We start from the raw sequence: 63,673 nt of genomic DNA on the forward strand, positions 1-63,673 counted from the left end.
CTCTCGTGCTCTATCTCATTCTCTCTCTCAAATAAATAAAAAAAAGAAAGAAAGAAAGAAAGAAAGAAAGAAAGAAAGAAAGAAAGAAAGAAAGAAAGAAAGAAAGAAAGAAAGAAAGAAAGAAAAAACATGGGGCTCCTGGGTGGCTCAGTTGGTTAAGCGACTGCCTTCGGCTCAGGTCATGATCCTGGAGTCCCGGGATCGAGTCCCACGTTGGGCTCCCTGCTCGGCGGGGAGTCTGCTTCTCCCTCTGACCCTCCCCCCTCTCATGCTCTATCTCATTCTCTCTAGAAAGAAGAAAGAAAAAGAAAGAAAGAAAGAAAGAAAGAAAGAAAGAAAGAAAGAAAGAAAGAAAGAAAGAAAGAAAGAAAGAAAGAAAGAAAGAAAGAAAGAGAGAAAGAAAGAGAGAAAGAAAGAGAGAGAGAAAGAGAGAGAGAGAAAGAAAGAAAGAGAGAGAGAAAGAGAGAGAGAGAAAGAAAGAAAGAAAGAAAGAAAGAAAGAAAAGAAAGAAAAGAAAAGAAAAGAAAAGAAAGAACATGGGGCTCCTGGGTGGCTCAGTTGGTTAAGCGACTGCCTTCGGCTCAGGTCATGATCCTGGAGTCCCGGGATCGAGTCCCGCATCGGGCTCCCTGCTCGGCAGGGAGCCTGCTTCTTCCTCTGACCCTCCTCCCTCTCATGCTCTCTGTATCTCATTCTCTCTGTCTCAAATAAATAAATAAAATCTTAAAAATGGGCAAGAAATCTGGACACTCACTAATGAAGAAATAGATGGCAAATAATATGAATATATTTTTAGAGAATTGCAATTAAAACAACACAATACCATTACACACCTATTAGAATGGCCAAAATCCAAAACACTGATACCACCAAATTCTAGTGAGGACATAGAACAAAAGGAACTGATTCATTGCTGCAAAATACTATAGTCACTTTGTAACATGGTCTGGCAGTTTCTTACAAAACTAAACCTACCCTTACCCTATGAACCAGCTATTATACTTCTTGGTAAGATGAGCTGAAAACTTCTGTCCACAGATGTTGACACAAATGTTTATAGTGGCCTTTTTTTTTTAACTATTTATTTATTTGACAGAGAGAGAGAGAGACAGCGAGAGCAGGAACACAAGCAGGGGGAGTGGGAGAGGGAGAAGCAGGCTTCCCGCTAAGCAGGGAGCCCGATGTAGGGCTCGATCCCAGGACCCTGGGATCATGACCTGAGCTGAAGGCAGACGCTTAACGACTGAGCCACCCAGGCACCATACAGTGGCCTTTTTTTTTTTTTTTTTAATTTATTTGAGAGAGAGAGAGAGAGTGAGAGAGAGCATGGGAGGAGAGGGGGTCAGAGGGAGAAACAGACTCCCCACTGAGCAGGGAGCCAGATGTGGGACTCGATCCAGGGACTCCAGGATTATGACCTGAGCCGAAGGCAGTCGCTTAACCAACTGGGCTACCCAGGTGCCCAGCCTTTTTTGATAATTACCAAAATCGGAAGAAATTAAGATGACCTTCAATAGGTGAATGGATAAACAAACTGGTACATCTAGACAATGGAATATTACTCAATACTAAAAATAAATGAGCTATCATGCCATGGAATGACATGGAGTAACTTTTTTTTTTTTTTTGTAAGATTTTATTTGTGAGAGAGAGAGAAAGAGAGAGCACAAGCAGGGGGAGCAGTGGGCAGAGGGAGAAGCAGGCTCCCTGCTGAGGAGCCTGATGCAGAACTCGATTGCATGACCCTGGGATCATGACCTGAGCATAAGGTAGACGCTTAACCATCTGAGCCACCCAGATGCCCCGTAATCTATGAACTCTAAGTAGTAAAAGTTTATCAACATTGGCTCATCAATTGTAATGAATATACCACACTAATGCAAGATGTTAGTAACAGGGGAAACTGGGGGGGGGGGGCGGGGGCGGGGGGCAAGGGCCTCTATAGGAATTCCCTGTACTTTCTGTTCAATTTCTCTGTAAACCTAAAATTCCTTGAAAAAAAAAATTTTAAGTGCAAAGGATTTCAATGAGCATTTCTTCATAAAAATGGCCAGTAAGGACATGAAAAGATGCTCAGCTTTAATAGCCATTAGGGAATTATAAATCAAAACCACAATGAGATAGCACTTCATAACCACTAGGATGGCTGTAATCAATAAGAGGGACAGTAACAAGAGAGAGAGATTGGATTCCGTCATGCACTGCTGGTGGGAACATGATATGGTACAAATGCTATGAAAAACAGTTTGGCAGTTCATCAAATAAAGAGAGTTATCACATGACCCAACAATTCCACTTTCAAGTATATGCAAGAGAAAAGAGAACATAAGTCACATTTTGTACATGAATGGTCACAATAGCACATTCGTAACAGCCAGAGTAGAAAAAGCCCAAATGTCCACCAACTGATGAATGATGAATGAATAAACAAAAGTGGTATATCCATTCAATGAACTATTGTTCAGCCATAAAAAGCAATAGTACAACATATCTGAACCCTGAAAATATGCTAAACGAAAGAAGTCAGATACAAAACGTCACATTCTGTTAAGACTCGATTTATATGAAATGACCTGGATAGGCAAATACATAAAGTAGAAAGTAGGTTAGTGGTTGCCAGGGGCTGTGGAGGAGATGTTAATGAAGAGTGACTCCTAATGGGTATGGGGCTTCTTTTTAGGATGAAAAAAATTCTGGAATTAGGAGCGATGGTGGTACAACCTCGTGATAAATTCAAAACCACAGAATGGTGTAATTTATTTATTTATTTAAAGTTTTTTTTTTTTTTTTTAAGATTTTATTTATTTATTTGCGAGAGAGACAATGAGAGACAGAGAGCATGAGAGGGAGGCGGGTCAGAGGGAGAAGCAGACTCCCCGCCGAGCAGGGAGCCCGATGCGGGACTCGATCCTGGGACTCCAGGATCATGACCTGAGCCGAAGGCAGTCGCTTAACCAACTGAGCCACCCAGGTGCCCCCTATTTATTTAAAGATTTTATTTATTTATTTGACAGAGAGAGAAACAGCGAGAGAGGGAACACAAGCAGGGGGAGGGGGAGAGGGAGAAGCAGGCTTCCTGCCGAACAGGGAGCCCGACGTGGGACTTGATCCCAGGACCCTGGGACCATGACCTGAGCCGAAGGCAGACGCTTAACGACTGAGCCACCCAGGCGCCCCAAGAATGGTGTAATTTAAAAGGGTAAATTTTATGGCATGAAAATTACATCTTAATTTTAAAAATATATAAAAGGATCTCTAAGCAGTTTTACTTCTTATCCCATTCGTTCATTGTGTAATAAAGTTGATGATTCTGTTCAGAGTATGTGATATGTTTTATAGTTTAACTGAGAAATGATCCATGTGGCACAAGTGGGGGTTAAATTAGCTTCAGGGGAGAAAATGATTTAGCAAAGACTATTCTGGAGCATTAACTTACTTCTCACTAGGGTGTAAGCTTTTGAGAACTGGTACACAATTATTAATTAGGGAAACGGTACCCATTATTTTATGAACAAACCCTGAATAAATGGGAAGTCCTCTGAGGTGGCAGTAGGTCATACTGTAACTTTTAAAAAAAAAAGGCCTTATTCATTTAGAGAAAGCGTGCATGGGAGGGGGAGAGGGAGGGACAGAGAGGGAGGGAGAGGGAGAATCTCAAGCAGACTCCTCATTGAGCACGGAGCCCGACGTGGGGCTCGATTTTACGACCCTGAGATCACGATCTGAGTAAAAATCAAGAGTCTAACAGTTAACCAACTGAACCACCCAGGCGACCTCATACCTGTAACTTTTAAGCAAAACGGGGCAAGGGAAATATCTGGGTAAACCTCTAACTGGGAGTAAATTTTTTAAGAGCTCAGTGGTATCTTCCTGTGATAGATTACTAAAAAATCTTCCTGTGTCAAAAACTAGGGCTTTCAAAAAAAAAAAAAACCAAGCAAACAACAAAACAAAACAAAAACAAAACAAAAAAAAAAAACTAGGGCTTTCCCCTAAAAAAAAAAAAAAAGTGAACTGAGATTCTAGGAAAGTCTGGAATAACAAATGGAGACTGGTTGACCTAAAAATATATCTAGCTACAGTAACTAAGCAAGACACTGGCATTGGTTCTCAAAACTCTGCCTCCCTCACATGCCTGCCCCAGTTCCCCTCAGAGCAGCCTCTCCTAGGGGACCAGACACTGGGTGTCAGCCGCTATATGGGACATAATTCAACTGTCAAGTACACATTCAGTAACATTCACAGAGGCCAAGGACAACAAGCACGTGGATGTACTTTTTTTCTTTTTAAAGAATACAACAGTCATATATGGTCAAAAACTAAAACCACATAGAAGGATATAAAATGAAAAGAGGCCCAGGCTCCCCGGCTCTCCTTCACAGATGTGATACTGATTAAGTTTCTTGTGCAAATATCTTATTTCTGAAATGTTACTAATGTGACAGGAATATTATACAGAATAGGTTTCTTATCTATAAAGCTTAAGTCTTCCAGAGCCTTAAGGTCATACTGTATGACCTTTATCAGAAACTGAGGTTAAATTGAGGTCCCAAATACAGAAACTTAAAATTTTCTTGCAATCTAAAATAGATTTCAGACCTAAATAGGTTCAACTTTTTTTTAACAAAAAATTCACACATTGTACCCTTTTTTTTTTAAAGATTTTATTTATTTATTTGAGAGAGAGAGAGAGAGAGAGCACGAGAGGGGGGAGGGTCAGAGGGAGAAGCAGACTCCCTGCTGGGCAGGGAGCCCGATGCGGTACTCGATCCCGGGACTCCAGGATCATGACCTGAGCCGAAGGCAGTTGCTTAACCAACCGAGCCACCCAGGTGCACATTGTACCTTTTAAGTCAGATTTTATTTCTTTCTATCCATGGCAAAACAAACTTCAAAGATTTATACAAATACCAAAAGTTGGCAGTCACTTGGCAACAATCATTAACTAGATTAATCCATTAAGAAAATGCACTGAATACACTCAAGGTTAAAATGAAACAGTGACACAAATATGATGCCTTGACAAATAAATCAACGGTTCTTGGTAAAACTCCCAATACCGAAGAGAGATTTAAAAACAAATGCCCTGCGAATTTGCCTGTAACGAGGTCTCAGCTGATCCTCAGATAATAAGGTTAAGAATGACATCACTGTAACTGGCAGGGGTGGTGGGGAGGTTGAAATAACCTGGGAATTGCAAGGGTGTGGGAAGTAATCCAATTAATAGCAACACCGAAAATACGTAATCTCACAACAAAATGAGTACTGATTTGGAAAATTAATGTCTGTGGGCATTTTCTTCCCCAAAGGGGGAGCAGAGCGAATGTGGGAAATTAATTTTCAGCAATATTCTTAGGACCTAAGGCAACCACACGTCTGGAGCTACTGAACTCTCCAAAGCCTCAGTATCAGCAAGCTTTTCACATGGTCATTGTCCTAATATTTGAAACTGAAAAACGGATGCAACCTTGCCATAGCCAACAAATTCAAATTCTTACTAATCAACCTCTGGTTCTTCATATCCCGTCCCTATCTGAGCCCTTTCCAAAGATGCAAACAAGCTGCCCCTTGTGCAAGTGAAGCTCACCTGGGCTCAAGAGGCGGCGAGCGCCCAGGGCTCCTGTCTCAGGGCAGGAGATGGCAGGTGATCGGAAAGGCAGCCGAGGCAGGACTTCTGTCGCCCCTGTCCGCAGTCTGCTGGGCTGCTTTTCAACTGGAAGGGGCTGGCGCCCTAACACCTCAGACTGAACAGTGAGCTGGTAAAGAACACCCCTGCCAGCAGACCTGAGGAAGGGTTGGCCAGGCAGCTCTTCTCTCATCTTCGATGTTCTCGAGGACAAGCTGCCTCTAAGGTGAGCCAAGTTCAGTGGCTCCTTCTGACCTAGAGCAACTATGTGCCGCTCTGGGAGTTTCTAGCCATCTAACCGGATTCTCCTCACTCAGCTCTCGCCCCAACAGCGCTCGGCGCCCCTGTCTGGGAAGCTCCTAGGGAAGCAGATGAAACTCATTAGGACATAGCCCATCAAAGGCAACACAAGGGTTCCAGCAGCTGTGTACGGGGCCCTGCCCGCCACTGAGGCAAAGGCCACAGAAGAAATATTTTTACCACAGAGGGCTGCACAGTCATTGTCCTCTTTGACTCTGTCCTCTCTCTAGCTCTCTGCCCTGACAGCCTCAGTCTGTCTTCACCATGTTTCATCTCCCAGAGGCACGAGTACTTCTTTTTAGCTTATTTTTGTGATTTCTCCAACCAACCATGAAATCAGGCCTGTTGGGATAGAGGGTAAGACCAATTGAACAATCCTCTGGATAGCTGAGAAATGGCTGCTGGGCTTTTCAGTTTCATGAGGCGGTTAGGCCGGCTGTGTCCTCTATGCTGGGTCCTCTTCATCCATCGCCACGTCATCCGTGTTTTTCTTCTGTTCAGCCTCTGGCCCTGCAGGCAGAATGCTTGTGACCGTGTGGAGGAGGGCTTCGATCTGCTCCTCTGTGAGCCGTTCTTCACTCTCTTCTACCATCTGCAGAAGAAAACCTCTAAGGGTTACAGATGAGCTGCACAGGCGGAGTCCCCCTCACCTTCCCCACCCATGCTGTTCCCAGTCCGCTGGCCTCTGGCATGCCGAGCTCGGGGCCTGGCTCCAGAGCACCCTCGGGTCTCTGGGTCCTCTCCATCCTGGCTCCAAGGGAGGCAAAAGCCAGCTCCAATTCCTATGCGACTGCTCAAAATGGGTTGGGGCAAAAAGCAAGTTGCAGGTTAGCATTTTTCTTCAAAGAAATAGAAAACCCAGGGGCACCTGGGTGGCTGAGTCTTTAATCGTCTGCTCAGGTCATTTTCCCCGGGTCTTGGGATCAAGCCCCACATCAGGCTCCCTGCCCCGCGGGAAGCCTGCTTCTCCCTCTCCCACTCCCCCTGCTTGTGTTCCCTCTCTCGCTGTCTCTCTCTGTGTCAAAAAATAAATAAAAATCTTGGGGCGCCTGGGTGGCTCAGTCGTTAAGCGTCTGCCTTCAGCTCAGGTCATGATCCCAGGGTCCTGGGATCAAGCCCCGCATCGGGCTCCCTGCTCTGCGGGAAGCCTGCTTCTCCCTCTCCCACTCCCCCTGCTGTGTTCCTGCTCTCACTATTTCTCTCTCTGTCAAATAAATAAATAAAATCTTTAAAAATAAATAAATAAATAAATAAATAAAAATCTTAAAAAAAAAAAAAAAGAAAACCCTACCAGTTCTATACCCATCCACGTGCACACACAAATATGTTGTATGTGCAAAGAAAACTCACCTCTGGGGGGTGAAATGGCACTTTACATACTTTTGTATTTCACAAGCACAGCTGTAACTCACGAATTAGATCAACAACTCATCTGACGATTGCTCACTGCGTGCCAAGTGGTTTATCTATTTTTCCCTCATCCCCACCCCTGCCCCCCACTAACAGCTCTTTAGGGAGCTCATGTGCCTGACTGCACACAGCACTTCATATCTGTTATTTCTTTTAAGGCTCACAACAATTCTGGCAAAGGACAGATTGAGAATCCAAGCCAGGCCTGCCCAACACTAACACCAACGATCAATCTAACACACATCATGTGGTCCTGGTCATTTTCTGGAAATGTGGGGCAAGAGTCTGATGAGTGATGGCTGGAAAATGATCCCTCGATGCCTCACTAAATTAGGTCCACTTAAAGCCTAGTCTAACAAGTCCTGGAAATCTACACATGGACGATCCACAATTATGAGCCAGTTTTCTTAGCCTCACCTCTAGTTCTTGATACATTAATGAATACATAATCAACAATGTTTTGTTTTTTTTAAAGATTTTGTTTATTTATTTGACAGAGAGAGCCAGAGAGCACAAGCAGGGGGAATGGCAGAGGGAGAGGGAGAAGCAGGCTCCCCACTGAGCAGGGAGCCCGACGCGGGGCTCGATCCCAGGACTCTGGGATCATGACCTGAGCTGAAGGCAGACGCTTAACCATCTGAGCCACCCGAGCGCCCCGTCAACAATGTTTTTAAGGGTAATATACAGGCAGGCAAATTACTTACCCATGTTCACTTAGTGACACCAGCTATCTATCACAGCTAAAGGTGTCCAGGGTTCTGTTCTGTGGCATTTCCCACAGCAATCTCTGAAATCTGGCAACTAAGACCAAGAGGAATTCCACAAAGAAATCCTATCAGATTTAAGTAAAACAAGATGACAGGCTAGGCTTACAACCCTGAAGAGGATTTCAGTCTGACTGCCTCACTTTACAGACAACAGTAGAGAAGCTAATTAAGTCAGGTGATGTGGCCAAGATCACATCACAAACTCCTGGCAAACCATCCGTCTCTTCATTCACCTAGGTCCAAAAATGTTTCTACAACCAGAGAATAATCCTGAGTGTTCTAGGGTGGAGAAGCTCCTGAGTGAACCAACGGGGCTACTTCCTATCATGCTGTGAAATAAAATGACCATTTCCTAAAGATTCAAAGGCTCCGTAAAATGTAACCTCTACTGAACAAGAAATAATCCTCAAAAACCCATTTTTTAGGGCGCCTGGGTGGCTCAGTTGGTTAAGCGACTGCCTTCGGCTCAGGTCATGATCCTGGAGTCCCTGGATCGAGTCCCGCATCGGGCTCCCTGCTCAGCGGGGGGTCTGCTTCTCCCTCTGACCCTTCCCCTCTCATGCTCTCTGTCTCTCATTCTCTCTCTCGCAAATAAAAAAAAAAACAAAAAACCCATTTTTTAAAACCAGACATGCAAAATTAGGGTGTGTAAAAGGAAGTAATCTAACATAGACTGCCTCCAAAATATGCAGGAGTTGGAAAGGGGTATATCCGATTTGATTATTTAATCCTAAGAAAAGATGATCTCCATTTGAGAGAGGAATGTCTCCAAATATATAAACTGGCACGTGCAGTTGATTATGAACTGTTTCCTGACTCAGGGGAAGCGGGAAAGGAGATTCAGACTAGTCTCAGGACAATGACAACCTCCCACCAGTATTTGCACAGGGGCTTTCCCAGAATCACTGCCACCAGAGCTTCTCAAGCATGCGGTCCATAAAGTCAGGCCAATTTAGAGATGAGTAAGTGCAGGCTCAGCATTATGAAGAAAACCTGATGTGGGTCTCACAGCAAGTAGTGTAAGGTCTTTTGACTTTGGATTCCAGCTCTTTCTAGAACACCATACCTCTATTCTTTCCTCTCGCAGAGATGCAGACTAGAGTCCACTGGTTTGAAAGAATTTAGTTATATGACTTCTGAGAGGCCTTCATTTTTATTTTTTTATTTTTATTTTTCGTTAAGATTTTATTTATTTCTTTGACAGAGAGAGCAGCAGTGAGAGAGGGAACACAAGCAGGGGGAGTGGGAGAGGGAGAAGCAGGCTTTCCGTGGAGCAGGGAGCCCGATGCAGGGCTCGATCCCAGGACCCTGGGATCATGACCTGAGCCGAAGGCAGGCGCTTAACGACTGAGCCACCCAGGTGCCCCGAGAGGCCTTCATTTTTAGAAAACCAAATACAGAAGACTTGAACAGGCCATCTTCTTGCATTCTGATCTCTGGGTCTGGCAGATGCAACAATGATCAGGCGTCAGCTAAATGTGTTCATGGCAAGAAGAAGCTTCCATCAGCACACAACCCTCAGGGTCAGAAACTTTGCTTTTCAAACTAACATTCCCAGTCACAGCAAGAAAACAACTTCATTAAGCAAAATGAACACATATACACAAAAAAGAAACTTTTCAGAAACCAAAAACTTACTAACCCCTCTTGGATCAAGGCAAAATGATACTAACTGTATTACTCTTCACCTTTTCTTCCCAACACAGAAGAAACAGCTCAAATAAAGAAATGTAAAGCACCAACTCAATGTTCTCAAACACCCAATGTTTCAAGTTGTTCGGAATATAAGGGCGAATGAAATGTAAAAATCCCAAGTATTTGCAGATGTGTCAACAATAAATTTTTATCACATACAAAGGCCATATCAATTCCTAGGGGCTGTCAAACTGGGCTGCTAATACTCCAAAAATGGTTTTTTCTCATTCTAAGCCATCAAGGCTAACTTCCTACTTTATCCAAAACAACAAAACAACTCAAACCTAATAACTATGGACACTTCTAGCTATCTGACCCAGAATGTTTCACTTAATCTCTGTAAATTTCAATTTTCTCTAATGTAAAATGAAAGTAATGCCTACAGTAAGGACTAAATGAGAACATATAGTGTTTTGTAAGCCATAAAACTCTACCTAATCCAAGACATTTTATAATCACTAACTTTTTTTTTAAAGATTTTATTTATTTGACAGAGAGAGAGAGACAGTGAGAGAGGGAACACAAGCAGGGGGAGTGGGAGAAGGAGAAGCAGGCTTCCCGCCGAGCAGGGAGCCCGATGCGGGGCTCGATCCCAGGACCCTGGGATCATGACCTGAGCTGAAGGCAGACGCTTTAACGACTGAGCCACCCAGGCGCCCCAATAATCACTAACTTATAACAGACATATATGGTAGTGCTGTTCAGGACAGTGACTTGTGAGGTCATGAGGTTCACTGTCCTGTCTTCAGGCCAGAGAGCTCACAAACTGACCCGAATGAATACACAACAGAGAGTGGCAGAAATCACAGAAGCTGGTGGCCTCCTCATTTCTTCAGACTGAGGCTCACAACAAATCATGGCTGAGGTATAAATAAAAAAAGCTACAGCCTCCAAAACTGAACACTAATAAATGCTGGATGCTGAAAATACTTCTGGGACACGGGGAGAATAAATGGCTGTAAGGTTAATGCAGGGAAATTCTCAAGTCCTCTGTACTTCAAACCTGTGTGAAAACCTCATTTCTTATCCCTCTCTTGGGAGAAGAGATACTGCGACAAGCCTTGGTAAATGTTTTGCTACCCTTTGTAGCCAAATCCCAGGCTGGGGAAAATCTGACTATAAAATGATCCGACTGCTGGGAAACAACATACACAGTATTTATCAAGACCTACTACTCACCTGTGAAAAGGAGAAAAAGAATAGTCTCAGGGGACGCCACACATATCTTTCTTCTCTCTATGCAAAGCACATGGCTTGGAGGAAAGTAAGGCTTTGAGTCAGACAGACCCAACTAGCCACTCACTAGCAAAGACTACGGTGAAGGCATCGAAGGTGACATATACAAAGCCCACTGCATATAGTGGGCACTCTTTGGCATTCTTTTTTTTTTTTTTTTTATTCTTATGTTAATCCCCATACATTACATCATTAGTTTTAGATGAAGTGTTCCATGATTCATTGTAGTGGGCACTCTTAATAGCAGCTAATCGTACCGTAATGATAGAGCTTTCTACGGGCTCTGGGATGAGGTCACGCTAATCCTCATCTCCTCTCTCCATCTGTCATTAAGCCATGAATAACATATGTTGCTGATTAAAGTTGGAGGAGACAGGACATGTGATCTTTAACCCAGAGGGACATGGATTAGTTTCTTGCTGATTTGTTTTTTCTTTTCTAAGCTGAATCTCCAACACAGTTGAAAGCATCAGAATAAGGGTTCAAAAAAAAGGGATCTCTATTTAGCCTGAAGCCCAGTTCCCCCAGAAAATCACCCTTTATGGGAGGAATTTTTCTAATTTAATTTGGGTGCATTTTGAAGGACAGAAACAACACTGGGAAGACAATAAAAGTTTTAGTCAAAAATTAAGTGCCCCGTGAACCTTTAAAAAAGGGTCCTTTTTAAAGCAACTCTAAACATCATAGGTATTTTTGGCTACTTTCTTCCACAAATTTCTGAAGGAACTTTGACAAAGGATAAGTATTTCTAAAACTGACTTTGCAAACTCCTTAATTCTCATTTTGTTAATTCTCCAATCAGTTTTCTTACTGTCAGTTAAATGGCCTGCCTAATATTTGGAGCTTAACAGTGTTGTCTGCCCTCTGCAGCAGAGGGAAACTGCCCCAGGACACCAACACAGCAACTGCTCAGTTTGTCTCACTGGGCCTCATTTTCATATTCTCCTTAGACCATGTGTGGCTTCTACTCTGGCTGCCTCGCACAATTCTAAAGCTTTATGCTGCGATTGCTGTGTAGACTGTGCAATGAGGAGAATCCACTGAATGGTGGTATGCACGGAAACAAGATGATCGAGTCTGTGGTTTTAGGACGTGAACGCTGACCGCGGTGGAGAAGGTGGACTGGACGAGCCAGACTGAGGCAGGGATGACGAGAGAGGACAACCGCGAGAGCCACACTGAGAAATGACAAATGAACACAGTGCAGCAGGGAGAGTAGAGAGAACAAGGGAAGACAGAAGCAACAGAACCTGGAGACTAATGCATCTGAGATCAAAGGCAGAGAATGACTTCCAGGTGTCTGGCTTGGGAAACTGGGCCAGGAGGCTGAGTGAGAAAGAGAGCATGGGGGGAAGTGCATTTGTGCTCTGTGAGCCAAGAACAGAAACAGGAAGAGTAGGGTCGAAGGGTGGGAGTCAGGGAGGAGAAATTCTGCCAGAGTCATGGTGAGTCTACTGTCTTCATACAACATCTGGTTGGCAATAACCCCTGCAGGAAAGCAATGGCCAGAATGGGGCAGGACATCAAGGGAGACAAAGAGCTGCTGAGACGCAGGCCCAAACCCTAAGGAAGGAACTAAATTTCCTCTAGTCTTCTACTTTCTCTAAGTCCATACTAACTAGGATCAAACTGGTGAGGTCTCCTTTCACTGACGAAATGGGGGTAGTCGGGCAGTCTTTTCAAGAAACGGCAGTTCCAGCCTTGTCTGTTCTCAGTCTTTATTACCCTTCCTCCCTCTCAGATCCAGAAACCAATCCCCTCACGTTCAAGCCTCCCTCACTCACCAGCTGGATCTCAACAGCAGTCATAGGCCTGTGATTCAGCAGCTGAAGCTTTTCGGCTCTGTCAAAAGAAAAGTACAAAGCATTTGAAACTCTTATTCCCTTCAGAATCCTGAGTCTTGACCAAGCTGTTTAGAGAACACTGTGTCAGATAACAAATGGGAGAACCAGCTGGAACATGGCCTTCAGTTTCTTCAACTGTAAAATGAGAGAATGGGAATAGGAGAGCCTATGTCAGAGACTCTTAGAGGGTACAAATGTGCATTAGAATCCTAAAAACAACAGAGGTATGGATTAAAAGAAATATAACAAATAGTAGAGGTGCAGTGTTAATAAATTTTATCTGAAAAATACGAAGAAAATAACTTTCTTAATCCAGATTATAGAAAGTAAAGATTAATAAAATAATCTTGGTTGGTTGGTATCACTTAGACATGGCTGAGAATTCCTTTTTGAGATTAATATTAAACATCAGATTTTGACTTGTTATCTTCGAAACAAAAACCAGGACTAGAAGGGGGCAGGGGGCTCATGTATAGAGGTATAAGACACAGTCCTCTGCCCAAAGAGTTCACAATCCAGTTGGGGAAAGAAGACAAATACAAGCAAATTTTAACAAACATGCAAGTAACAGTTGAAGGCAATAATTATCACCTGTCACAAGGTAATATCTAGCTCATTGCTAAAGGGGTGGCTGAAATGTGTGGACTCTCCAAGGTGATATAGGACTTAAAAGAAAAAAAGAACTTATTCAGTTACCACCCCTGTGCAGGTAACAATTTCTAAGTTTCCCCTCTCAGTCTGACCTGGGAGCTCCAGATTCATCTTTCAGTTCAACTCAGTAAATACTTGTTGAGCTTAAAGACATTCTGAAATAAACAGATGAATGAGCCACAGGCCCACAGCTGCATCTGGAGAAGCAGCACATGAGCCAGCCTCCCTATGCCTCGGTCTCACCATCTGTAAAACAGGAATGATAACAGAACTTAATATCTCACCAGGGGGTTAGGAGGGATGAACATCTTTCCATTTATAGTGCCAGCAGCTACCATTTATTGCTCACTTCCCATATGGCAGGCACATTGAACCCTCAGACTTAATCGACGCTGAGATGGTAAATAACTTGCCCAAGGTTACACAGCTAGTAAATGGCAGAGCTGGGACTCGGCCATCAAAGCTTCAAAGCTCATGTTCTTAACCATCTGCTTCTAGTATTCAGTATTCAAAATGATGACGGTCACAAAGCTATTTCTCCACAAATGGCAGTCATCAGGAAGGCACTTGTAATTAAGTTCTACTCCTAATCCCCCAAACATTTACTCTAGACTTAAAGATGACTTCACAGAGGAGGAAACCCTTGCACTGGGCCCTGAAGGGTTTTCTAGGCAAAACGATGGAGGAATGGACAGGCAGGGCAGGAACAGCCTAAGTAAAAGACCAGAAGAACAAAAATTACGGAGTTTTAGGAAATGGCTGCATGAGAGGCTGTGGGACATGAGGCTGGGTCATCAGGACAAGACCACATGGGCCCCAACTACAAGGCTGCACGTGACTCTGCGGACACCTAAAAGCAACCAAGGAAAGGAGTGATATGCTCTCAGGTAAGAAAAAATGAGGCAGGGCTGGCAATGAGCTGGACATGTGAAATGCTCCTGGTTACCCTCAGGTATAGTCAACAGGACCTGACGCCTCAGCTGGGTGGGGACAGGGTGAAGGAAGAGAAGAGTCAGGGCTCAGTGTCAGGTTTTCAGCCTGTTTGGGAAAAATATATTACTTGAAATCTGAATTCGAGTTTGTGGTGCTTCTGGAACAACGAAGAGATCTCTGTTCAGCCATTTGTCTAGTTTTAGTTTTAGTTCTAGTGTGACCTAGAACTAAAGAAAAAGACCAGAGCTGGATGTGTTAGCAAGGAGTTTTACAAAACCATGGGAGTGGATATCACAGTCCACAGACCAACTACAGAGTAAGTGAAGACCCAGGACAGGGCACCATAAAGCACCTCCAGTCAGGGGTCTGAGAGAGAAGGTGGTGAAGGAGGAGCAAAAAGAGGCAAAGAAAACCTAGGAGAGTGGTGTTAGGGAAATCAAGAGAGGAAAAGCTCTGGGAAGAGGGTATTAGCAACAATGTCATGCTGAAGGGTGGGAAAGTAGGTTGACAGTATAGAAGTCACTGGATTTGCCAAAAAAGAGGGCACCAGTGGCCTGTGCAAGTAGTTTGATGGGATGACAGTGATGGTGACACCTGGATTGTGGGGACTGGGGATTGTGGAGAAAATAACCTTTATTTTTTCTGTAATGTAGTGTCACCACTTTATTAAAATCTTCAAAACAGTCTTTATTCTACATTTTGAGTATAAAAAATCCACAAGTGCGCCACAGTGCAAAGAGAAACATACAACAGAGAATTTCCATAATAATTAATGGCATAGCCAAACACTACACGTACAGAACACAATATTTAGATGAACTGAAATTATAAGATAAAGCCCAATTTCCGAAAACAAAAATCAAAGTACTAAGGATCCCAAACATTCTTAACCCTAATGAGATTTCACTGGACTCAAATCACTTGGAGGTGAGGCATTCACAATATGACCCCATTAACCCAGCTCAGGAATTCTTGGGAGCCATGAGTGGCTGCATCAGGCAGGCTGACAACACATGGCAACCAAATTTTGATGTGAAAATTCCCCTTTATTTGACTCTAAAGTTTTTTGACTTTTGAAAGGCATCCTTTTGAAAGGCTTTTGAAAGGCATTCTCCTCACTGCCCCTCAGATTTTAAACAAACTTGTTTTCAGTACAGTTTGTATTGATGTTCTTTGTTCAACTGAACCCCAGTTTTTCTGGCACCAAAGCAAATTTAGGTTTGGCTCATGTCTGATGAAACAACCTATGAGGAGGGTCTAAGAGGCAGATGCAATAGCAGAAGCAATGGGGTCTGTGCTTAGGGTACCGAAGGGGTTTCAGAGGATCTTTGTGAAAGGCTAGTTAAAAGACAGCACGCGGGGAGATGTGCAAGGAGAGAAGGAAGTTAGTCTGATTGGCCTGTCCCGCAACTCTGATTCAATGGAGAATGTCGGGAGGGAATAGAAGACAAGGTTTGAGGGTGGGACATGGGGCAAAGGATGGAAAGGCAAAGTCAGACAACTAAAGCGTTTTACTTATGACATGTACTATAAATCAAAGACTTAAAGGAGACTAAAGACCAATCAGAGTCATTTGGCAACTTTAATTCTTAGGAAGAAGAAAGTTCCCTCCAAGCCTAATTTGATATTTCATTACTAAAAGCAAAGACCAGTGTGGTATAGTATAATTCCGGAGGAATTTAAGGAAGATCCTTAGGGCTGCTTCGCCTACATTAGTTTATGAATGGCTACCTCCCCTACATCAAAATGCTTCAGGGAGATACTGATTACCATAATATGGTGTCTCATTAAATTTGAAAAGTGTCCAAAAGTTTGGGCACCAGAAAGACCCCCACAAGAGGTGTCTGAAGTGAAACGTGAGATTGACAGGACGAAAGCAGCTAAACTGCGACAGTGCCGAAGGTACGTGAGGTCCTTCCCAGCACTGGTGGTCTGGTTCCTCACCAGATCCTGGAGCTACCATCTAAGCCACCCATGAAGAGGTTCCCCTTCCACTGGGTTCCAAGGACACTGGCTTCCTGCGTGACTGTAGGCTGAGCAGCCCTGGGAAGGCATCCTGGGGGTGGAGGAGGAGTGCTGCCAGTAGCCCCAGCTCTGAATCTGGTACCTGCCAAATACCCTCCTTCCACCAGCATTGCTGAACCAGGTGGACAGATGGGACCCAGTGGATAAGAAGCCACGGGGATTGCGGAGCCTAAAGGGCCAAAAGCCACAGTCTAGGCCCTGGGAAGATACAGTGAGGTGCGAGGGAAAGCAGCTGATGTGGCAGGGACTGGGGCAGGCTGTGGATGCACCAAGCTCAAGCAACAGAGCTCTGAGTGGGCAGATGGAGCATCAGCACAGGCGGAGCCCGAGAAGACACGAGGTCTGAGGGTACACTGGACGCCCGCAAGGCTGCACACGGTAGCCTGGCCATGTTAGATACGGACCTTGCCTGCTCACAGTGGTTATGGGTCTGGTTCTGCTCAGCATCACAGTCCAAAATAACCTCTTGACAGGTAGAAGTAAAAGAGCAATTACAGCCTGAGGAGGGTAGGTTCTGGAGGGACACTGGAGCATGTTGGCCAGCTAAGGAGATAAGCTGAGGAAAGACTGAAATTATAGGGGAGAAAGGGAAAAAGACCCTCAGAAAAACAAAAGTCCAAAGTTTCAGCGAAGAGGCTCATCATGTTCCACTGAGACCACAGCAATGTGGTGGGGCTGGCGGGGGGGGGAGCAAATCTGAAGGGATATGAAGGGAAAGGAGTTCATTTTGGATAATTTTCTCAGTGAAGCAGAAGTGAAGTTACCATCTGGGAGGTTAGGATGGGACCAGGAATAAGACCAGCAAGCAGGTTTGTTTGTTTGTGAGAGAGAGAAAAGGAGAGGGAGGAGCCCATTGCTGGGCTCAATCCCAGGATCCTGAGATCCTTTTTTTTTTTTTTTTTTTTAAGATTTTTATTTATTTGTCAGAGAGCGCACAAGCAGGGGGAGTTGCAGGCAGAGGGAGAGACACCCTACTGAGCAAGGAGCCTGACGCAGGACTCGACCCCAGGACCCTGAGATCTTGACCCCAGGACCCTGAGATCTTGTCCCGAACCGAAATCAGATGCTTAACCAACTGAGCCAGCCAGGCGCCCCCAAAGCAGTTTTAAAGATCCAACTGAGCTGGAAAATATGAACCCTCATTCTAAATAAAATTATTTATTTTAACCATCATTACCCAACAGTATGAATAAAGAATAGAGAAAGAGCAGGAATAGAGAAAAAATATAGCTGAATAAATGAGCATCTCTGCTACAAATCAGTCAAACAATGGAACTCAGTTCATTGACCGGTCATTATCCTGCTAGGCTCTGAACTGTTGGAAATGTTCCTACACTTAAACAAAAGGATCTTGAAAGTCTTCTAGCAACAAAAACACTCACAGCTGCTCCCTCAAAAAGCCCACTTGGAGTCAAACCAGCCAAGTTCTCTGCTCCCACATTCAAGGAGCTGAGCACGGCAGGAGCAAAATCACAGAACCACACTCACTGCAGGCTCTGGTTTGAGGGGGCGGAGATTACAAACATTCCCCTCACTTCATAATCAAGCCTATTTTTATTGTCTCTACTATCTCCCCTTTACTTTTCAACTCACTGCACTTTAGATCCTGCCCCAACTGATCACCAAAACTCTTCTTGGCATAGGGCCCGGTGACTTCCATGTGGACAACTTTAGTGGATGTTTCTCTGTCCTGTTCGACCCTGTCTCTGTGATATCTGACACTGTTGATCACTCCTCCTTAAAACTATCTACCCCTGCGGCTTCCACAACACCATTCTTTCCTGATTCTCCTGTCCGACTAGTCCTTCATCTCTTTCCAGGCTTATTCTTCTGCTGCTTGCTTCTGTAGCATTCCCATGGTGCCATCTTTCACCTTCTGACCCCCCTTACTGAGTTCCTCATCCAAACCTCACAATCTCATCCGCTACTATAGGTTTCAGGCAAGAAGTCCATGTTTTCATGCTATGTGACCTAAGCTCCAGATCTCTGTAACCAACTGCCGCCTGGATATCTCCTCCTAAACACCTCAGACACACTTCAAGTTCAACACATCCCCAAGTGATCTGACTATCCTTTCCTACACACCAGCTCCATTCTCTCAACTTCTCATCTTGGTAAAGACGGCAAACACCCAGGCCAGAAACCTGAGGGTCATCCTTGACTCCTCCCTCTTACCCTCTGCCACGATCAAGTCACTGAGAATTAGTAACTGTTTCTTTTTTTAAAGATTGTTTCTTTCAAGCTATCCATCCCCTCCTCACCATTTCTATAAGCCATAATTCTTCTTGGTTAGAGGACAATGGCCTCTATCCCCAGGGGTCTGCCACTTTTTAAACCTACTTTCACTTACAAATGAAGTATCTTTTAAAAGATGAAAATCTGGCCACCTCATTATCCTGCTTGTAATCCTCTCATTGTCCCCACAGGTTTTGATATGAATTTGAATTTCCTTAGTTCAGTCTCCAGAACACCCTGAAATCTGGTATTTGCCAATCTCTCTAGGTTCGTATGCCTTTGCTTTCCCTATGCACTTATATCCCAATTAAACGAAACTAAACACTGCACAGAGAAGCATCAGGCTACTTCTTGATTCTGTGCCTTAGCACATCCTGTTCCCTCTGCTCAGAGAGAACAAACTCACCTGCACCTGGCTGACTCTTCCTTTACGTTAAAACCCAGTGTCAACCTCCCAGAGACAAAATGATATACTCAAATTCTGACACTTCAGTGTCTCTCTACTATGACCCTCCTACCATAGCACTTACATTGTATTCATCTTTGTATCCCCCAAATAGAGACAAAGCTGGAAGATAGATTAAAGAAAGAGTTAGGCAGGACTGACTTTCAGGAAAAGTACAAAGAGACAACTGTTGAACACTGGGGAGACCTGGGGCAGGATTCCATGCTCTGAAAGCAGACAGGGTAACCACACGCCAGATAGTAGGGAAACCTGAAAACCCATCCATCTTCTCTGAGCTTTGTTGGCTCTAGAAGTACATCCCAAATATGGTGCCAAATCCCAAGAGTAATCTGTGTACAGAAGAGTCCCTTTTAGGGACTCAAAGTTATTTACAAACCTATCTAAGCTGGGTCTCAAAGGCAGGTCCTCTATTCCTGGCAAACATAGTTGTACATCTTAGGGAGGAGATCTCAGGATGAGAGCCGGGGCTGTAAGCCAGGCTGCAGTTCTTAAGAACTAAATGCCTCAAGCAAAAATTAAATGATTAAAGAACCAAATGCTTTGGGGAATGAACATACTATAGAAAAATAACAGGACTTAAGTGTTCAAGTGCCTTCGAGTTGAGTCTCAATACTACCATTTTGCTGAATAAAGCTATGAAGTTCCTATCATACCTCAAGGACCTAATTTAAGCAAATTAATAAACTTCCAGTTTGCACCATGAGAACTGGACCATTTAAGGGCTATTATCTTGAATCTCCTCTCCCTGGGAGGATGCTAGAGAAAATCTTTCTTAGGGGATATGTAGATATAAGGATTAAAGAGTACTCCAGCAGTTTCTGTTATAAATGTGATTCTTGTCTTTTATCGCACTGGCTAGTACAAGATGGTCCAGGTCTTGATGGTATATTGCAAGCAGCCCCTGGATCATAGGTACCGAGGCCAAGGAAAGCCAATGGGCTGCAATGGAGAAGCCAGGCCTCAACAGAGAAAGAAGCCTGCCAGCCCCCTCTACTGGTTGTTTGTAGAACAACACCGCCTGCAGCTTTTGCTTCTGGCAGTCATGGACAACCTATGTAAAAACCCTGGCACATGATCTGTTCCAGAAATCAACCATTTAATGAAAAATAGGCACCAAAAAGTCACAAAGAAATTTACAAATCCTCAAATTTAGGATCACAAATGGAAAAAAGGAACTTCTCTGAATATTACAATCTGCTTTAAATTTACATAGATTATGGCCAATTATGAATCAGCTTGTAAGACCATTCTCATTTGTGGGTTTCTTTCTTTTTTTTTTAAATTAAACTCTATGCCCAACGTGGGGCTTGCACCCACACCCCAAGATCAAGAGTCTCATGCTCTACTGACTGAACCAGCCAGACACCCTATTTGTGTGTTTCTCGAATGGTAGCCAGGAGCATATTTGTAGCAGAAAACATGTAGGGATTGGGAAGCAATACACCAGACCAGACAAATACTAAGAGCTCTTAAAAACCATTAGGACTTGTGTTGTACATAAGGTAAGAGTGAGACCACTAAAGCCAATCTTTCTGCTGACTGTAACAAACCGCCCCCAGGACTAAATACAAAAGGAATAACCTGAGGACTCTGAATATAAAAGGACTGAAAAGTATATAAAAGTAGGTGGACTGGGAGGGAAATAAACCTGAAGAACTAGTTAGTGTGGGGGATGGATGTGAGTTTCTTTTGCTTTCTCTTTTCTCTCATAGCTGTGATCCTCAGGCCACAGCAAGGCTACGGCAGGAGTTCCAACAGGCAGCTAAAACTCCAACAGAAATTTCATCTTTCCAGCCAGAAGACTGGGAAAAGGGGCCCCTGAGACCTGGAAATCTGGATGAAACTCACAGCTCAAGGGCAGCTCCCCAGGGAGCCCTGGCAGTGAGTGTAGCCATAAAGAGAGTCTTGGTGGTCCAGAGTGCCAAGTAATATCTTTTTTCCACTTTTCCCTCCTTGCTTTGCCCAAGGGGCACCAGTAACAACCGTACATGTGGGCAGCTAAATCTTTGAAAAAAATCCAGTACTTGTGGCCAGAGAACCAAAAGTGGGGGCTCAAGTGGGTCAAAGAGTAAAGGGGCAACCCCAGAGAGGTGGGCTAGAGGAGGAGATTCCCCTAAATTTGAGCATCAATCAGCACAAACCCTAGGTTCAGCTTGAGCTATTCATGTGCAGAACAGCCCCCAAACAACAAAAACCAAACAGACTCAGCAAACACACCGAGAAGTGAACATGTTATAGACCACCACTCCAGTCTCATTTGCAAAAAAGATCCAAAGATGCAGATCAAAGGTTTTAAAAACTAAACTGACATTGAAATCTTGCCCATGGAAGGCAAGAAGAGACTTGAGGTGTGAACCTAACTGGGTTGACCGACTGCTAAAAGAAACAAACAAAAAAAGCAACATTAACCAGAGGCTTTTAACAGGATCCAGAGTCTAGGGGTGCCTGGGTGGCTCAGTTGGTTAAGCGACTGCCTTTGGCTCAGGTCATGATCCCAGGGTCCTGGGATCGAGTCCCACATCCGGCTCCCGGCTCAGCGGGGAGCCTGCTTCTCCCTCTGACCCTCTCCTCTCTCATGCTGTTTCTCTCTCGCTCGCTCTCTAATAAATAAATAAATAAAATCTTTAAAAAAAAAAAAAAAACAGGATCCAGAGTCTAAACAATATAATATTCAAAAGGTCCAAGATATAATTTAAAATTACCTCAATGGAAAGAAAGAAAATACAACTCATTCTCAAGGGAAAAGATAATCAACAGATACCAAACCTACAATAACCCATATGTTGGAATTATCAAAGACATTAAAGTAGCTACTATAACAATATTCTTGAAATGAGTGGAATAATATAATTTCTCAAGAGTCAGAAATTATAAATAATAAACAAATGGAAATTTTAGAACTAAAAAACATAACATATGAAATAAAAAAATTCACTGGCTGGGCTTATTAACAAAATGGAGATGACAGACAAAAGAGTCTGTGAATTTATAGATAGATCAGCGGAAATTGTTTGAACAAAGGCGGGGGGGCGCCTGGATGGCTCAGTCGGTTAAGCGTCTGCCTTCGGCTCAGGTCATGATCCCAGGGTCCTGGGATCGAGCCCTGCATTGGACTCCCTGCTCAGCGGGAAGCCTGCTTCTCTCTCTCCCTCTCCCACTTCCCCTGCTTGTGTTCCCTCTCTCGCTGTGTCTGTCAAATAAATAAAGAAAATCTTTAAAAAAAAAGGGGGGGGTGGGGAGGGAAAGGAAAAAAATGAACAGAGAGGAATCAGGGAAAATGGCGGGAAGAATCAGGAATCTGCCTCTCTATGACCTAGAAAACAACTGTCTAGACAACTAGACCTAAATGTAAAATGTAAACTATAAAAACTCCTAGAAGATAATTCAAGAGAACACCTAGATGATCTTAAGTTTGGTGATGACTTTTCAGCTACAATACCAAAGGCACAATCCATGAAAGAAATAACTGATAAAGTGGACTTCATTAAAATTAAAAACATCTGCTCTGTGAAACACGACACCAAGAAAATGAGAAAACAGGGCACCTGGGTGGCTCAGTTGTTAAGCGACTGCCTTCGGCTCAGGTCATGATCCTGGAGTCCCGGGATCGAGTCCTGCATTGGACTCCCTGCTCAGCAGGGAGTCTGCTTCTCCCTCAGACCCTCCCCCACCTCTCATGTGCTCTCTCTCTCATTCTCTCTCAAATAAATAAAATCTTAAAAAAAAAAAAAAAAGAAAATGAGAAAACAAACCACAGGCTAGGTGAAAATATTTATGAAAGACACAGGATAAAGGACTGTTATTCAAAATATACAATAAATTCTTGAAACAATAGGAAAACAAACAACTCAATTAAAAAATGACCAAAAGACCTAAATGAACACCTCATCAAAGAAGATACACAGGGGCACCTGGGGGGCTCAGCTGGTTAAACGTCTGACTTCAGCTCAGGTCATGATCTCAGGGTCCTGGGATCCAGCCCCGCATGGGGCTTCCCACTCAGTGGGGAGTCTGCCTGTCCCTCTGCCCCTCCCCACACGCTCGTGCTCTCTCTCTCAAATAAATAAAATCTTAAAAAAAAAAAAAGATATACAGACGGCAAAGAAGCATGTGAAAAGATGCTTGGCATTTTATGTTATTAGGAAAATGCAAATTAAAACAAGATACCACTGGGATGCCTGGGTGGCTCAGTTGGTTAAGCCTCTGCCTTCAGCTCAGGTCATGATCCCAGGCTCCTGGGATAGAGTCCCATGTCAGGCTCCTTGCTCAGCAGGAAGCCTGCTTCTCCCTCTGCCTGCCCCTCCCCCTGCTTGCATGCAAAGGCGAGCTCTCTCTCTGGCAAATAAATAAAATCTTAGAAACAACAACAAAACAAGATACCATTATACACCTATAAGAATGGCCAAAATCCAGAACACTAACATCACCAAATGCTGGTGAGGACTGAAGCCAACAGAAACTAATTCACTGATGGGGGCATGCAAAATGATATAGCCATCCGGTGGTCTCTTACAAAACTAGACATACTCTTACCATGTGATCCAGCAACTGCACTCCTTGGTATTTACCCAAAGGAGCTGAAAACTTACATTGACAAAAAACCCTGCACACAAATGTTTAAACTAGGTTTTTTTTTGATAACTACCCAAACTTGGAAGCAACCAAGATGTCCTTTAGTGGATAATGGACACACAAACTACAGTACCTTCAGACAATGGATTATTATTTAGTGTTAAAAAGAAATGAGCTATGAAACCATAAAAAGACACGGAGGAAGTTTAAAATGCATATTACTAAGTGAAAGAAGACAATCTGAAAAAGACTACATACTGTATGATTCCAACTACATGACATCCTGAAAAAGGCGAACTATGGAGACAGTAAAAAGATCAGTGGTTACCAGGGGTTGTGTGTGGGAGGGAGGGATTAATAGGTAGAACACAGAGGATTTCCAGGTCAGTGAAAACACTCCATATGATACTACAACAGTAGATACACGTTATTATACCTTCGTCCAAATCCACAGAATGTGCAATTCTAAGAATGAACCACAATGTAAACCATGGACTTTGGGTAATAATGATATGTCAATGGAGGTTCACTGATTGTAACATATTTACCAATCTGATGGGGGATGTTAATAAAGGGGGAGGCTGTGCATCTGATGGGGAGGGGTTATATGGGAAATCTCTATCTTCCCCTTAATTTTGCTGTTAACGTAAAAGTGGTCTAAAAATATAAAGTCTTAATTTAAAAAAAAAAAAAGGAAAAAGAACAGAGAAGATTCTGGAAAAGTGGCAAAGTAGAAGGCACCAGGAATCTGTCTCTCCATCTAGATAATAACTGCCCTGATAGAGTCTGTCTGATGTAACTATTTTGGAATTCTAGAGCCTCTTAAAGGCCTGCAACTTTCAGGGTAAGGCTTGGACGGTAAACTAAAGTTAGTTTGGTCAACTTTAGTATACCATCCTCCAATTCCATTTGTAGGCAGCTGTGCACATGTTCCCGAAGCAGCCTGCATACAGCTTCCCGAAGCCAGAGAGGGCAAAAAAGGAACCTGTCCTCCCAAAGGCCTGTGCCCTAATCACTGTTGCTGCTTCCGATGAGAAGTGCAGGGAAAGGGCAGTGGCCACTGCTGCACTTTCCCCCGTGCCACAAGCCCCTCACTACAGCTCAAGTGACTATGGGAAGATTTAAAAGGCCAGGGTCCTTTTTTTGCCACTCTTCATTTTCCCCTTCTTTCCTAAAGCGCAGATACTAAAGGCTAGAACATTCTAAAACAACTTCATATACAGGGAAAATCAGAAAGTAACTGTGCATGCCTAGGGAAAGGGCAGGCTCAGAACAGATCTGAAAGACCTTGAGTTTATACCTCATACTGATCCTTGGCACAGGACAGCCTACAACAATACAAAAATGAATAAGCAAACAAATAAACAAACAAAACACCACCAAAAAACAGCAAATCCTGGGGAAGGAAGAGAATCTGATTTCTGTAATGACCCAAAGAATGTCCAGTTTTCAACGAAAAATTACAACATATACAAAGAACCAGAAAAAGTATGGCCCGTTCAAGGCAAAAGAAAGAATCTGCAAACTTCAAGACAGGACAATGGAAATTATTCAATCTGAGGAACAGAAACAAAAAAGATTGAAGAAAAGTAAACAGAACCTAAGGGATCTGTGCAACACTATGAAGTGGACCAACACAGGCATTTTGGGAGCCCCAGAAGGAAAAAGAGGGAAGGGTGGGGGAGAGAAAATAACTGAAGAAGAAAAGGCTGAAAACGTCCCAAATTTGATGGAAGACTTGAAAACAAACATCCAAGAAGCTCAATGAACTCCAAGATGAACTCAAAGAGACCCACACAGACACATTATAATCAAACTTTTAGAAGACAATGACAGAATCTTGAAAGAAGCAAGTGGGAAGTAATCTGTCGTATCAAGGGATCCTCATTAAGATTACCAGCAGATTTCTAGGGCGCCTGGGTGGCTCAGTCGTTAAGCGTCTGCCTTCGGCTCAGGTCATGATCCCAGGGTCCTGGGATCGAGTCCCACATCGGGCTCCCTGCTTGACAGGAAGCCTGCTTCTCCCTCTCCCACTCCCCCTGCTTGTGTTCCTGCTCTCGCTATCTCTGTCTCTGTCAAATAAATAAATAAAAATCTTTAAAAAAAAAAAAAAAAGATAACCAGCAGATTTCTAATCAGAAACTTTGAAGGCCAGAAGGCAGTGGGCCAAAATATTCCAAGTGCTAAAAGAAAAAGAACACTCAAGCAAGAATCCTACTTCCAGAAAAAACTATTGTTCGAAACTGAAGAAAAAATTAAGACATTTCGAGGTAAACAAAAGCTGAGGGAGTTTATTACCACTAGACCTACCCTGGAAGCAACACTCAACAGTGTTGTACAGTATGAAATGAAGGGATACTAGACAGTAAATTGAAGCTGTATGTTTTTTTAAGATTTTATTTATTTATTCAACAGAGAGAGCGAGAGAGTACAAGCAGGGGGAGCAGCAGAGGGAGAAGGAGAAGCAGGCTTCCTGCTGAGCAGGGAGCCCGATGAGGGACTTGATCCCAGGACCCTGGGACCATGACCCGAGCCGAAGGCAGACGCTTAACCATCTGAGCCACCTGGGCGCCCCGCACGTGAGCAATTATAAAAGCTAGTATCATTGTAATAGCAGCTTGTAACTTTTCTTTTTGCTTTCTACATAATTTAAGATAATTTAAAATATTTTTGAGTTATGTTTTGGGGCACACAATGTACAAAGATGTAATTCTGTTATATCAGCAACTGAAAGGAGGGGGATGAAGCTGTAACAGAGCAGAGTTTTTGTAGTTGTTAACTGAAGCTAAACTAGTATAAATTCAAATTAGAGTGTTATATCTTTGGGATGTTAAACCAGAGGCTGAGGGAGGTGTATGGGGGAAATGGGGAATTACTGTTTAATAGGTATAGCATTTCAGGTTTACAAGATGAAAAGAGTTATTATGAATGTATTTAATACACCAAACATTCATTTAAAGATGGTTAAGGGGCGCCTGGTGGGCTCAGTCATTAAACGTCTGACTCTGATTTCAGCTCAGGTCATGATCTCAGGGTCTTGAGACTGAGTCCCATGTCAGGTTCTGCACCCAACAGGGAGTCTGCTTGGAATTCTCTCTCTCCCTCTGCCCCTTCCCCACCTCTAAAATAAATAAATCAATCTTTTTAAAAAATGGTTCAAAGGGTAAATCTGTTACATGCATTTTACCACAATAAAAAATTGGGGGGAAAAAACTGATCTACTCTCCCCATGCCATTTCCCAGACTGCATCATTGAATGGGTATAGGTAGCATCACAAAAGACAAAGGAAACAGAGAATGATATACCATGCAAATATTAACTCAAGAGTACACATTAAAGTAAGTTTAACTAATAAAATTAAAATAGCACATCAAGATATACTATTGTACTACCTAAAATCATCTCACACACCATGACATTACCTGTATCACATCTGGGAGACACTGGGTTTTAGGATTCTAAAGGCCTTTGGCACCAAGTTCTCAGACTCTCTCACCTCTCAGTAAGAAACCAGCCAACACGCTCATTCAGGTAGAATCAGCTGCTCTGATGTGACAGACATTTCTGGGAATCCAACTAACCAGACACTCAGTTCTGAGGCTCAAAGACAAGGCCCAATGACTCAAGAGTTGCAATGCTGCTAGAAGCAGCCTCAGCCACCACAGGAGGGTGGGGAGAATACACGTAGCATAAGAGGAGCTGCCAAATCGGAGCATGGCCTTTCCACCTTTCCCCCAGGATAAATTCAGTGTATCAAGCTTCAGAATCACTCAGCAAAGGACTTGCAAGGGCCACTGAATTTTGCCTATGGCTTCTGAGATAAAGTCAATTAAAAGGTATTATAAAATGGCACTGCCCAAATGCCAGCCACTGACTAGATATGGCTACTAACACTTCAATTTAATTAAAATTAACTAAAACTGGAGCGCCTGGATGTCTCAGTCATTAAGCATCTGCCTTCAGCTCAGGTCACGATCCCAGGGTCCTGGGATCCAGCCCCGCATCGGGCTCCCTGCTCAGCGGGGAGCCGGCTTCTCCCTCCCCTGCTCTCCCTGCTTGTGCTTTCTCTCACTCTGTCAAATAAATTAATAAAATCTTTAAAAAATAATAAAATTAGGGCGCCTGGGTGGCTCAGTTGGTTGAGCGACTGCCTTCGGCTCAGGTCATGATCCTGGAGTCCCTGGATCGAGTCCCGCATCGGGCTCCCTGCTCGGCAGGGAGTCTGCTTCTCCCTCTGACCCTCCCCCCTCTCATGTGCTCTCTCTCTCTCATTCTCTCTGTCTCAAATAAATAAAATCTTTAAAGAAAAAAAATAAATAAATTAAATTAAATTAAACTAAAAATGCAGTTCCTCCTTTGCACGAGTCATATTTCAAATGATCAACAGCTGCATGTGGCTAGAAGCTACTGCATAGGACAGACCAGAGGAATATTTCTTTCTTTCTTTCTTTTTTTTTTTTAATTTTATTTATTTATTTGACAGAGAGAGACACAGCAAGAGAGGGAACACAAGCAGGGGGAGTGGGAGAGGGAGAAGCAGGCTCCCCGCTGAGCAGAGAGCCCGATGTGGGGCTCGATCCCAGGACCCTGGGATCGTGACCTGAGCCGAAGGCAGATGCTTAACGACTGAGCCACCCAGGCCCCCAGAGAGGAATATTTCTATCACTGCAGAAGGTTCCACTGAACAGAACTGCTCTGTGGTGTTTACTGATAAACAGCCTACAGAGGAGCCATGGATTGGAAGAAATACAGTCATGTGACAAGGTGCCATCTAGATGAAATTGCATGTGACAATCAAAGTAGATCCAGAGAAGGTGTGCCTAGGTGGTTCAGTCAGTTCAGTGTCCAACTCTTGGTTTCGGCTGGGATCATGGTCTCATGGGCTGTGAGATCGAGCCCCACATCAGGCTCCACGCTCAGCAGAGTGTGTGCTTGAAAGATTTTCTCCCTCTGCCCCTCCCTGCTCCCTCAAATAAATAAATAAATCTTAAAAAAAAAAAGTAGATCTAGAGGAAAAGTGATGCATCGTTTTCTTTCTTCCCACTCCTTTCCCCAGGTGCCTGATCCTCTACTTGTGTCTCATTATCCAAAGCTTTTTGTGTCAACAGGGTCCAACATGTTCCAATTAAGGAACTAAGAGTGACAACCATATAGATTGTTTGGGAAATGTTAAAAAAAAAAGTTTGTCTAGGGGAGCCTCGGTGGCTCAGTTGTCTGCCTTCAGCTCAGGTCATGATCCCAGGTTCCTGGGATCGAGCCCCGCATCGGGCTCCCTGCTCGGCGGGAAGCCTGCTTCTCCCTCCCCACCCCCACTGCTTGTGTTCCCTCTCTCACTGTGTCTCTCTCTTGTCAAATAAATAAATAAAATTTAAAAAAAAAAAAAAAAGTTTGTCTAAAAAAAATAGAGAACAGAGCCTTGGGGACTGACAGAACTATTAAAGTTCTAACAGCTGTCTTTGGAGTTCCAGAAAGAAAAGAGACTGGGGCAGAAAAAATTATTTCAAAATAATGGTCCAAAGCTTCACAAATTTAGTAAGAAACAAAAATTTACATAATCAAGAAGCTCAGCAAAGGTAAACTGAAAAAAAAAATTCTAATCAGACTTTTGAAGACCAGAGAGAAGAAAAAATACTGAAAGCAGCTAGAAGAAAATAACACATAACACACTGCATGACCAGATTACTCATCAGAAACCATGGCAGTTAGAAGACACTGAAGTAACATCTTTAAAGTGCTGAAAGAAAAGACCAATCAACCTCTGACACTATCCTTCAGGAAAGAAAGAAGATAACAATCTCAGTTGAAAGAATACTAAGGAAACTTGTAGCCAGCAGACCTGTTCTAAAAGAAATGCTAATGAAAGTTTTTCAGGCTAAAGTAAATGATAGGAAGTGAACATGGAACTTCAGAAAGAAGAGCAAGGGGCACCTGGGTGGCTCAGTCAGTTAAGCATCTGCCTCCGGCTCAGGTCATGATCCCAGGGTCCTGGGATTGAGTCCTGCATTGGGCTCTTTGCTCAATGGGGAACCTGCTTCTCCCTCTCCCTCTGCCTGCCTCACTCTCTCTCTCTCTGTCAAATAAATAAATAAATAAATAAAATAAGATCGTAAAAAAAAGAGCAAAATGAGTGGTAAAAATCTGGGTAAACATAAAAAACTATTTTTATCCTAAATTCTTTAAAATATGTAAAAGTAGGGTGCCTGGGTGGCTCAGTTGGTTAAGCGACTGCCTTCGGCTCAGGTCATGATCCTGGAGTCCCGGGATCGAGTCCCGCATCGGGCTCCCTGCTTGGCAGGGAGTCTGCTTCTCCCTCTGACCCTCCCCCCTCTCATGTGCTCTCTGTCTCTCTCATTCTCTCTGTCTCAAATAAATAAATAAAATCTTAAAAAAATAAATAAATAAAATAAAATATGTAAAAGTATATAAAGTAAAAGTTAAAACACTGCTAAATACTTTTTCAATGATATAGATCTAATAAATATGACAATTATAACAGAAAAAGGAGAAGTTAATTATATATAAGTTACACATATTTTACTTAGTGGTAAAATGTTAACTCTATCTGGACTGTAAATGATTAGGTATGCAGATTGTTATCACTAAGCAAAATACACAAAAAGATACGGGCAAAAAGACACATTTTTTTTATTACAGTTTTGTAAGTAATCTCTACACCCAACATGAGGCTTCAACTCACAACCCCAAGATCAAGAGCTGCATGCTCCACTGGACTAAGCCTGCCAGATGCCTCAAAAAGACTAAAGGAACAAGAACCATATGAACACCTCAAGAGACACAGAAAAAGCAAATGACACAATCAATATCCAGTCATGATAAAAATCTCAGCAAACTGAACTTCCTAAACCTGGTAAAGGGCATTCATGAAAAACCTACGCTAACATACTTCCTGGTAAATTAACTGAAAGCCTTCTTTCCCTAACATCAGGAACAAGGTAAAAATGCTCTTACCACTCCTATTGAACATCATACATCAACATCATGGTCCTAGCCAGAACATGAGACAGGAAAAAGAAATGAAGGCAAAAAGATTTGAAAAAAATTTAACATTCTGTATTCACAAATACTATGTCTACAGAGAAAAATCACAAGGAACATACTAAGAAAAGCTCCTAGTATTAGTAAATGGATTTAGAAAGGCTGTACAGCATAGGATCAATATAGACAAATTAGCTGTATTTCTCTATATTAGCAACAAACATCTGGAAATCAGTGCTATTTACAATAGTACCAAAAATTGTTAAATTCACCTATATAAATTTAACAAACTGTGCATAACCTGTATGCTGAACTACAAAAACAGGGATGAAAGAAATTAAAGTCCTAAATAAGTGGAGAGATACACTGTTTTCATGGATTAAAAGACTCGATATTGGGCGCCTGGGTGGCTCAGTTGGTTAAGCGACTGCCTTCAGCTCAGGTCATGATCCTGGAGTCCCGGGATCGAGTCCCGCATCGGGCTCCCTGCTCAGCGGGGAGTCTGCTTCTCCCTCTGACCCTCTTCCCTCTCATGCTCTCTGTCTCTCAAATAAATAAATAAAATCTTTAAAAAAAAAAAAAAGAAGACTCGATATTGATAAGATATCATTTCTCCCCAAAAACTGATCTATAGATGTAAATCCCAAACAGCAGGATCTGTTCTAGATGCTGATTAAAAAATTTACAATAAGGGGTGCCTGGGTGGCTCAGTCGGTTAAGCGTCCGATTCTTGGATTTGGCTCAGGTCATGATCTCAGGGTTGTGGGACTGAGCCCCACATCAGGCTCCTTGCTCAGCAGGGAGTCTGCTGGAGATTCTCTCCCTCGGCCCTTCCCCTGCCCCCGCTCACTCTTGCTCTCTCTAAAATAAACAGATCTTTAAAAATTTTTATATAAAAAGGCAAAGGAACTAGAAAAGCCAAACAATTTTGAAAAAGAACAAAGTTGAAGAACTTTTACTATTTGATTTCACACTTACTATGAAACTGCAGTGATCAAGACAGAGTGGTACTGACAGAAAAATAGACACATAGATCAAAGGAATAATATTGAATGAAGTAACAGAATCAACAGATTTCTTACAAAACAGCAAAGGCAATTCAACAAAGAAAGGACGGTCTTTTCAACAAATGGCACTGGAACACTGAAATCTACACACACACACAAAGAATCTCAACCCTTATCTCACAACATACCCTCAATATCAACTCAAAATGGATTATTTCTAGAAGAAAATATATGAGAAAAATCTTCCTTGGATATGGCAGAATTTTTGCATAAAACGTTAAAGGCAGGATGCATAAGACAAAAAAGAAAAGATAAATTTGACTCCATCAAAACCTTCTGCTCTGAGAAAGTGTTAAGAGAATGAAAAGACAGGGGCACCTGGGTGGCTCAGTCAGTTGGGCATCTGCGTTTGGCTCAGGTTATGATCTCAGGGTCCTGGGAAGGAGCCCTGCATTGGGCTCCCTGATCAGCGGGGAGGCTACTTCTCCCTCTCCCTCTGCTCCTCTCCCCCTGCTTGTGATTTCTCTCTCTCAAATAAATAAATAAAATCTTTAAAAAAGAGAGAATGAAAAGATAAACCACAAATTGGAGAAAATATCTGCAAATTACATGCTGAACAAAGGATTTATATTCAGAATATACAAAGAATTCTTAAAACTATGCAATTAAAAAAACAATAAAATAATGGGCAAAATATTTAAACAGATACTTCATCCAAGAAGATAAATGAAGTAAGAACAAGAAAATGCTCCACATTATTCATTATTAAGGAAATGTAATTAAAAACCACTGCCTGTGGCTCAGTCAGTTAAGTGTCTGACTTTTGATTTTGGCTTGGGTTGTGATCTCATTGGTGGGAAAACTGAGCCATGTGTTGGGCTCTGCACTCAGCAGGGAGTCTGCTTGGGGATTCTCTCCCTCTGACCCTCCCCTTGCGGGCATGCTCTCTCTGTCCCTCTCTCTCTCTCAAATAAATAAATCTTAAAAAAAACAAAAACAAACCCACAATGAGATACCCCTTCAAACCAATATAACAGCAAAATAAAAATTACTAAAAATACCAAGTACAGGTGAGGATATGGAGTAAGTGGAACTCTCTTACATTGCCAGAGAGAAAGCAAAATGCGGCAGTCACTTTAGAAAAGAGTTCGGCAATTTCTTACAGAGTTAAACTTATTCTCACACAAAACTTTATGAGGTGCTTACAGTAGCTTTATGCATAACCGCCAAAGCTGGAAACATCTCAATGTCTTTCAACTGATAAGTAAATAAACAAACTGTGGTACATCCATATAGTGGAACACTACTCCGCAATAAAAAGGAATAATAAACAACAATGTGGATAAATCACAAATGCAGTATGTAAGTGGAAAGAAGACATACTCAAAAGGCTATATACTGTATGATTCCATTTATATGATTTTCTGGAAAGGGCAAAACTATAGGAAGAGAAAACAGATCAGTTGCCAGGCACTGGGCACAGGGGAAGGGATTAATTACAAAAGATAGAATGAGGTTATTTCTGGGGGTAACGGAACTGTTCTACAATACACATGAACTGCTTGTATATTAATGACATAATAAATCTTTTTTTTTTAAGATTTTTATTTATTTATTTGACAGAGAGAGAGGGAGGGAACACAAGCAGGGGGAGTGGGAGAGGAAGAAGCAGGCTCCCCGCCAAGCAGGGAGCCCAATGCGGGGCTTGATCCCAGGACTCTGGGATCATGACCTGAGCCGAAGGCAGACACTCAACGACTGGCCACCCAGGTGCCCCCATGATAAATCATTTTAAAAGAAGTATTTATATGAGTCCAACGTTGACTCTAAGACTTCTGGGAGTGAAAAATTCTCTTGCCTGGATATTGGAAAAGAATAGCTCTGTTCTTTTCCCCAGAAGAAAAAGTTCCTTGTCAATGCCCAAGTAAGGAGAACCAAAGGGCCCACTGGGTCCACTATCTTGATACACACACTAACCAACTTTCTCAGAAAAACAACATGAAACTTTGGGTAAGCTGGAATAATTCACTACTGGGTTACCCCTTACTCTGTGCTTGATTTGGGGCAGGTGTGTAACTTCTCTGAGCCTCAGTTCACTCATCTGTACAACACTGCGTTGGCTATCAGGATTGAGTCAGTGTGTATAAAACAGCCAAAATCTCACTTCTCCTAATGCTCTTCTCACCTTCCATTTCCCTCATTTTCTATAGAAACATTTCCATGGAAGTTAGCCTATTCTCAGAGCTATCTTCCAATTTCTGAAGCACTTGATTATGTGCATTTCTTAAAATGATTTTCAGCTATTAAAGAAGACCAGCCATCCCTCACTACTTCAAACACCACAAATATTAACCATAAAGGTTGTACCGAAGGCAGGCAACAAAGCTACACTAGTGAGGATTCAGCTACTGGTGCTTCAAGTCTGTTTTATCAGTATTAAAGGTTTAATGGTCAAAAAGCATTTAGACTAAACTAACTATTTCAACTGACTACACCCCTACCCTACTAAAAGTGTTTGGAGAAAAACTGAGAACTCAAAGAGGTAACAGACTGATTTACTTGGGTCAGTCAGGATGGAATGATGTCATCATAACAGGTAGAATAATAGTGCTTTATCATTCAGGAATCAAAAGCAAAGACAGCCAAAAGGGAAAAAGTTAAACTAGAAACCTGAAGTAATGAACTCAAATATCCCCATTTGCAGTAGACTCTACATTAGGCCGCTGTGAGAAATAAAATTAAATGAGAATGTTAAATGCACAGAACACTAAATGGACTCAATAAATGGAAGTTACTATCATTGCGAGGTGGAGGTATGAAACTTTCCCAGGTCAATCTGATATAATTTATACTGGTTTCTGATAAGGAAGATCTTCTATGATCCACCCTAACATTAAAGTGAATCCTCCTTAAAGCTTCTAATATACCAAAGAATAAGAATGACTTTGGGCAACACATAAATAATCTTCCTTCAGAAATACATATGTATAGTCCTAGATACACACAACTTACTAAGACTGGATGAGGAGGAAACAGAAAATCTGAGTAGACCTGTAAGTAATAAGGAGATTTAGTCAGTAATCTAAAATCTGAAAAAAAAAAAAAAAAGTCCAGGACCAGATGTTTCACAGGCAAATTCTAGCAAACATTCAACCAAGAATTAACACCAAATTTTCTCAAACTCTTCCAAAATATTAAAGCAGAGGGAACACTTTCTACTCATTTTATGAGGCCAAGACTGCCCTGATACCAAAGCCCGACAAAGACACTACAAGAAAACTACAGACCACTAGCTCTTATATTGTTGCAAAATCTACAGCAAAATATTAACCTAACTAGCCTATTAAGGGATTACACACAATGACCAATTCGAACTAATTCAAGGAATGCAAGAACTGTTCAACACGTGAAAATCAATGTAATATAACACATTAACAAATGAAGGGAAAAGCCCCACCTAATCATCTCAGTTGTTGTAGAAAAAGCATGTGATAAAATTCATACCCTTTCATGATAAAAATATTCAAAAAACTTGGAATATAAGGAACCTACCTCAACATAACAAAGGCCATATATGAAAAACCCACAGCCAACACCTACGCAGTGGTGAAAGACTAAAACATGACAAGGATGCCTTCTTTCACCACTTCTATTCAACACAGCTACCAGAAGTCCTAGCCAGAGGAATTAAATAAGAAAAAGAAATAAAAGCATGCATATTGGAAAAGAAGAAGTAAAATTATCTCTGTTCACAGACAACATTATGTTGTAGGTAGAAAAACCTAAAGATTCCACAATGTTAGAACTGATACACAATTTTAGCAAAGTTACAGGATATAAAATCAACACACGAAAATCAGTTGTTTCTATACACTAACAATGAACAATCTGGAAAAGAAATTAAGAAAACAATTCCATTTACAATAGCACTGAAAAAAATTAAATACTTAGGAATAAACTTAACCAAGGAAGTGAAAGACTTGTACACCGAAGACTATAAAATACTGCTGAAAGAAATTAAAGAAAACACAAACGGAAAGACATCCCATGTTTGGGGACTGCAAAACTTAACATTGTTAAGATGTCCATACTTATCCACAGCAAACTACAGATTGAACATAATCCCTATCAAAATCCCAATAGCATTTTTTGCAGAAATATAAAACCATATAGAATTACCAAGGGACCTTAAATAACCCAAACAATCTTAAAAAGGAATCCAGTTGGAGGTGTCACATTTCTTGATTTCAAAACTTACTACAAAACTACAGCAATCAAAACAGTGTAATATTAGCATAAAGATAGACATGCAGCCCAATGGATCAGAAATAAACTCTCGCATATATGGTCAAATGATTTTTGACAAGGGTGTCAACATTATTCAATGGGTAAGGACAATCTTTTCAACAAATTGTGGTGGGAAAACTGAGTATCTACATGTAAAAGAATGAAGGTGAATCCTTATTTTACACCACACAAAAAAATTAATTCAAAATGGATCTAACATCTAAACGTAAGACATAAAAGTATAAAACTCTCGAAAAAAACCTATAGTAGAAAAGCTTTATGACATTGGATTTGACAATAATTTCTTAGATAGACACAAATGCACAGATAACAAAAGAGAAATACACAGTTGGACTTCAAAATTTCAGACAAACTTTTGCAAAGATGATTGACATCACCAAACAAAGGCAAAACAAAACCACAATGATACTGCTTCACACCCATTAAGATGGCTATTACCAAAAAAACAAAAAACAAGTGTTGACAAGAATGTGGAGACACTGGAACCCTCATGCACTGCTTGTGGATAAGTAATGGTGTAGTCACTATGGAAAACAGTATGGCAGTTCCACAAAAAGTTAAAAATAGCAATTTGCCTTCTGGGTACATACTCAAAAGAAGTGAACACTGAGTCTTCAAAGAGATATTTGTCCACTCATGTTCACAGCAACATCATTATGCACACAGCCAAAAGGTGAAAACAACTCAGCTATATATCAGTAGATAAATGGATATATAAAATACCATGCAGTGTTCAAAAGGAAGGAAAATTTGACACATGCTACAATAGGGACGAACCTTGCAGACATTATGGTAAATGATATTAGCCAGTAATAAAAGGACAAATACTGTATGATCCCCTCAAAAAGGCATTCAGAGTTCATGAGAGAAAGCAGATTGGTGGTTACCAGGCCAGAAGGCAGGGAATGTGGAGAGTCATTATTTAACCAGTGCAAAGTTTCAATACTGCAAGATGAAAAATGTTCTGTGGGTAGACGGCAGTGATGGTTGTACAACAATGTGAATGTACCTCATGAACTGCACACTTCAAAATGATTTAAATGAGGGGGCGCCTGGGTGGCTCAGTCGTTAAGCGTCTGCCTTCGGTTCAGGTCATGATCCCAGGGTCCTGGGATCGAGCCCCGCATCGGGCTCCCTGCTCCGCGGAAAGCCTGCTTCTCCCTCCCCCTGCTTGTGTTCCCCTTTCTCGCTGTCTCTCTCTCTGTCAAATAAATAAATAAAATCTTCTAAAAAAATTTTAAAAATGATTTAAATAGTAAAACAAAAAATAACAATATTAAAAAAGACATACTATATGCTTCCACTTAGTATCTAGAGTAATCAAATTCATACAAACAAAATAGAATGGTCGCTGTCAGGGGTTGGGGTGAAGGGGAAATGGGAGTTAATTGGTATAGAGGAGTTTCAGTTTTGGAAGACTAAAAACTTCTGGATATTAGTTGCACAACATGTGAATATATTTAACACTAATGAATTGTGCACTTAAAAGTGGTTAAGATGATAAATTTTACCAAAAGTAAAACACACATACACACACACACATACTCGAAAGATGTTTGCTTTCAGAGTTCATTTGGATAAGAGAGGCAAGAGAAGTACACTTAGTTTATTGATAGTGTATCAGCTGTGTGTCTGAAATAATACCAATGTTTCCTTCAAAAGAAAATTATTAATTATCCTGAATAAATGACAGAAGCTTTTGGGATTTATCAGCTCTGTATTAACCCCAAAAGACAAGAGCTAGTGTTCTTCTCATGTAAACTCTTAACCTAATTCTTTAAAAAATATATATATATATTTTATTTGACAGAGAGAGAGAGAGAGCACAAGTAGTGGGAGCGACAGAGGGAGAGGGAGAAGCAGGCTTGCCACTGAGCAGGGAGCCCAATGTGGGGCTCGATTTCAGGACCTTTGGATCATGACCTGAGCCAAAGGTAGACGCTTAACCAACTGAGCAACCCAGGCACCACTCTTAATCTAATTCTCAATGATGTTTTTAATTCCTATAAGCTTAACTTATTCAAGAAAGTCACCAGGACAAGTAATCAAGCTCTAAAAGAGAAGACAGAATATTAACAAGCCATTTTTGTCCCAAGTAAACACAAATTTCAAATGACTTAATTGGTCAACTTTATAAAGATCACTTTAATTTGTGACCCCCATTTTCAACAAATCTGGCCTGAGTGCTGTAAAGGGGTTATGGGGCAGGTCATAGAACTGGGACTCAGAAAAAAAAAAAAAAAAAAAAATCCAAAAAGACTTTATGATTTAAAAAATCCCAATAAATTCTGTTTCTGGCTCTAGAAGGATCCTTATGTCTAAGTCTCAGTTGTCTTATCCACAATACCATAATCCTACTTTAAAAGGCACTATGTGTTAATTATAATTCAAAACCCAATGAAATAGAAATATACCATTGCTGAGGATGGTTTATCATTTTCATTATGTGTGACACACTTTTCCTACTTAAAATAATTTCTACTACAGTGATTTGTAAGGGCACATGCACCCCAATGTTTACAGCAGCAATGTCCACAATAGCCAAAATCTGGAAAGAGCCTAGATGTCCATCGACAGATGAATGGATAAAGGTGTGGTACACGTACATGTACACACACACACACACACACACACAGACGAATATTACTCAGCCATCAAAAAGAATGAAATCTTGCCATTTGCAACGACATGGATGGAATTAGAGGGTATTATGCTAAGTGACATAAGTCAGAGAAAGACAAAGCCATATGATTTCACTCCTATGTGGAATTTAGGAAACAAAACAGATGAACATAGGGGAAGGGAAGGAAAAATAAAATAAGATAAAAACAGAGAGGGAGGCAAACCATAAGGGACTCTTAACTGTAGGAAACAAACTAAGGGTTGCTGGAGGGGAGGTGGGTGGGTGGATGGGGTAACTGGATGATGGGCATGAAGGAGGGCACTTGATGTAATGAGCACTGGGTGTTATGTGCAACTGATGAGTCACTAAATTCTATCCCTGAAACTAATAATATACTATATGCTAACTAAATTGAATTTAAATTAAAAATTAAAAAAATTTTTTTTACTTACTTGGTCAACTTGTGGCTTTTCATTGCTGTGAGAAATTCTCTAACAATCTCAGGACTCTGGTGCCTGCATGGTGTTTTTGATATATATTTTAATGTCTACCCAAAAAAAAGAAAGAAAAAGTAAGCATAAGGCAAAAAAACCTGAATGAGAAAAAGGGAAGATAATGGCTATAATTTAGTATTCTAAAATTTTATTTCAAAAATCTTCTATAAAAGGGCACCTGTGTGGCTCAGTCAGTTGGAGCATCTGACTCTTTATTTCGGCTCAGGTCATGATCTCAAGGTCATGGGATCAAGCCCTGCATAGGGCTCCACGCTCAGCATGAAGTCGGCTTGTCCCTCTCCCTCCCCCGTTGCACCCCTCCCCCTATGTACCTGCCTGCTCTCTCTCTCAAATAAATAAATCTTAGGGCGCCTGGGTGGCTCAGTTGGTTAAGCGACTGCCTTCAGCTCAGGTCATGATCCCAGGGTCCTAGGATCGAGTCCCGCATCGGGCTCCCTGCTCTGGGGGGAGCCTGCTTCTCCCTCTCCCACTCCCCCTGCTTGTGTTCCCTCTCTCGCTGTGTCTTTCTCTGTCAAACAAATAAATAAAAAATCTTTAAAAAATCAATCAATCAATCAATCAATCTTAAAAAAAAAAAAAATCTTCTATAAAACAAATGCCTTCAGGAGAGTCAATCTTCATATAATGGGAATTCCTCAAAAAGAAAACCAGTGGCTAGAATAGGAAGAATAATGAATTTCTACAAGAAAGCTTTTCTGATCTTAAAAAAGAAAAAGGAAAAACTCAGGGCGCCTGGGTGGCTCAGTCGTTAAGCGTCTGCCTTTGGCTCAGGTCATGATCCCAGGGTCCTGGGATGGAGCCCCACATTGGGCTCTCTGCTCCGCGGGAAGCCTGCTTCTCCCTCTCCCCTCCCCCTGCTTGTGTCTCTGTCAAATAAATAAATAAAATCTTAAAAAAAAAAAAGAAAAGAAAAAGGAAAAACTCAATCTGACAATTGTGTTATACTTCAGACAATTTTTTTAGTGATACATATATATGTATATATACATACATATATATAATGGACTCAGCCATCAAAAAGATGAAATCTTGCCTTTTGCAATGACATGGATGGAACTAGAGGGGTATTATGCTAAGCGAAATAAATCAATCAGAGAAAGATAATTATCATATGATCTTACTGATATGCAGAATTTAAGAAACAAAACAAAGGATCATAGGGGAAGAGAGGAAAAAATAAAACAAGACGAAACCAGAGAGGGAGACAAACCACAAGAGACTCTTAATCATAGGAAACAAACTGATGGTTGCTGGGGGAGAGGGGGGTGGAGGGATGGGGTAACTGGGTGATGGACATTAAGGAGGGCATGAGATGTAATGAGCACTGTCTATTATATGACTGATGAATCACAGACCTGTACCTCTGAAACCAATATTACATTATATGTTAATTATCTGAATTTAAATTAAAAAAGGAAATAAACACGGATTAAAAGAAGTTTGAAAACTCAAAAAAATAAAATAAAATAGAAAATAAAAACAGGGAACCCAAAGAATAAAATAGTCACCAGTCCATATGGATATAAGTAAATAAAAGCATGAGAAGGAACAAGTGTTTCTTATAGAAGAACTGTGTGTTAAATGTGGAAGGAATGAGGGAAATAAATCACCATTAGGGAATTGAACCATAGTAATAATTACTGCAGGAAAGACATACCAATGAATACTAAAATTAATACTAAAAGCTTTACTAGTGGGATATTTGCATAGCCTCAAAGCATTCTTCTCAAAATATTTATTAATTACTGTGATGGTTTTATTTTTTTTTTTTTTAAGATTTTATTTATTTATTTGACAGAGAGAGAGATAGCAAGAGCAGGAACACAAGCAGGGGGAGCGGGAGAGGGAGAAGCAGGCTCCCCACCGAGCAGGGAGCCCGATGTGGGGCTCGATCCCAGGACCCTGGGATCATGACCTGAGCTGAAGGCAGACGCTTACCGACTGAGCCACCCAGGTACCCACTGTGATGGTTTTAATACACGTCCTCAAATTCTTTGATCTCCTTCCCTTCAAGAGGTGAAGCCTAATCCCATTCCCTTTGAATGGGCTGAATGTGGCGACTCCTTTCTAAATAATACAAAATGGAAATGGAAAACCAGTAACTTTACAGTAGAGAAACCAGGCATATACCATCTTAACCAAGTAATCAAAGTTCACAGCTTCAGTAAGAAGACACTGATATCATGTACCCTGTACCATGCAATGAGAAGGGCACATCTCTTCTGTGGCATTCTTCCCCAAAAGCCGTAACTTCAGTCTGGTCAGGAGAAAACATCAAACAAACCAAAATTGAGTGACATTCTACAAAATACTTGACCATTACTCTTCAGAAGTGTCAAGGTCATGCATGGAAGATGAGGAAAGACTAAGGACCCATTACAGACTGGGGGAGACATGGTAACTAAATACAAAACAGTATCCTTGAACAGAAAAAGAGCATTAATGGAAAAGACGCTTAACAACTGAGCCACCCAGGTGCCCTGAGGGAGAAAGAATCTTAAGCAGGTCCAATGCAGGGCTCGATCTCAACTGAGAAAATTTGATCTTTGTGTAATTTTTCTTAGTTTTGATAACTGTGCCATGGTTATATAAGATGTTAACATCAGGGACAACTAAAGAAGGGCATATGGGAACTCTCAGCACCATCTTCTTTCTGCAAAACTCTTCTTCAAGACTATAATTATCTCAAAATGAAAGGCTTTTATTTTTTTTTTTTAAAAGGCAACCCCACCTAGACATAACTTGAAAGGAACTTCAAACCGGAAAGTAAACAGTAACCTCAAGCATCTAAGTTAAGCATCTCTCCCAAGTGCAAAAATCAGGTTGGTTTCAGACTCCTCCGTAACAACAAACACTAACAGACTAAGTAATACCTATAGAGACTTGCAGAATGAAAGCTGAACCCAAGAACTCCGTGTTCAGATGAGGTGTCATTCACATTAAGAACACTAGAAATACATTCTCAGGCATAAAAAGTCTCAAAACATTTAACACCACAATAAGTTTCCTTAAGGCACTGTGAATTAAAAGCAAGAACTTAACAAATATGTAACAGAGTGGCAGTGAGTTTAAACTGATTCAAGTGTGTAGTAAGAGTACTTGACAGCTTGAAATTTGGCTACAAAACTCATTACCAACATTTTCTTTTTTTAAAGAGATGAATGGTATAACATAAAAGAACATAAGTGAATAAATGAATGATAGATTTTATTTATTTGAGATTTGAGAGAGAGAGAGCACACACAAGCTGGGGACGGGAGGCAGAGGGAGAGGGAGAAAGTTTGTTTTGTTTTTAAGATTTTATTTATTTATTTGACAGAGAGAACACAAGCAGGGGGAGTGGGAGAGGGAGAAGCAGGCTTCCTGCTGAGCAGGGAGCCTGATGTGGGGCTCAATCCCAGGACCCTGAGATCATGACCTGAGCGAAATCAAGAGTGGGGTGCTTAACTGACTGATCTACACAGGCACCCCTGAGTGACAGGACTTTAAACACACAATTAGATGAACAAAACTGGATGGGGAGGAATGGTGACAAAAAGTGCTAAACACCCCTTAATTTCCTTAAAAGGGATTACAGTAACTTAACTCTGGTTTCATTGTGTCTTTGGAGAGATAAAGATAATTAAAACTAGATCCTTTGTAGAGACAAATCAGATTTGAAAGAAAATAACAGAAAAATTAAAATGACAGATACAAAATCAAACATCACATAAAACAAATATGATGGCTTAAACTCTTTTAAGGATAAAGCATAAGGTTGGGAGAAAACATAGTAAAATGTCAACTAGATGTTAAAATTGTAAACTACTTTTGCTTTCTTCTTTATACTTTGTGGTACTTTCTAAGGTTTTTACAATAAAAAACATTACTTTCTGTGTAATAAAGTAACTTTGGGCTTTGCCCAAAGATACAGTTTGGTCTTTGCCCTCAGCTTCTGGGAGGCAATCTCTAGACCCTTGGAATGTTATACTCAATAGGAGTATCTCTGTCTGGAGGCCTTGGTCATACTGAATAGTCTTAAAAATGTGACTTAGGGTAGGGGCTCTGGATCAATGTACCTGGAGGCTGAGATGAACTACACAGGAAATCAATCACTCAATCACACCTATATGATAGAGCCCAAATAAAAATTCGGGACTGAAGTTCAGCTGAGCTCCCCTGGTTGAAAATATTCTGTATGTATTATCACACACCGATTTCAAGAGAGAAACATGTTCTGACTCCACATTAGATGACAACAGAAGCTCTGAGGTGGAATTTCTCCTAATATCTGCCCCATATGCTTTTTCCCTTGGCCAATTTTAATCTGTATCTTTTTTGTGTAATAAACTATAACTACGAATACAATAGCCTTCAGTGAGTTCTGAGTACTTCCAGTGAATTACTGAACCCAAGGGTGGTCTTAGGGATCCTTGACTTGCAAATGGGTGTTAGAATTGAGGGCAGTCTTTTGACTATTCCCTCCAACTTCATCAATGGCTAACCCTCACCACTGGCCAAACTCCTTCCACTTGTATAAACAGAATAAAAACTGGGTTACAGTAAAACTACTCATTAATCAAGTAAGAGGTAGTCATGATTTGGTGGCTAGTCATCTGCAGAATAAACCAACCCCCCTCAATGGTAGTTTGGGCAGCTCCTCCAGAAACATAGGCTTACTTCATATGTGATAGTATTCAAGTTCTGTTGCCCAGAACTGTGTTTGTTCTTTCCACTTTCTTTCCGTTGCTCTTTCAGATCAGTCAGTAACTGGAACACCTAGGAAGTGATAAAATATTTTTATGAACAAATGTGAGAAATGTATCTATTTCAAGGTCAATGATTTTGAAGGATAAGTAGGATAGTACCCCTTTTCTTTCACAAACCCTCCCCCTAACTCTTGTATTAGAGCAAATATGAGTCTGAGAAGCAGCTGACATTTTGAAAATGCTTTTATCTAAATCAAATAATCCAAATTCATTAGTTTACTGAAAATGTATCAAATGTTTCCTTATCAAGATATACCATATCACTGATCTCTCCTCTGACCTCAAAAATATACGGAGTATATCTGAAATTAAATTTTCCTAAAATACAATCATCTCAATAGATGCAAAGAATTTTCCAAAATTCAACACCGATTTATGATAAAAACTCTCAACAAACTGGGTTTAGAGGGAACATACATTAACGTGTAAAGGCCATATATGACAAACCCTCAGCTAACATCATACTTAACAGTGAAAAGCTGAAAGCTTTTCCTATTAGATCAGGCCAAGATAAAGATGCCACTCTTGCCCCTTTTATTCAACACAGTATTGGAAGTCCTTGCCAGAGCAATTAGGCAAGAAAAGAAATACAAGGCAGCCAAATTGGAAAGAAAGTGGTAAAGCTGTCACTATTTGCAGATGACATGATACTACATATAGAAAACCCTAAAGACTCTACCAAAAAACTGAACTAATAAATGAATTCAGTAAAATTACAGGATACAAAGTCAATATATAGAAATTTATTGCGTGTCACATGATAACAGTGAACTATCAGAGAGAGAAATTAAGTAAATAATCCCATTTACAACTGCATCAAAAAGAATAAAACACCTAGGAATAAATTTAACCGAGGAACGAAAGATCTATATCCTGCAGGATAAGACACTGATGAAAGAAACTGCAGAAAACACAAATAAATGGAATGATATTCCATGCTCATGGATTAGAAGAATTAATAATGTCCATTTTACCCAAAGCAATCTACAGATTCAGTGTAATCTCTATCAAAATTCCAATGGCATTCTTCACAAATAGAACAAACAATCCTATAATTTTATGGAACCATAAAAGACCCTGAATAGTCAAAGTAATCTTGAGAAAGAAGAGCAAAGCTGGAGGCATCATGCTTCCTGATTTCAAACTATATTACAAAGCCAAGAAATCAAAATGGTATTGTATTGGCATAAAAACAGACATATCAATCAATGGAACAGAAGAGACAGTCCAGAAATAAACCCATACATATGTGGTTAGTTAATTTTTGACAAAGGAGTCAACAATATACAATGGGGAAAAGAAAGTCTCTTCAATAAACGGTGCTGGGAAAACTGGACCACTATCTTACACCACACACAAAAATGAACTCAAATGAATTAAAGAACTGAATGCAAGATGTGAAACCATAAAGCTCCTAGAAGAAAACACAGGAGGTATGCTCCTTGACATTGGTTTTGGTGATGATTTTTTTTTTTATTTAACACCGAAAGTAAAGGCAACAAAAGCAAAAATTAAAAAGTGGGACATCAAACTAAAAGGCACAGCAAAGGAAACCATCAGCAAAATGAATAGATAACTTACTATATGAGAGAAAATATCTGCAAATCATGTATCTGATAAGGAGTTAATACTCAAAATATATAAAGAACTTACAGAACTAAATACCAAAAAACCAATCTCATTAAAAAATGGGCAGAGGACCTAAACACACACTTTTCAAAAGAAGACATACAGATGGCCAAAAGACACATAAAAAGATGCTCAACATCACTAATCATCAGGGAAATGCAAATCAAAACCACAGTGATGGGGCGCCTGGGTGGCTCAGACAGTTAAGCATCTGCCTCCGGCTCAGGTCATGATCCCGGGGTCCTGGGATCAAGCCCTGCATCAGGCTCCCTGCTCAGCGGGGAGTCTGCTTCTCCCTTTCCCTCTGCTGTTCCCCCTGCTTGTGCTCTCTCTCTGTCAAAAATAAATAAAATCTTTAAAAAAAAAAAAAAACCAACACAATGAGATATCACTTCACACTTGTTAAAATGGCTAACATCTAAAAGACAAGAAATAGTAAGTGTTGGCAAGGATGAGAAGAAAAGGAAACCCTCATGCACTGTTGTTGGGAATGTAAATTTATGCAACTACTATAGAAAACAGTATGGAGGTTCCTCAAAAAGTTAAAAATAAAACTACTATATGATTCAGCAATCCCACTTCTGGGTATTTTATCAAGATAAAATAAAAACACTAACTCAAAAGACATATGCACCACCATGTTCAAAGCAGCATTATTTACAATAGCCAAGATATGGAAACAACCTAGGTGTCCATTAACAGATGAATAAAAAAAATGCTTTATATATACAATGGAATATTATTTGGCCACAAAAAAGAATGAAATCTTGCCATTTGCAACATGGATGGACCTTGGGGTATTACACTAAGTAAAATAAGTCAGATAGAGAAAGACAAATACTGTATGATCTCACTTATAATGTGGAATCTTAAAAAACAAAATAAAAACCAAACTAGGGAGTGCTGCATGACTCAGTCGGTTAAGCGTGTGACTCAGAATTTCAGCTCAGGTCATCTCAGGGTTGTGGGATCAAGCCCTGTACTGGGCTCCACACTCAGCACAGAGTCTGCTTGTCCCTCTCCCTCTGCTCCTCCATCAGCTAGCATGTGCATATGCTCTCTCTCAAATAGATAAATAAATAAATAAATACATAAAATCTTAAAAAAAAAAAAAGCTCACAGACATAGAGAACAGACTCATGGCTGCCAGAGGCAGGAGGTAGAGGGTGGGCAAAATCAGTAAGGGAGTCAAAAGGTAAAAATTTCTAGTTATAAATAAATTATGAAGAAATAATGTACAGCATGGCGACTACCGTAAAACTGTACTGAATATTTGAAAGTTGCTAAGAGAGTAAATCTTAAAAAGGTCTCATCACAAGAAAAAAAATCTTTATATATGGTAATGGATGTTAACTAGACTTATTGTGGTAATTTCACAATGTACAAATATTGAATCATTACACTGTACACCTGAAACTAATGTTATCTGTCAACTGAGCCTCAGTTAAAATTTTTTTTCCTAAAAATAAGTTTTTTCTAAAACAGGATCCTGGGGCGCCTGGGTGGCTCAGCTGGTTAAGCGACTGCCTTCGGCTCAGGTCATGATCCTGGAGTCCCAGGATCGAGTCCCGCGTCGGGCTCCCTGCTCAGCAGGGAGTCTGCTTCTCCCTCTGACCCTCCCCCCTCTCATGTGCTCTCTCTCTCTCTAATAAATAAATAAAATCTTTAAAAAAAAATAAAAAAAACCCAGGATCCTGCTTCACTAATATGAAATCTAGTAAATTTATTTCTGAGAAAGAAAAATTATTAGGCAAGTGATAAACATAAATTTTACAAAAAAAAAGAAGAAGAAGAAGGGAAAAGAAATGCTACAGAACTTTAGAAGTAAACTTTCCCCACAAGGGAAAACCATATACGTGTTAGTGCTGAGGAGGGTGGGTGGAGGATATATCTTTCCTATTTTAGAGATTATGCCAGAGAACTAAAGGAAGTTAAGCATAGGTTCATAAACCATTACTAGATATAACACAATCCCTCCCTTGCCTGTCCTTATTTTTTCAGAAATAGTGTCATGTGACCTAATTAATGCGACATTTCCCCAATGGATAAAACACCCAAACATTTAGCAGAATCCAAACTGACAAGGAAGTTCCTAAAAGCCAATGGCTTGACTAACAACCATTTCCTTCCTGTTATCAGTAGCAACAATTTAAGGAAGGAGTATGGCCAACTATGTTAATTCCACTACTTTCTATTTTCTAGATCACACAATGGAGACTCAAATCTCCTAAGCCTTCAAGAATTTAGATTCTAGAAAATGAAAAATTGACAGTGCATGTATGAATGCTTCTTTATATACCTGGAGTTAACCTATCAGATGGCTTTGCTAATACCAAACAAAACAAAGGCAAACTAGAAGGCAAGCAAAAATAATGTTATTATCTCCCCTCTCACCAACTTCTTTCATTTTTTCCTCCCTTTCTCCAGCAACCCAACCCGCAGGCCCCCAAATTCCAAATCTGCTAGTTCATACTAAATCATTCACAATGGTGCGTCAACTAAGCTGTCACTTTCCAAACGAAAGTGTTAATACTTGAGACTACTATGAGGATCAAAATAATAACATATAAAAGCATTTTATAGTTAAAGAGTAGTAATTAGGAAAAGGCATAAGCATTTTAATGAAAAATGTTGCAGACAGAAACAGTTCCAAAGTAGATCCTTCCATCCCATGAAGGCACATCAAATGAAGATCTAAAATATTTGGGATCTGGGGGAGGTTGCCCACTATAAACTAAAGTCTTCCCAGCTTCCCTGAATTACTATGTATAATTTACTAAGCTTATAATTCCAAGTGCCATCTGTCCTACTTTAAAGTGGAAAATCCAAATGAATTCAGTCATTTTAACTAAAACTAATTCAATAATCTTCAGAAGCAAAGGGCAAACTACCAGAGAGGAAAATTCAATAGTTCACTTCAAAGCTATTTACCTCGTAGTTACTGAGCAGCGCAGAATTGGCATCCTTCCTGCAAAATAAAGTAAATCATCATCAGTCTGGGCTCACATTCCTTTGTGGGAATTAAATATCTATAAAATACTTCCTTTATCAAGATTTAGTAGTTCAGTTCAGGAATTCAGGGACTATAACCTAAAACTGAGAAATGTCCTAAGTCCTACTGGTTAGCTGGCAGTGGACAATTTCACAGCAAACTTCCCTCTTTATAGGCATAGTATATTACACATCCATTACTAAGTAGGTGATTGAAATACTATACTTATCCTTAATCTATGTCGGCAGAGTTAAGAGAAGTCAGTCATCTGGGAGAAGTCACTTACAGGAAGAACATGGGGCAAAACCAGAGGGTTAGGAAGGGGCGTCAATAAACAGGGAGGGGGCTAGAATTAACTGGAGAAACAGTGCTGTCTCATCCCACAGCCATGTCCTTTCCCCAGCACCATGTGCCTCCCACCAGTTATTGACATCTTGGGCAGGCAAGTCACCCTGCTGAATCACCAGAAATGGGATCATTAACATTAACATCACTACTGGGAATTCCAGCAATGTCAAGAATCCTGCTAGATATCCAGAAAGGTGTTCATCTTCTCTATCAAGTCAGCAGGTAAAGTTCATGTGTCAAGCAGTGGTCAAAGCGTGGTACCCCTGCAATCAAGGCACAATGTCATTTTTCACGTATGAGTGAGCACAGCAACGTGACTTGTATTAAAGTATAATCAAGCCATTCTACAATACCACATCAGAAGTACTTATTGTTTTTAATAGTCTAGAGGCAGTATAGTGTGATAATTAAGAGCACATTTTTGAAATCAGACAAATCTAGGTTCATATTCTAGCTCTGCCACTTATAAGGTATGGGAGTTTTGATGAGTTTATTAATCCCCCTAAGCTTCTCATTTAAAACAAAAAATGGGGAGTGGAGCGGGAGGTTCTGTGGGACCCAGTCGGACCACGCTGCCAAAGCATCGCCCATACCCACCACGGCCGCCACATCGGGGAGTCTCCTGCACCACCCAGGGGAGCGAGCTCCAAGCATCTCCTGCTGCGGTGCTCCTCGGGGCCAGGAGCGGGGAAGCTGAGTACGAGAAACCCCCAGGCCCTAGACCCAAGGGCAGCCTCTTCCCGCCACCTGAACCACCATGACCCACTTCAACAAGGGCCCTTCTTAAAGGGCCCTCCGCCAAGGTCAAGAACAAGATTGCTTCCAACTATGATCATCAGGCAGAAGAAGATCTTCAAAATTGGATAGAAGAGGTGACAGGCATGAGCACTGGCACCAACTTTCAGTAGGGCTTCAAAGATGGCATCATCCCCTTCGAGCTCATAAACAAGCTACAGCCAGGCTCAGTGAAGAAGGTTAATGAGTCCTCGTTAAACTGGCCTCAGGTGGAGAATATGGGCAACTTTATTAAAGCTATTCAGGCTTATGGCATGAAGCCACATGACATATTTGAAGCAAATGATCTTTTTGAGAATAGAGACATGACCCAGGTTCAGACTATGCTGGTGGCTCTGGCAGGTCTGGCTAAAACAAAAGGATTCCATACAACCACTGTCACTGTAGTTAAGTATGATGAAAAACCAACAAGACGTTTTGATGAAGGAAAATTAAAAGTTGGCCAAAGTGTAACTGGTTTGCAGATGGGAACCAACAAATGCACCAGCCAGGCAGGTATGACGGCCTATGGGACCAGGCGGTATCTTTATGATCCCAAAATGCAAAGTGACAAACGTTCTGACCAGACCACAATTAGTCTGCAGATGAGCAGCACCAACAAAGGAGCCAGCCAGGTGGGGATGTTAGCACCAGGTACCAGAAGAGATCCCTTGGATCAGAAGCCAACATTACAACCAGTGGACAACTCGACAATTTCTCTACACATGGGAACCCACAAAGTGGCTTCCCAAAAAGGAATGAGTGTGTACGGGCTTGGGCGGCAAGTACATGATCCCAAATACTGTGTTGCTCCCACAGAACCTGTCATTCACAATGGAAGCCAAGGAACAGGAACAAATGGGCTGAAATTAGTGACAGTGATTATCAGGCAGAATACCCAGATGAATATCACGGAGAGTACCAAGATGACCACCCCAGAAATTACCAATATGGTGACCAAGGCATTGATTATTAGATTGACACCGAGGGGCTCAGTATTTAGTCCATTGTTTTTATTCAGTGAGAACCAAGCTAGCCTTGAGTAATTTTTATCTTGTCTTCTTAAAACACTAGAATGCTTACTGTACCTAAAAGAAATATTGCCTTACATACATTCCCTTTTCCTTTTTCTGCCTCTTCCCTAAATAGTTGCCTTTTAGTGCTGTAACAATTCAATCCTACAGCAGAAGCAGTAACTCCCATATGAAGTAAAAAGGCATACTGTGAAAGGGGAGTACTCTTGTACAGCCAATTCTCTTATTAAAGACCTATGCTTTTTTTTTTTTTAGGATTTTGTTTATTTGAGAGAGAGAGAGACAAAGCACAAGCAGAGGGAGCGGCAGGCAGAGGGAGAAGCAGGCTCCTCACTGAGCAAGGAGCCTGACGCCGGACTCGATCCCAGGACCCTGGGATCATGACCTGAGCTGAAGGCAGATACTAAACCGACTGAGCCACCCAGGCGTCCCAAAGACCTTTTTTTTTTTTTGCAATCTACTTAATAAACTGCGATTTTCAAACAATAAGCTTTTTTTTTTTTAGTTTAGTATCTAGCTAAATGTTGTCTTCACTAAATTTAAGAAGCAGCATTTTAGAAATTTACACATCAATGTCTCTACAGTATTGTTTGCTAATTTTTAAATAAAGTCCTGATCAGGGTACGTTTGTGATTATATGTGGGCTCATTCTCTTACCTAAACTGACAAGATCTTTTCAGGGTGGTGTTTCTAAAGGAGCGTGTACAAAATCGACCTGCAGACATTCAGGTCTGGGTGGTGCGTTTGCTCTTCCTGTTCGTGCCAGTGTATCAATGTAGAGTTGCTCTGTTCTCTTCAACTGTATTTATTGCTGCATTTCTCAGTATAAACTTACCCCACTGTGTTTTTTATAAATAAGTATTTTTTTGAACATTAAAAAAAAACGGGGATAAAGTAGTACCTATAAGTGTAGCCTGGATTCTAAACCAGCTCCACTGAACATTAGGGCTCTGTGAATTTAGGGAAGTTACTTAACCTCTCTGTACTTAAATTTCCTCATCCATAAAATGACAATTGGAGTACTAACCACGTAAGATTATTTATAGGATTAAACTGAAAGATGTAAAGTACTGGAACACGTAAGTACTCAATAAAAGCCATCTATTATCACTACCTGGGTTACTACCATAATTTCTGCCTACATCCCAAAGCTGTTATGAGGATGAAATGAGACAACAAATTTTAGAAGTGTAGCATTGTTCTTGGTACTTATTAAGATCTTCTTTAATGAAAGCTATCATTTTTTTAAAGATATCACCTCACTGAATTCTCATGTAAAAACCCTGTGATGTAGGAGCTATTATGATTCCTTCTTTACAGATGATGAAACTGAGGCTCAGAGATTTAAAATTTTGCTTAAGGTCACAAAGAAGCCTAACTGCAGCAGAAGATAACTACGGAACTGTGAAAAAATGAGGCTGGATTAGACAAATGGAAACCAGTACTGTAGAATCCTAAAAATTCAGGAAGCACTCTGGACTTGACATAATGTATAATAAAGACTACTGTTTGTTCCTAAACCGGGGGCGGGGCTATATGATGAAAATGCTGACACAAAATTTCAGAAACATGGGCCAAATAAACGGGAGATTTCTCTGAGCAATCAATAAAGCAAAACAAGCAGGTGATTAACACAAGAACCTGACCTAGGCCTTTGGTCAGCAGCACAGTGATGTCAGCACTCCAATCAAATCAACATGTGAAGCCTACCAAGTGCTACTAGACATTCAACAAAGAGCTGGGATTTCACAAAATTGTTGCTTTGCCCAAATGACCACAATTGCACTCAGGTCACAAAGAATATCTTATTAAAAAGGAATCTAACACAGGAAGGACAATGCATCATTAGTGATATGATACGGTTCATTTAAAACTGAAAAGGACAAATCAAACCACATGGCATCTTTGCCGACTTAATCAGGAAGTCAGTCCACAAGGCTTCTCCTATCTTTGCTTGAAATTGAGTTAAAACTCCCTGTGTGCCCTAAAGTACACTGTAACTAAGAGATCCCTTCCCAGAACAGACTGGATAATACATAATGTTATACATAATGTATTGAAATAATGTTATACATAATGCATTGAAAATAATACAAATGTTATTTTTCCTCAAGGCTAAGGGATCCATCCCAGGTGCCATTGTTACAACTTCCTTTCCAAATCATAGCCTCTCCTTTGTCATGCAGAATATTCTATACCTTAGGAAAATCTGTCCTTGGCTATTCCAAGTTATTGCCCCACTGCCCAAGCCAATATTGTCAATGCAAGAATCCGAAGAACATCATCTGTCTTTACTAGAACCAATATACAAAGGAGAGACACTCTCTTGCATGTGTGTTTTAATGAACCTGTGTTTTGGAACCAGGAGAAAAATGGATGTTTAAACAAGTACCGCATCTTGGAGATTCCGGCTGGCGAAGCTGATTTATTCAATTATTCTTTTATTAGGAATATAAATAACTTTTTTACTCAGTAAATACTAATGGAATAAATACCAATATATGCTAGGCTTTCCTTTATTTAATAAAATGTCAATAGGCATAAGATCTACCTTTTATGAAATGAACTATGTTCATTTCAGTTTCTAAATGAACTGTGCATTATCAAGGAAAGTTTTTTTTTTTTAAGATTTTATTTATTTATTTGACAGAGAGAGATACAGCGAGAGAGGGAACACAAGCAGGGGGAGTGGGAGAGGGAGAAGCAGGCTTCCCGGGGAGCAGGGAGCCCGATGCGGGGCTCGATCCCAGGACCCTGGGATCATGACCTGAGCCGAAGGCAGTTGCCCAACAACTGAGCCACCTAGGCGCCCCTTGAGGAAAGTTTTTTTTGTTTTTTTGTTTTTTTTTTTTAAGATTTTTATTTATTTATTTATTTGAGACAGAGAGAATGAGAGAGACAGAGCGCACACGAGAGCGGGGAGGGTCAGAGGGAGAAGCAGGCTCCCTGCCGAGCAGGCTCCCTGCCGAGCAGGGAGCCCGATGCGGGACTCGATCCCGGGACTCCAGGATCATGACCTGAGCTGAAGGCAGTCGCTTAACCAACTGAGCCACCCAGGCGCCCTTGAGGAAAGTTTTTAAGACAGCTTTTATCCTACTATAACCACCACTAAGTGGAAGGTTGCTGGGAACAGGAAATGGTAAGACTGGACAGACAACTTAATCGAGTGATCTCATTTAACAGCAGTGATGATGATGTGATGTACTGAGAAAGACACATCCCTTACAATAATCCTGTCAAAGAATGTCTAATTTTAATCTAGCCATGAGGATATAACCAGACAAACCCAAGTTGAGGAACATACTTCAAAACAACTGGTTTAGGTTCTTCAAATACCAATGACATTTATAACAATGTCAATGTCACAAAAACAGGCTAGGAAACGGTTTTCAGAGTAAAGGAGATTAAAGAACTATGACAACTAAAAATATGATTACTGACTGGATCCTGAATCGGTGGTTAAAAAAAATCTAGCTGGGGTGCCTGGGTGGCTCAGTCGGTTAAGCGGCTGCCTTCTGCTCAGGTCATGATCCCAGGGTCCTGGGATCCAGCCCCACATCAGGCTCCCTGCTCAGTGAGGGGTCTGCTTCTCCCTCTTCCTCTGCCCTTCCTCCTGTTTTTGCTCTCTATCTCTCAATGAATAAATAAAAATCTTTAAAAAAAATCTTGCTAAAATGACACTGTTTGGACAACTGGAGAAATTTTGTATTTTAATAATATTGGTACATCAATGCTAAATTCCCTGGGTGTGACAATGGTATTGCAGTCAAACAGAATACATTTTTAAGACTGGGTAAAATGACATGATACCTACAACTCTGAAATGATAAGAGTAGAGAGAGAGAGAGAGACAGTGTGTAGAGAGAGAGAGAGAATGTATATGTTTGTAAGAGAGATAAGGCAAACATATCAAAATGTTAACAAAGGGGCGCCTGGGTGGCTCAGTTGGTTAAGCGACTGCCTTCGGCTCAGGTCATGATCCTGGAGTCCCGGGATCGAGTCCCACATCGGGCTCCCTGCTCGGCAGGGAGTCTGCTTCTCCCTCTGCCCCTCCTCCCTCTCATGCTCTCTCTCATTCTCTCTGTCTCAAATAAATAAATAGAATCTTTAAAAAAAAAAAAATGTTAACAAATGGTGACTCTAGATAGAGGATATAAAGATATGGGTTTGGAATTTTTCAAGCTAAAAAGTTGAGAACAATGGAAATGTAAAACTAAAGAATTCCATAAGGCTGAAAAAAGACATTAGTATACCCTAAAATTGAAGACATAAAATGCATTTTCCTCCAGTGTTTTTTTAGGGTGACTATAATCTGTCAATTTTATTTTATTTTTTTAAAGATTTTATTTATTTATTTATTTGACAGAGAGATAGTGAGAGCAGGAACACAAGCAGAGGAAGTGGGAGAGGGAGAAGCAGGCTTCCTGTCAAGCAGGGAGCCCGATGTGGGACTCGATCCCAGGACCCTGGGATCATGACCTGAGCCGAAGGCAGACGCTTAACGACTGAGCCACCCAGGCACCCTAATCTGTCAATTTTATATTTACAAGCTGTTGTTCCTACTGAGCAGGAACTGTCTGCTCTATATATAGCTTGCATTTCAGTAGACTTCTAGAAACTGCCCACCTACACAAAACTTCATGTTTTCCTATAGGACTCAGACTAGTACTGATTTTAATTACAGGTGTTTAAAGCAAATATTCCAAGTGAATTTTAAAGATTGTTTGAATCTATATTTACAGGCAGGCAGTCATTTAATGTCCTTAAGTAACGAATTAATTGGCTGAAGTTGACTTGCTATTTGAAATACAACCTGTAAATTTTGCTTAACTTGCTGAGTCAATTTAATGGATGTAAACAACTACTTTGGAAAACCGAATTCTGAATAAACAGAACAAAATGATCTATTGGCAGATTTTCTTTAGACACATACACATGCAAACAGCACCTTTTAATTGCCACACAGTTAACTTACGCACGCAATGACGAACAAAACTACTCAAATTCTCCTATGTTCAACCTATGTTATTGATTCAAGTCATGTTCTGAAAAACTAAACTCAAGTACAAGAAAACTGGGCAGATTTCAAAGTCAACAAACTTAATCTGTAGCATTCTCCTAGGAGCTAGCAAACAAGTATCCTCTTTCCAGTCCTATTACCGAACTGTTACAGGACGGACCTATTAGCTAACTTCTCCAAATCTCAGTATTTCCAGCTGTAAAATGAAGGAAATTCTTACAATGATTTAAAAAAGATGATACAGAAGATAATCCATTTTCCCTAACTATGTATATTAAGTTCAAGAATAAAAGAGTGAACACAGAGGTGCCTGGGTGGCTAAGTTGGTTAAGTGTCTGACTCGTGGTTTCACCTAAGGTCATGAGCTCAGAGTCCTGGGATCGAGCCCCATGTTGGGCTCCTCTGAGCTCAGCACGAAGTCTGCTGGAGATTCTCTCCTTCTCCCTCTATCACTGCCCCCCCCCCCAGCCGCTTGCACACGCATGTGCGCATGCTCGCTCTCTCTCTCTCAAAGCCATCCCAGAGTAAGTGAGTTTATACAGGGTCATATAGGTCCTAGTAAGGAATGTAGATTTCCTCTTAGTACAACAGAAAGTCAATGAAGGGTTTTATAAAGGGGGTGAGTTGATCCAATTAATATTTTTTTTTAAATTTTGTTTATTTGTCAGAGAGAGAGAGAGGGAACACAGCAGGGGGATCAGCAGGGAGGGAGAAGCAGGCTCCCTGCTGAGCAAGGAGCCAGATGCGGGACTCAATCCCAGGACCCTGGGATCACGACCTAAGCCAAAGGCAGATGCTTAACCAACTGAGCCACCAAGGCATCACAGAACCAATTAATATTTTAAGATCACTCTGGCTGCTGACTGGAAAACAGAATGGAGGGGGACAAGAGTGGAAGCCAAAGGCAACTGCTTAATCTGGACCAGAGATGACAGACTACAGAATTAGCAATGGATATGGTAAAAAGTAACTACACACAAAATATATTGAAGGTGAAGATGACAGGACTGGCTGATGGACTGGATTTAGGGGTGAGGAAGGAGGGCTAGATTTTTGGACTAAACAATTGGATGGATGATGAGAGAAAAGGGCTAGAACTATACTTTTGGGAGTTATCAGCATATAGATGAGTAAAATGACCAAGAGAGAGAGTGTGGAGAGGAAGGGTCCCAGGACTGAGCACTAGGACACCTCAACATTTAGAAGCCAAGCAAGGAAGGACAAACCAGGGAAGGAGACTGAGAAGTAGTCCTTGATGTAGGGGGAAATGCAGACAGCATGTAACAAAGCCAAAAGAGTTTCAAGAGTTTTTTGTTTTGTTTTTTTTTTAAGTACAGTGGATACCCAGAGTTTCTGTATCAACTGCTGCTAAGAGATCAAGAAGGTTGAGGGCAGAAAATCAACCTTTGAATTTAACAAGATGGAGGGCTCAGGTAATCATCACAAAACCCATTTCTGTAGACTGGTGAGGATGAAAGCCCAACAGAATGATTAAGAATGAGGGGATAAACAACACTTCCAGTTTTGTAGTAAGGGGAAGCAAAAATGGAGCAATAAGTGGACATGAATGTGCGGACAAGGGATTTTTTTAAGATGGATAAATTAAAGCGGGATTGCATAATGACAGGAACTGCTCTAGTAAAGAGGGGAAAATTGGTAATAATAGCTTGGGCTAGTGTAATATAACTGAATGTTTTTCAAGATGCAGATTAAGCCCCATTAGTGGACTACAAAATCAATTTAGTGGGTCAGCATTCTTTTTTAACAAAAGAGACAGTATCAGAGTGCATATAGTAAAAGTATTGTTTCATGATGCTTTCATTTCAGTTACATATACATATTGTGTTTTTTAAAAATCTGCGAAATAGGCGCGCCTGGGTGGCTCAGTCGGTTAAGCGTCTGCCTCCGGCTCAGGTCATGATCCCAGGGTCCTGGAATTGAGCCCCGCATCGGGCTCCGTGCTCGGCAGGAAGCCTGCTTCTCCCTCTCCCACTCCCCCTGTTTGTGTTCCCTCTCTCCCTGCGTCGTCTCTGTCAAATAAATAAATAAATAAAATCTTTAAAAAAAAAATAAAAATCTGCGAAACAGTAGTATATAGGACCATTAGATAGGTAAAAGAACACAAAGGAAAATGTATTAAATAACCAACGCCAAAGAGAACACAATATAGTTGTGCCTACAAGTTAATGTCAGCCATGAAAAAACCCACATGCGGAGTAGTTGCAAAAACTTCCATCTGCACTCGGAACAATAAGCAAACATCACACACAAGTACTGTTCCTGTGGTCTCAGTCCTGGCTCAAGCTCTTCCTTCTTCCCAGAAAATGTGACCCTTCCATAGCAACTTCTGAGTGAGGGCAAGGCTCTATCCCCAAGCACTATCCCAGCACTTACCCATCTTTTCTGCAAGTACTTCCAGGGCGGACGCGGGGCTTTACACGCTGGGACACCGGGCCGAGCTCCCCACGGTGACCCAAAACACGCCAGGAAATGAATGAGGGAGGGAGCAGGCACACTGAAAGGCCGCCAGGTCAAGTCGCACTGGGTCTCGCGTCCCAGGCACTGGGTGCGAGTAGGGACGAAGGTTCGGAGGGGCAGAGCGAGGGTCCCCTTCCTCCCAGCGTCCCACCCCAAGGCTTTCCCCCAAGCCCGTACAGGGTGCCGCCCCATGCCCGCGTCCCTCGGCTCCCCTCGGCCCAGCAGTCCCCAGCTGTGGTCGTCTGCGCAAGGCCGGGAACGCGCCCCTGACGACTTACACTTCCATTTCGGTCCCGCGTCGTCGCCTCCGGCCGCCAGCAAACACCAGCGTCACACCACGCCGCCGCGGCTCCCGCAGTCCGCGCCGGGCACCCGTCGCCGGATCTGCGCGCCGCGGGGTACGTCGGGATCGCCGCGCTGCACGCCGGGATCGCCGCGCTGCACGCCGGGATTCTAGCGGACCAGGCGGGCATCTCTGCGCGGTCGAACTGCGCCGTGCTGTTCGCCCTGCTGGACTTAAGACTGTTAAACTTATGCAGGCAGGACTTACTTAGCTCATGTTTTCTTGGTCTGGGTGATATCAGAGTATTAATAAACTAAATTTCCAGAGAGATAATCGGGTTAGTAGCCCTCTGTAGCGTTAAAATCCCAGCCGTCAGAGAATAGTGATGGCGAGGGGCGAGGCGGCTCTGGGCTGCTGGAAATACTGTCTCAGGATTTCGATGTTGGGTGCGCGGTGTCCCGTTTCTGAAAATTCGGTGAGTTGTACACGTATGTACACTTCTCTGTAGGTATGTTATAACTGAATAAAACGTCTCAAGAAGAAAAAAAAAGAACTCAGGCTCCCTTCTCCCCATTCTTCCTTGAGAGGTATTTGGCAAAAAACAAACAAAAAATACAAAAAGCCAAGGACAAGCACAGACTCTGATCTTCCCGCCTTTCTAGGAATTTATCCAAAGGGAATTATCAAATGCTTGAAGAAAGATGGTTGTGTAGTGATTCTTTTTTTTTTTTCCCGGGGAGACGGCCTCAATGTCCCATCAGTGAGGAATTAATAAATCATGTTTCAGGCATACAGTACTTTATATGCAGCCATGAGAAATGATGTTGTATACTTGGTATGCTGGGGAAATGCTCAAGATAGGGTTTTTAAAAGATAGAAAATGATGTTGGTGTGACTAATATTCTAAAGAAAAATAATACACAGGGAAAAAAACACCTAAAGGTACATGAGGTAAAGCCACCTAATCTACTATATTTTATGTCTTAAAAGAACAGACATGGAAGGTTCATGTCCATTATCTTCAAAAATTTTTGGTATATCTGAAAATATTTTTTTTAAGATTTTATTTATTTATTAGAGAGAGAGAGAGCACAAGCAAGGGGAGCAGCAGGCAAAGGGAGAGGGAGAAGTGGGCTCCTCCCAGGGAGCCCAACTCCCTCCCAGGACCCAGCTGAAGGCAGACACTTAACCAACTGAGCCACCCCAGCGCCCCTGAGAATATTTCTTTAAAAATCTAAAGATGATGAGTCAATTTCTAATTTTTTTCTCCTTTTTTATAGTTCTATCAGTTATTATTTGCTAAATCCATTCGCTTTGCAAGGCCCTTGCTAAGTGCTTTGTTATTCCATTATATTAACAGGTAATGGTGCAGGCTTTGCAGTCAGGTGCCCTGTGATTCTGTTCACCTACATCACTTTCTTAGAGTGATGACCTTGGGAGATTACTTAACCTCTCCTAACCACAATTCCCTAATACGTGAATCATAGGTCTGTTTGGTAATCTTTATAAAGTACCCAGCATATAGTAAGTGCTCAGCAAATACTAATTACTGTGACAGTACAACTATGACACTCAGGTAGATTCTGTTGTTATTCAAATTTTACTATTGAGGAAATTGAGGCAGGCTTGGAGAAATTATGATTTACCCAAGGTCAGTCATCTAGGAACTTGTCCAGTAGGGGTTCAAACTCAGGCAATTTGAATAAAGATAAGGAGTGTATTAAATTGTTAATAATGACTGATGATTAGTTAGTAAAACATGTGGATAGCAATAAAAAGGAATGGAGAACTGATACAACATGGATGACCCTCAAACACGTGCCAAGTGAAAGAAGCCAGATACAAAAGACCACATCCTATATGATTCCATTTCTATGAAATGTCCAAGACAGGGAGTAGATTAGTGGTTGCTTAGGGTTGGGAGAGGGGCAGGGGCAGGGATGGCAGCTAATGGACGCAGAATTTCTTTTGGGGGGAAAAAATGTCCTAAAATTAGATTGTAATGGTTGCCCATCCCTGGGAATATACCAAAAACACTGGATTATATACTTTATTTTTTTTTTAAAGAATTTATTTATTTGACAGAGACACAGCAAGAGAAGGAACACAAGCAAGGGGAGTGGGAGAGGGAGAAGCAGGCTTCCCGCTGAGAAGGGAGCCTGATGCGGTGCTCGATCCCAGGACCCTGGGATCATGACCTGAGCCAAAGGCAGACGCTTAACGACTGAGCCACCCAGGCGCCCCTGGATTATACACTTTAAATGAGCAAACTGTATAGTCTCTGAATTATGTATCAAGGAAGCTGTTAATTTTTTTTTTTCCTGGTGTTTGCCTGTGGGGATTACATAAGAAGAGAAATGAGACAAAGTTTTAGCATTTAACTTTGCATATTCAGAATTTTAAAAATGTGTTTTCAATGCACATGTTATTTTTAATTACAAAAATATTATTTTAAAAACAACTAATTTGGGGATGCCTGGGTGGCTCAATCGGTTGAGCATCTCCTTTCTGCTCAGGTCATGATCCCAGGGCCCTGGGATCGAGTTCCACATCAGTCTCCTTGCTGGGTGGAGAGCCTGCTTCTCCCTCTGCCTGATGCTCCCCCTGCTTGTGCTCTCTCTCTCTCTCTCTGACAAATAGATAAATAAAATCTTAAACACACACACACACACACACGAATTTGGGGCACCTGCGTGACTCAGTTGGTTGAGCATTGACTCTCGGTTCTGGCTTAGGTCATGATCTCAGGGTCGTGAGATGGAGCCCTGCGTCAGCTCTGTGCTCAGCATGGAGTCCACTTGAGATTCTTCCCCCCTCCCCCTCTGGTCCCCCCTACCTCAAGCACACACGTGTGCATGCGTACACTTTCTCTCTCTCTCTCTCAAATAAACAAATCTTTTTTAAAAAAACCCCAACAACTAATTTACTTTAAAAAATCAGCAAATAAATAAAATGCTACCCTAGACCCAGCTGGCCTAATTTGTGTAGAAGGTCCCCATACCTGCTTTGAGGACAGCAGGCCCCACAGATAAGCACTAAAGATGTTCATTGTGCTATTCACTTAGCAAATATGTAGTGATGACCCATTTGGTAGTGATGATACACATGTGAATAATATGCACCTCCTGCCCTGGCTAGCTGACAGCCTAGTTGGAGAACCAGCTCTGGACATCAACAACTACAATACACAATGTTTAGACACAATGAAGCAGAGGAGAGAATGACTAATGAGGTGGAGAGGCGTCCCAAAGCCAGGGGTGTTTGAGCTGGTTGTGGGGAGGAGCACCCAAGGCCAAGGCTTCAGGGATGGGCTTCCACAGAAGAAAAGCTAGTGCCTCTCTGGGGGCCCCATGAAAAAATAGTTAAGCTCCAGGGTCTCCAAAGGAGGCCACCCTAAGACTTTGGGGCCATATGCACCCTTCTGATGCACCAAAGTAGAAAATGTAGGGGAGACAAGCCAGGCAAGGCTTTCATTCTTCTGAAGCAGATAAATCCTAGACAGCACTCAGGTCTGTGCTGAAATGGCTGTTGTCCATTGTCTGAACAGTCCTGGACCCTCAAGTTGGCAATGAGGATGGATACAGAAGGTTTGCCTATGGTCAAGGCCCTGAAGGAAACACCAGGAAAGTCAAGTAATGTGATTTCTTTTTTAGCATCGCAGGAGCAGGAATTGTAAACCCTTGGTGACCTTCAATCATGGGTTGTATTCCTGGATACCCACAGGAATGAGGCTGTCAAGTGTGATGGTTACAGATATGGGCTCTGTGGCCAGAGAGACTGGGTTAAATCCAGTACCTACCTTACAGAGTCAGCGTGTTTAGAGTGGCACCTGGCAAGTGGCAAGCATGAAAAAAAATATGAACTATTATCTTCCCATATATCCAAAGCAAGGAAATAAGATTTTGGATGAAGAAAGCGTTAAGTATATGGTGATATGTGGATGTCATCTAGTTCCCCTCATCGCAGATATACTGTCCATCTTCTTGGAAACATCATGAAGACTCTCATTACCCACCTTACCTTGGAACAGTTGACATGAGTTGAGTTAAAGGCTTCTAGTGAGTAAGAAAATATGTTACACGGCAGTGCGGGACTTGGAGGGTGGGGTGAGAATGAGTGATCAGCCCCATTCAAGGGCATTTTCCATATGGTAGGCAGAAAGACATCCCCAAAGATGCCCACACCCAAATCCTCCAGAACCTGTAGATATATTACTACATATGCCCAAAGGGACTTTCCAGATGTGATTAAGGTTATGGACCGTATGATGGCAAGATTATCCTGAATCATTTGGATGGGCCCAATCTAATCATATGGATCCTTCCAAGAGGAGAATCTTTGCCAGATGATTTAGAGGGAGGTGGAATTATGGAAGAAGAGTCAGACAGATGCACCTGTCCTGGTTTTGAAGATGGAGGAAGGGGCCATGAGCCAAGGAAGGTAAGTGGCCTCTAGAAACCAGAAAAAGCAAGGAAAGGATTCTCCACTGAGCCTCCAGAAAGGACTGCAGCCCAGCCAACACCTCAATTTTAGCCCTGTGAGACCCATGTAAGACTTCTAACCTATAGAATTGTGAGATGGTAGAGGCGCCTGGGTGGCTCAGTCGGTTGAGCATCTGACTCTTGATTTTGGCTCAGGTCATGATCTCAGGGTCCCAGGATCAAGCCCCGCATCTGACTCCCCGTTCAGCAGCAAGTCTGCTTGTCTCCCTCTCCCGCTGCCCCTCCCCCTGCTTGTGCTCTCTCTTTCGCTCTCTCTGAAATAATAAATAATCTTTTAAAAAAAGAATTGTGAGATAACAACTTTGTGGGAGTTGTGCGGTAGTTTATTACAGCAGCAATGGGAGATGAATACACTCCCATGCAAATCCTCTCTTCAGTGCAGACTGTCCTGTTTATTCACTGTCCACAGTCACAAAAAGCTGCTTCTCCATTTCTTTTTTTTTTTTTAAGATTTTATTTATTTATTTGAGAGAGAGAGAGAATGAAAGACAGAGAGCACGAGAGGGAAGAGGGCAGAGGGAGAAGCAGACTCCCTGCTGAGCAGGGAGCCCGATGCAGGGCTCGATGCGGGGCTCGATCCCGGGACTCGATCCCGGGACTCCAGGATCACAACCTGAGCCGAAGGCAGTCGCTTAACCAACTGAGCCACCCAGGC

The 63,673-nt window shown here is 41.6% G+C and overlaps 1 protein-coding gene and 1 pseudogene across 2 annotated transcripts; one reads left to right on the forward strand and one right to left on the reverse strand.

The window, feature by feature from the left end:
- Nucleotides 1–5,323: 5,323 nt before the first annotated feature.
- Nucleotides 5,324–58,625, reverse strand: CRCP (CGRP receptor component). 2 transcript variants are annotated; one of them, XM_034988739.1, is made up of 6 exons: nt 58,512–58,625; nt 48,519–48,555; nt 43,870–43,968; nt 39,148–39,242; nt 12,819–12,876; nt 5,324–6,518 (listed from the first exon to the last, which is right to left on the reverse strand). In XM_034988739.1, the coding sequence occupies exons 1-6, from the start codon at nt 58,517–58,519 to the stop codon at nt 6,372–6,374; spliced, it is 444 nt and encodes a 147-aa protein (XP_034844630.1). In that variant the 5' UTR covers nt 58,520–58,625; the 3' UTR covers nt 5,324–6,371. The 2 variants fall into 2 exon arrangements, with proteins under 2 accessions (XP_034844630.1, XP_034844631.1); XM_034988740.1 differs by lacking the exon at nt 39,148–39,242.
- On the forward strand, nt 49,685–50,677 carry LOC117999531 (annotated as a pseudogene).
- Nucleotides 58,626–63,673: the final 5,048 nt, after the last annotated feature.

This window comes from Mirounga leonina, unplaced genomic scaffold (genome assembly GCF_011800145.1).
Source record: "Mirounga leonina isolate KUSES-001 unplaced genomic scaffold, KU_Mleo_1.0 Mir_454, whole genome shotgun sequence".
NCBI lineage: Eukaryota > Metazoa > Chordata > Mammalia > Carnivora > Phocidae > Mirounga > Mirounga leonina.

What these genes read in the sequence shown, in the direction of transcription:
- CRCP (XM_034988739.1), bottom strand. An exon ending in CGCTGCTCAGTAACTACGAG is followed by an intron (nt 43,969 to 48,518) that starts GTAAATAGCTTT and finishes ATCACTTCCTAG; the next exon opens with GTGTTCCAGTTACTGACTGA. An exon ending in CTGCTGTTGAGATCCAGCTG is followed by an intron (nt 6,519 to 12,818) that starts GTGAGTGAGGGA and finishes TTTCTTCTGCAG; the next exon opens with ATGGTAGAAGAGAGTGAAGA.